The sequence below is a fragment of the Equus asinus genome, chromosome 10, assembly GCF_041296235.1.
Source record: "Equus asinus isolate D_3611 breed Donkey chromosome 10, EquAss-T2T_v2, whole genome shotgun sequence".
NCBI classification, from domain to species: domain Eukaryota; kingdom Metazoa; phylum Chordata; class Mammalia; order Perissodactyla; family Equidae; genus Equus; species Equus asinus.
Genome location: NC_091799.1, coordinates 45120412 through 45192500, shown reverse-complemented (window position 1 = coordinate 45192500; position 72089 = coordinate 45120412). Strand labels below are relative to the sequence as shown.

General features: G+C 41.1%; 2 protein-coding genes and 1 pseudogene across 2 annotated transcripts; all 3 read right to left on the bottom strand.

Annotated features, from left to right (window-relative positions):
* Positions 1 to 14855: 14855 nt before the first annotated feature.
* Positions 14856 to 15811, bottom strand: LOC106831722 (olfactory receptor 2S2-like; annotated as a pseudogene).
* Positions 15812 to 26127: 10316 nt separating this feature from the next.
* On the bottom strand, positions 26128 to 28912 carry LOC106831711 (calicin). Its single transcript, XM_014842123.3, has one exon. The coding sequence runs from the start codon at positions 27901 to 27903 to the stop codon at positions 26128 to 26130; it is 1776 nt and encodes a 591-aa protein (XP_014697609.3). The 5' UTR covers positions 27904 to 28912.
* LOC106831677 (reversion-inducing cysteine-rich protein with Kazal motifs-like) lies at positions 28087 to 63646 on the bottom strand. The gene is given in 10 exon segments (XM_070519668.1): positions 28087 to 28299; positions 29540 to 29724; positions 30892 to 31032; positions 33003 to 33141; positions 34611 to 34818; positions 50672 to 50851; positions 53400 to 53667; positions 55565 to 55762; positions 57902 to 57935; positions 63626 to 63646. Coding segments are annotated over 10 exon segments (1587 nt in total).
* Positions 63647 to 72089: the final 8443 nt, after the last annotated feature.

Genomic DNA, 72089 nt, shown 5'->3' with positions numbered 1-72089 from the left:
GTGGTTAATTCCCTCAGCTTTTGTTTATCTGGGAAAGTCTGTATTTCTCATTCATTTTTGTTTTTTGCATTTTTTAAAATTTATTTTTATTGAGGTTATGATAGTTTACAACACTGTGAAATTTCAGTTGTACATTACTATTTGTCAGTCACCACATAGGTGTGCCCCTTCACCCTTTGTGCCCACCTCCCACCCACCTTCCTCCTGGTACACTAAATAGTTTTCTTTGTCCATGTGTTTGTTAATCTTCCACATATGAGTGAAATCATACAGTGTTTATCTTTCCCTGTCTGACTCACTTCACTTGACATAATATCCTCCAGATCCATCGATGTTGTTGCAAATGGGACAATTTTGTCTTTTTTTATGGCTGAGTAGTATTCCATTGTATATATATACCACATCTTCTTTATACAATCATCAATGAATGGGCACTTGGGTTGCTTTCACGTGTTGTCTATTGTGAATAATGCTGCAATCAACATAGGGGTGCATAAGTCTCTTCGAATTGTTGATTTCAAGTTCTTTGGATAGATACCCAGTAGTCAGACAGACGGGTCATATGGTATTTAAACTTTTAGTTTTTTGAGGCATCTTCATACTGTTTTCCATAGTGGCTGAAGCAGTTTGCATTCCCACCAGCAGTTTATGAGGGTTCGCTCTTCTCTACAACCTCTCAAACATTTCTTACTTTTTGTTTTGGTTATTATACCCATTTTAATGGGTGTAAGGTCTTATCTTAGTGTAGTTTTGATTTGCATTTCCCTGATGATTAGTGATGTTGAGCATGTTTTCATGTGCCTATTGACCATCTGTATATCTTCTTTGAAGAAATGTCTGTTCATATCCTCTGTCCATTTTTTGATCTGGTTGTTTGTTTTTTTTGTTGTTCAGTTGTGTGAGTTCATTGTATATTATGGAGATTAACCCCTTGAGGATATATGATATGTAATTGTTTCATCCTACTTGGTGGGTTACCTTTTTGTTTTGATCCTGGTTTCCTTTGCCTTGCAGAAGCTCCTTGGTATGATGAAGTCCCACTTGTTTATTTTTTATTTCCCTTGTCTGAGAAGACATGGTATTCAATAAGATCCTTTAAGATTGATCTCAAAGAGTCTACTACCTATATTTTCTTCCAGAAGTTTTATGGTTTCAGGTATTACCTTCAAGGTTTTGATCCATTTTGAGTTTATTTTTGTTTATTGTGTAAGATAGTGGTCTACTTTCATTCTTTTGCATGTGACTGCCCAGTTTTCCCAACACCATTTATTGAAGAGATTACCTTTTCTCCATGGTATGTTCTTAGCCCCTTTGTTGAAGATTGGCTGTCCATAGATGTGTGGTTTTATTTCTGGGCTTTCAATTCTGTTCCATTGATCTGTGTCTGTTTTTGTGCCAGTACCATGCTGTTTTGATTACTATAGCTTTGTAGTACATGTTGAAGTCAGGGATTGTGATGCTTCCAGCTTTGTTCTTTTTTCTTAGGGTTGCTTTAGCTATTTGGGGTCTTTTCTTGCCCCATATGAATTTTAGGATTCTTTGTTCTATTTCCATGTAGAAAGTCATTGGGATTCTGATTGACATTTCGTTGAATTTGTAGATTGCTTTGTGTTGTATGAACATTGAACTATGTTTATTCTCCCAATCCATGTGTGTGGAATATCTTTCCATTTCTTTATGCCATCATCAATTTCTTTTGATAACTTCTTATAGTTTTCATTGTATACGTCTTTCATCTCCTTGGTTGTATCTATTCCTAGATATCTTATTCTTTTTGTTGGAATTGTAAATGGGATTGTATTCTTGAGTTATCTTTCTGTTAATTCATTATTAGAGTGTAAAAATGCAACTGATTTTTTAAATTTGATTTTGTACTCTGCAAATTTACTGCAGTTGTTAATCATTTCTAATAAGTTTGCAATGGATTCTTTATGTTTCTCTCTATATAAGACCATGTCATCTGCAAACAGTGACAGTTTCACTTCTTTGTTTCCTATTTGGATTCCTTTTATTGCTTTTTCTTGCCTAATTGCTCTGGCCAAAACCTCCAATACAATGTTGAATAAGAGTGGTGATGGTGGGCACACTTGTCTTGCTCCTGTTCGCAGAGGGATTGCTTTCAACTTTTCCTTGTTGAGTATGATGTTGGCTGTGGGTTTGTCATTTATGGCCTTTATTATCTTGAGGTACTTTCCCTTCTATACCAATTTTATTGAGAGTTTATATCATAAATGTATGTTGGATCTTGTCAAATGCTTTCTCTGCATCTATTGAGATTGGTTTTTATTCTTCATTTTGTTAATGTGGTGTATCACATTGATTGGTTTGCAGATGTTGACTCATCTCTGTGGCCCTGGCATAAATCCCACTTGATCATGGTGTATGATCTTTCTAATGTATTGCTGTATTCAGTTTGCCAATATTTCATTGAGAATTTTGCCGCTATGTTCATCAGTGATATTGGCCTGTACTTTTCCTTTTTGGTGTTTCCTTGTCAGGCTTTGCTATCAAGGTGATGTTGGCCTCATAGAATGTGTTAGGAAGTGTTTTGTCTTCCTTGATGTTTTGGAATAGTTTGAGAATGATAGGTATTAAGTCCTCTTTGAGTGTTTGGTAGAATTCACCAGGGAAGCTGTCTTGTCCTGTATTTTGTTTTGAGGGAGGTTTTTGATTACTGTTTCAATCTCTTTACTTTTAGTTGGTCTACTCAGGTTATCTATTTATTCTTGATTCAACTTTGGGAGGTTGTAGGAGTCTGTGAATTTATCCATTTCTTCTAGGTTGTCCAATTTGTTGGCATATAGCTTTTCATAGTCTTCTCTTATAATCATTTGTATTTCTGAGGTATCCATTGTAATTTCCCCTTTCATTTCTAATTTTATTTAACCTTTCTCTCTCTTTTTCTTTGTAAGTCTGGCTAGGGGTTTGTCAATTTTGTTTATCTTCTCAAAGAACCAGCTCTTTGTCTCATTGATCCTTTCTACTGCTTTTTTTGTTTCAATTGCATTTATTTCTGCTCTGATTTTTATTATTTCCATCCTTCTGCTGACTTTGGGCTTTGCTTGTTCCTCTTTTTCTAATTCGCTCAGGTGTACTTTGAGACTGCTTATGTAGGATTTTTCTTGTTTGTTAAGGTGAGCTTGTATTGTGATGAATTTCCCTCTTAGGACCCCTTTTCCTGTCCCATATGAGTTGGTATTGGATGTTTGCGTTTTCATTTGTCTCCAGATATTTTTTGGTTTCTCTTTTAATTTCTTAAAAGATTTCAATGATTCAGTGGTTGTTAAGTAGCATGTTGTTTAGTCACCACAGCTTTGTCCCTTTCTCAGCTTGTTTCCTGTAGTTAATTTCTAGTTTCATAGCATTTGGTCAGAAAAGATGTTTGTTATTATTTTAATCTTCTTAAATTTATTGAGGCTTGCTTTGTTTCCCAACATACGGTTTATCCTTGAGAATGTTCCATGCGCACTTGAGAAGAATGTGTATTCTGCTGTTTTTGGATGGAGTGTTCTATATATATTTCTATTAAGTCCAACTGTTCTGTTTTTTCATTTAATTCCACTGTTTCCTTTTTGACTTTCTGTCTGGATGATCTATCCATTGATGTGAGTGGAGTGCTGAGGTCCCCTACTATTATTGTGTTATTATTAATATCCTATTTTAGGTTTCTTAATAGTTGCTTTATGTACTTTGGTGCTCCTATGTTGGGTGCATATATATTTAGAAGTGTTATTTCTTCTTGAGAGAACGTTCCTTTGATCATTATATATTGCCCTTCTTTTTTTTTAATTTTTTTTAATTTTTTCCTTTTTCTCCCCAAAGCCCCCCAGGCACATAGCTGTACATTCTCCACTGTGGGTCCCTCCAGTCGTGGCATGTGGGACGCCTCCCCAGCTCGGTCTGATGTGCAGTGCCATGTCCGCGCCCAGGACCCGAACCAACAAAACACTGGGCCGCCCGCAGCGGAGCGCGTGAACCCAACCACTCGGCCATGGGGCCAGCCCCTATATATTGCCCCTCTTTGTCTCTCTTTACCTGTCTTACCCTGAAGTCTACTTTGTCTGATATAAGTATTGCGACATGTGCTTTCTTTTGTTTGCCATTAGCTTGGAGTATCATCTTCCATCCCTTCACTTTGAGCCTGTGTTTGTCATTGGAGCTGAGATGTATTTCCTGGAGGCAGCATATTGTTTGGTCTTGTTCTTTACTCTATCTCACCACTGTCTGTCTTCTTATTGAAGAATTCAATCCATTTATGTTTAGGATTATTGTCAATATGTGAGGGCTTAATGCTGCTATTTTATCACTCATTTTCCAGTTCTCCTACATTGCCTTTGTTTCTTGTTCTCTGTATTTTGATCTACCAGTCGAGTTAAGTAGTCTTTTATGTTGTGTTTCTTTGTTTTCTCCTTATTATTTGTGCTTCTGTTCTGCTTTTCTGGTTAGGTTTGTATTAAAAATCTCATGGATAAGATAGTCCATTTTCTGATGGCCTCTTATTTCCTTAGACTAGACCAATTCAGTTCCTTTCCTCTTCCCCTCCTAAGTTGTTTTTCTCACAACTTATTCCATCTTGTGTTATAAGTTTGTGGTTAAAATGACGAGATTATCTTTGTTTTTGGTGTTTTGCTTCCCTTTGTCTTTAATGCTATACTTGAGTATTTGCTAACCTGTTCTGATTCTGTCTACCTATTTATCTCCTTACTCTGTGCTTTGTAACCCCTTTCTCCCTTTTTTTTTCAGGTGTGAGAGCCTTCTTGAGGATTTCTTGGGAGGGAGGTCTCATGGCTATGAACTCCCTTAGCTTATGTTTGTCTGAGAGAGTTTTTATTTCTCCATCATATCTGAAGGATAATTTTTCTGTATAGAGTATTCTTGGATGAAAGTTTTTGCACTTCAAAGATTTGAATATGTCATTCCAGTCTCTCCTAGACTGTAAGGCTACTGCAGAGAAATCTGCTGAAAGCCTGATAGGGATTCCTTTGTAGGTTATTTTCTTCTGCCTTGCTGCCCTTTATACTCTTTGTCATTCACTTTTGCCAGTTTAACTACTATATGCCATGTCACAGGTCTTTTTACATTGACATATTTAGAAGATCTGATATCCTCTTCCACATGGGTTTCCATATTCTTCCCTAGTTTGAATAGTTCTCTGCTATTATTTCTTTGAACAAGCTTTCTGCTCCATTCTCCTTCTCTTCTCCTTCTTGAATACCTATAATTCTTATGTTGCATTTCCTAATTGAGTCAGATATTTCTCAGAGACTTTCTTCATTTCTTTTTAGTCTTAGTTCTCTCTCCTTCTCTATCTGAAGGATTCCAACATGTCTATCTTTGATTATGTTGATACATTCCTCTATGATGTCAGCTCCACTGTTCAGGGAAGGCATATTTTGTTTTATTTCTTTCATTGTGTCTTTCATCCCTAATATTTCTGATTGATTCTTCTTTATAGTTTCAATCTCTTTGGTGAAGTAGCTCCTGAACTCATTTAATTGTTTCTCTACATTCTCTTTTAACTCATTGAGTCTTTTTACGATAGCTATTTTGAATTCGTTGTCATTTAGATTACATATTTCTGTGTCCCCCAGACTAATTGCTGGGTACTTGTCATTTTGTCTCTGTTCTGGAGATCTAATATAATGTTGGATATTGCTAGAGGGAGTGACTCTGTGTTTTTAGCATCCTGGTGTTATTTGGTTGCAGTTACCACCTATCACCACTGGGTGGGGGGTCAAGAGCTGCATATTCTGAGCCCTCTACCTTCAACTGAGATCTCAGGCAGTGGAGCCTGGCTGGGTGGGTGGAAGGAGGTGTGCTTTCTCCTGCCTGCTCTTGGGGTTTTATCACTCCACTCTCACTATCTGCTCTCCTGGGCTGTTGGCTTGGTGAGGTCACCTCCTGTGAAAATTTTGCCCTCATAGAGGGCTTCCTTCTAGGCTGCAAGGGCCCACCAGGGATCCTTGGTGATCCCACAAATGAACGCCCCCTCTCCATTCCTTCCTTCATGGATCCTCCTGTGGTCCCAATTGCAGTCTTTAGGGGAGGAAGTGAAGTTTTCTCTTACCCCATTCCACTTTCTCCAAAGGGGCTCCAGCCTCTCCACCCTCTGTCATATGGCTGCATGGGTCTCTCCAACATTTCTCCAGTTGTGTTTGGATGTCTTCTGTTTTCGTATGAATGTCCTTTTCATTGTAGGTTGGTGGGGAGAGATTACTGGAGCAGCTCACTCTGCCATGATGCTGATGTCATTCCACAAATTTTTTTCTGATGAGTGGAGCAAAAATATTCTTATAGAATTTCTCATTTTCTTGGCAACAGCGGTATGTATCATATTTGAGTTGGGTGGTGCCTCTGGATTGGGGAAGCCCTGGGGGATGGAGAGGAAGGGCAGGCTAACCAGGTGGAGCCCTCCTCCCTCCACTCTCTCCCACCTCCATTCTACCCTGACTCCTGCCCCGCTTCCACCGAAGCAGACCCACTTTACATTTGGAGTTTCAGCTTACAGATTTCATTGGGAATTTGCTCACTAGAATAAAAGCCTGAAAATCACTGACCCAGAATTGTGAAGTTGAAATAATATATTTGTTTGAATACGTACAATAACATGAGAGTATGCCTGGCCCCCAAAGGAGTTTATCCATTCTGATCATTTTCATTTGGGGGACTTTAGGAATGGGTTCCTATATGGTATAGCGCCATAGCAATAATTGTTCAGAAAGACTGATGACCTAGGCGATGAAAAATTTCCCATCCTGTCTCTTCTTGCTGTTAATGCACCTTTGTTCTTTTTTTAACTTTTTATTAAGATTATGATAGTTTACAACCTTGTGAAATTTCAGTTGTACATTATTGTTAATCATGTTGTAGGTGCACCACTTCACTCTTTGTGCCCTCTCCCCACCCCCCCTTCCCCTGCTAACCATCAATCAATTCTCTTTGTCTCTATGTTTAACTTCCACCTATGAGTGGAGTCATACAGAGTTTGTCTTTCTCTGTCTGGCTTATTTCACTTAACATAATACCTTCAAAGTCCATCCATGTTGTTGTGAATGGGATGATTTTGCCTTGTTTTATGGCTGAGTAGTATTTCATTGTATATATATACCATATCTTCTTTATCCAATCATCAGTTGATGGGCCTTTAGGTTGCCTCCACGTCTTGGCTATTATAAATAATGCTGCAATGAACATAGGGGTGGATGGGACTTTTGGAATTGTTGATCTCAAGTTCTTTGGATAGATATCCAGTAGTGGGATAGCTGGGTCATAAGGTATTTCTATTTTTAATGTTTTGAGAAATTGCCATACCGTTTTCCATAGTGGCTGCACCAGTTTGCATTCCAACCAACAGTGTATGAGGGTTCCTTTTTCTCCACAACCTTTCCAACAGTTGTCACTTTTTGTTTCGGTAATTTTTGCCATTCTAACAGGTGTAAGGTGATATCTTAATGTACTTTTGATTTGCATTTACTTGATGATTAGTGATGGTGTGCATCTCTTCATGTGTCTATGGGCTATCCGTATAGCTTTTTTGGAGAAATGTCTGTTCATGTCCCCTGCCCATTTTTTGATCTGGTTGTTTGATCTTTTGTTGTTGAGCTGTGTGAGTTCTTTATATATTATGGAGATTAACTCTTTGTTGGATAAATAACTTGTATATAATTTTTCCCAATTAGTGGGTTGTTTTTTGGTTTCAATCCTGTTTTCCCTTGCCTTGAAAAAGCTCTTTAGTCTGATTAAGTCTCATTTGTTTGTTCTTTCTATTGTTTCCCTCATCTGAGGAGTTATGGTGTCCGAAAAGATTCTTTTGAAACTGATGTCAAAGAGTGTACTGCCTGTATTCTCTTCTAGAAGATTTATTGTTTCAAGCCTAATCTTTAGGCCTTTGATCCATTTTGAGTTTATTTTTGTGAATGGTGAAAAAGAATGGTCAATTTTCATTCTTTCACATGTGGCTGTCCAGTTTTCCCAGCACCATTTGTTGAAGAGACTTTCTTTTCTCCATTGTAGGCCCTCAGCTCCTTCGTCAAAGATTAGCTGTCCATAGATGTGTGGTTTTATTTCTGGGCTTTCAATTCTGTTCCAATGATCTGTGCACCTGTTTTTGTATCAGTACCATGCCATTTTGATTACTGTAACTTGTAGTATGCTTTGAAATCAGTGATTGTAATGGCTCCGGTTTTGTTCTTCTTTCTCAGAATTGCTTTAGCAATTCGGAGTCTTTTGTTGCCCCATATAAATTTTAGGATTCTTTGTTCAATTTCTGTAAAGAATGTCATTGGGATTCTGATTGGGATAGCGTTGAATTTGTAGATTGCTTTAGGTAGTATGGCCATTTTAACTATGTTTATTCTTTCAATCCATGTGCATGGGATGTCTTTCCATCTCTTTATGTCGTCATCAATTTCTTTCAGGAAAGTCATGTAGTTTTTGTTGTATAGATGTTTCACTTCCTTGGTTAAATTTAACCCAAGGTATTTTATTCTTTTTGTTGTGATTGTGAATGGGATTGAGTTCTTGAGTTCTTTTTCTGTTAGTTCATTGTTAGCATATAGAAATGCTACTGATTTTTGTATGTTGATTTTATACCCTGCATCTTTGCTGTAGCTGTTTATTATTTCTAATAGTTTTCCTATGGATTCTTTGGGGTTTTCTATATATAAGATCATGTCATCTGCAAACAGTGAGAGTTTTACTTCTTCACTGCCTATTTGGATTCCTTTTATTTCTTTTTCCTGCTGAATTGCTCTGGCCAACACCTCCAGTACTATGTTGAATAAGAGTGGTGAAAGTGAGCACCCTTGTCTTGTTCCTGTTCTCAGAGGGATGGCTTTCAGGTTTTGTCCATTGAGTATGATCTTGGCTGTGGGTTTGTCATATATGGCCTTTATTATGTTGAAGTACTTTCCTTCTATACCCATTTTATTGAGAGTTTTTATCATAAATGGATGTTGGATCTTGTCGAATGCTTTCTCTTCATCTATTGAGATGATCGTGTGGTTTTTGTTTCTCATTTTGTTAATGTAGTGTATCACGTTGATTGACTTGCGGATGTTGAGCCATCCCTGTGCCCCTGGTATAATCCCACTAGATTGTGGTGTATAATCTTTTTGACATATTGCTGTATTCGGTTTGCCAAAACTTTGTTGAGGATTTTTGCATCTATGTTCATCAGTGATATTGGCCTGTAGGTTTCCTTCTTTGTGTTGTCCTTGTCAGGTTTTGGGATCAGGGTGATGTTGGCTTCATAGAATGTGTTAGGGAGTGCTCCATCTTCCTCAATTTTCTGGAATAGTTTGAGAAGGATAGGTATTAAATCTTCTTTAAATGTTTGGTAGAATTCTCAGAGAAGCCGTCTGGTCCTGGAGTTTTATTTTTGGGGAGGTTTGGGATTACTGTTTTGATTTCTTTACTTGTGATTGGTTTATTCAGATTCTCTATTTCTTCCTGTTTCAGTTTTGGGAGGTTGTAAGAGTCTAAGAATTTGTCCATTTCTTCTAGGTTGTCAAATTTGTATTCTCTTATGATCCTTTGTATTTCTGTGGTATTTGTTGTGATTTCTTCTCTCTCGTTTCTAATTTTATTTATTTGAGTCTTCTCTCTTTTTTTCTTGGTGAGTCTGGCTAAGGGTTTGTCAATTTTGCTCATTTTTTAGAAGAACCAACTCTTCATTTCATTGATCCTTTCTACTGTCTTTTTTGTTTCAATATCATTAATTTCTGCTCGAATTTTTATTATTTCTCTCCTTCTACTGACTTTGGGCTTGGTTTGTTCTTCTTTTTCTAATTCTGTTAGATGTCATTTGAGATTGCTTATCTGAGATTTTTCTTGTTTGTTGAGGTGAGCCTGTATTGCAATGAATTTCCCTCTTAGGACTGCTTTTGCTGCATCCCAAATGAGTTGGTATGGCATGTTTTAATTTTCATTTGTCTCCAGATAATATTTGATTTCTTCTTTAATTTCTTCAATAATCCATTGTTTGTTCAGTAGCATGCTGTTTAGTCTCCTAAACATTTTTTCCCCTTTCCCAGCTTTATTCTTGTAGTTGATTTCTAGTTTCATAGCATTATGATCAGAAAAGATGCTTGATATTATTTCAACCCTCCCAAATTTGTTGAGGCTTGCTTTGTTTCCCAAGGTATGGTCTATCCTTGAGAATGTTCCATGTGCACTTGAGAATAATGTGTATCCTGCTGTTTTTGGATGGAGTGTTCTATATATACCTATTAGGTCCAACTGGTCTAATTTTTCATTTAATTCTATAATTTCCTTGTTGGCTTTCTGTCTGGATGATTTATCCATTGGTGTTAATGGAGTGTTGAGGTCCCCTCTATTATTATATTGTTGTTGATGTCTTCTTTTAGTTTTGTTAATAGTTACTTTACAAACTTTGGTCCTCCTGTGTTGGGTGCATATATGTTTATAAGTGTTATGTCATCTTGGTTAAGTGTCCCTTTTATCATTATAAACTGCCCCTCTTTGTCTTTCTTTATGTTTTGCTTTGAAGTCTACTTTGTCTGATATAAGTATGGTGACACCTTCTTTCTTATGTTCCTTATTAGCTTGGAGTATCGTCTTCCATCCCTTCACTCTGAGTCTGTCTTTGTCTTTGGGGCTGAGGTGTGTTTCCTGGAGGCAGCATATTGTTGGGTCTTGTTCTTTAATCCGTCCTACCACTCTGTGTCTTTTGATTGGAGGTTCAATCCGTTTACATTTAGAGTGATTATTGAAATGTGGGGGCCTAACGCTGTCATTTTATCACTTGTTTTCTGGTTCTTTTGCATTTCCTTTGTTTCCTGTCCCATGATTTTTGGACTACTAATTGAGGTAGGTAGATTTCTATATTGGTTATTTTCTTATTTGAAATTTATGTCTTTATTCTTGTTATTTGTTTAGTGGTTACCAAGTGGTTTGTGCAAAACATCTCACAGATGAGATAGTCCATTTTCTGATAGCCTCTTATTTCCTTAGATTAAGACCTTCTCTCCTTTTCCTCTTCTCCTTCTTGGTTGTTATTGTCAGATTTTTTTTCTTCCTTCTTGTGTTGTGAGTTTGTGGTTAAAATGACAAGACTATATTTATCCTTGGTGTTTCCATTCCTTTTATCTTTAATGTTATCCTTGACTTTTGCTAACCTGTTCTGATGGAGAGCTGCAACTTTCTGATTTTGTCTTTCTACTTATCTCCTATGCTCTGGGTTTTGTAGCCCTTTTCCTTTTTTTTTTGACTTTTCAGGTATGAGGATCTTCCTGAGCATTTCCTGTAGAGGAGGTCTTGTGGCAATGAACTCCCTTAACTTTTGTTTATCTAGGAAGGTTTTTATTTCTCCATCATATTTGAAGGATATTTTGACTGGATAGAGTATTCTTGGCTGTAAGTTTTTGTCCTTCACAGTTTTGAATATATCATTCCACTCTCTTCTAGCCTGTAAGGTATCTGCTGAGAAATCTGCTGACAGCCTTATGGGGGTTCCTTTGTAGGTTATTTTCTTCTGCCTTGCTGACTTTAGTATTTTCTCTTTGTCATTTACTTTTGCAAGCTTCACTACTATATGCCTTGGGGTTGGTCTTTTAACATTGATAAAGTTTAGAGATCTATTGGCTTCTGTCACATGGAGTTCCATCTCTCTCCCCAGGTTTGGAAAGTTCTCAGCCATTATTTCTTTGAACAGGCATTCTGCCCCCTTCTTCTTCTCCCCTCCCTCTGGGATACCTATAATCCTTATGTTGCATCTCCTAATTGAGTCAGATAATTCTTGGAGAGTTTCTTCATTTCTTTTTAGTTTTAGTTCTTTCTCCTCCTCTATCTGCAGCATTTTTATATTCCTATCCTCCAAATTGCTAATTCTGTCCTCCATATTATCCACCCTACTGTTCATAGAGTCCAGATTTTTCTTAATCTCCTCCATTGTCTTCTTCCTCTCCAGTATTTCTGATTGGTTCTTCTTTATGGTATCAAGCTCTTTTGTGACATAGCTCCTGAACTTGTTGAGTTGTCTATCTGTATTCTCTTTTAACTCGTTGAGTTTTTAAATGATGGCTGTTTCGAATTCATTGTCATTTAGGTTGTAGATTTCATTGTCTTTGGGATTGTTTTCTGGGTACTTGTCATTTTCCTTCTGCTCTGGAGATTTAATATATTTTTTCATACTGCTTGATGGCATGGATTTATGCCTCCGCATAGAGATAGAGTTTAGTTACTGCTTCCACTTGCTTCTACTGGAGTGGGGGGGAGCTGTTTATTAATCTGCACTGACCGGGATCCCTGTCAGCTATTGCTGCTCGGACCTGAGCCCCTCCTTGTAGTCACAGTGGTCCTGTGGGGTTCCTCGTCAACTGTGGGGACAATCGCAAGGGGGCCTCAGGTTGCTGGTGCCTACTGTCACAGACCACCTAGACGTGCTCCCTCCTTAGGGTCTGCAGTGGTGTTATGGGCTTTCCCAGTGGCCAGGAGCAGGATCACCTATATTCGCAGCTCTGTCACTCTCAGGGCCCACAAAATCTCATTTGTCCACTATGGGCCACAGCAGAGCTATGGGTATCTACTGCAGTCTGTGGTTAGCTCACCCAGCTTTGCTACTTCTGCCTCAGGGTCTTCCAGCCTTGTGATTGCCGGGAAGGGCCTCTCCACTAATGCTGCCCAGAGGCTTTTGCTGTGGCTGCTGTGAGACCATGGATTTTCCCCCGGACCACAGAGCAGGGCAGCTGGGACTCCAACACGCCCCCATCCTCGCACACAGTCACACTGGGTGTCCCTTGCCCCCTCTGGGGCACAGCTGAAGTCCATGAGTCAGAGGTGGCTGGCGGGCTGCTGCCCTCCCTGGGATCCTCCTCTCCCGGAGCCTCCCAGCATTCTGAATGCTGGGCGGAGCCTCTCCACTAATGGTGAGTAGAGGCTTTCCCTGCCACTGGTGCAGGACTGTGGACTTTCCCCCTAGGCTTAGGGGCAGTCACAGGGGTTTTAGGTAGGGCTGTAGTCACCTGTTTCCACCGTTGCTCCACCAATACCCGCACATGCCCGCCTTTTGTGCTTGGCAATGCTGTGAGCATGTCCGCTGGAAGAAATTTGCTTGCAGGTACTAGGCTGTCCAGGGGTCGGGGGTTGGAGAGTTTTCACCTATCTCCACCTTCTTCTGGGGGGAAGTTGGTCTGCCTTCCGATGTATAGCAGCACAGGTCTCTCAGGCATCCTGAGATGTGGTGTGGATAGCCTTTGTTGACCGATGAATGTCCAATTAGTTGTAGATTCGAAGGGGGAGAGACAAAGAAAACTGCTCACTCTGCCATTTTGCTGATGTCGTCCACATCTTGTTGTTTTTGAAAGCATGGGCCAGGAGAAGGCTGACTGACTTTGAAAGGCAAGGAATGTGAAGTTGGAGGGTTGGAGCAGAGGTAGCCATTGTTCCTAGAGAAAACATATCATGCAATTTCTAACTTAACAGTTACATCAGGATCATTTAATTTGTAATAGAAAAGGACATGGCTGCCATTACTCAGGGGGAAAGGAAATGAGTAGATGACAGCTTACAAGAAGGGGACCTTGTTAGGTTAGTCTGGTGTAGACTGATGTCAGGCACCCTGGGGAAATAGAGTTAGCTTAGCAGTGTCATTATTATTCCCAAAGTATTTTCAAAAATATCACATTCTTTCATTGCTGGAATAAACTAGATGATGCTCTCGACATAGTTTAGTACCTGCCAGCTGGGTAATGCTGGGCGATTGGGGCGCAGGAGGAAGAACTGGGGCTGTCTAGGCTGGAGGGAAATAGACTCAGGGGACCAGAAGAACTATCTTCATATATCAGAAGAAAACAGATTAGGTGTGTCCTTCCACTGCCATCTCTGAATCACTCACCTGTCTTCTGTGTCTATTGTTCTAGACAGGAACTATGTCTTGCTCATTTCTAGATGGCACAGAGCACTGTGCAGCCTTCATAATACTACTGCTAATAATTACCAGTTACAAAGCACTCATTTCTAGTATCTTGTCTAATCCCAACCAACTTAATTGTAAAATCAAGTGGTTAGGATTTAAAATATGAAGAAATAGCTGAGAGAAGCTGAGCAACCTTCCCAAAGTCATAGGTAAGAACATGCTTCCTAGTTCTTATTGTGCTAAACTATGGAGGTTCAGAAAACACTGCAGACTTTATACCTCTTGGACATTCACAGTGTACTGTACAGGCTCTGAGAATTCCTGGAGCAAAGAAACCTATCACGTTTTAGCCCCAAAGTCTTCAAACGTGTTTAATGGCTCTCTATTTCTTTCTTTTTCTTTCTCTCTCTCTCTTTCTTTCTTACCATCTATCTATCTATCTACTGACCTACCTACTTACCTATCATCTATTTTTTTTTCAGAACTTGAGTTATCATCTACCAGAATACTAGTTTTTGAACTTGTCTTTGTCTCTTCTTAGCACTTCAGGCAAACTGAATCTAGTAAACGAAAGCCCCAAGTGAAGGTTCCACTTCTTCTTTGTACCTCTGACACTTCTGGTGAATGCAGGAGGGGCGGCAACATGGCTGGGAGACCCATGCCCTCCCCTGGACTAACTCCACAGCTTAGACACTAAGGGCCATCTGGCTTGCTCTAATGTGCCTGTCTCCTTGGTTTTAGCATGTGTTCAGGATGCCTTCATACATTCAATTAGAGTATTTATTGCCTGGCATCTGTGAAGCTGTTAGACATATAGCCAAAACTTAGGAGATACACTCTGAAAAGTTAAACATTCCACGAAAATGGACTTAAGGGCAAGAGACCATTCCAGTTATCTTGACTTGGCTTTTGAATGGCAGCCATAATGACTGGAAGTCCTATGTTATACGGCAATGAGAACCACAGATGATCCCCTATATCACTGGCTGAAGTATTTCTGAGCCACCAGGTTCCTCACAGTGGCCTTCACATCCTTGTCCTCAGGCTGTAGATGATGGGGTTGAGCATGGGGGCCAGCACTCCATAGACGAGGGGCATGAACTCATCTGAGAGGTCCTCTTTGTCTGCCCCCACGGGGCTGTGGACTTGGGCTTCCTGTACTTGAAGAGGTTGGTCCCACAGAAGACGACCACGACTGTGAGATGGGCAGAGCAGGTGAAGTTCTTTTGCCTCTCCTCAGCTGAGGGGATCCACCAGATGGTAGCAATGATGAATACGTAAGAGACAAAAATGAACAGGACTGGGACCCCCAGGAAGATCACAATTGTTACCCCCATGCTGATCACATTGATGGAGATGTCAGCGCAGGCCAGCTTCAGGACAGCCAGGATCTCACAGGTAAAGTGGTCAATGACATTGTTCCCACAGAAGGCCAGCTGAATTGTCAAAGATGTGTGTATCACAAAAGCAGCACCACCAATGGCCCAGGAGCTGGCAGCCATGGGCACGTACACAGCCTTGCTCATGACCACAGGGTATCTAAGGGGGTTGCAGATGGCCACATAGCGATCCAATGTCATCATGCCCAGCAGCACACACTCTGTGGCTCCCATGGCAAAGGAGAGAAACATTTGCATGGCACAGGCTGAGAAGGAGATGGTTTCCTGGACAGATCAGGAGGCCATCCAGGACCAGAGGGATGTAAGAGGTGGTGTAGCAGATGTCCAGGAAGGAGAGGCTCCCCAGGAAGAAGTACATGGGCGTGTGCAGGTGGGAGTCAAGAGTGGTCACCAGCATGAGGACCCTGTTGCCCAGCAGGACCACCAGGTACATCAGCAGGACGAGCACAGAGAACATTTTCTCCAGCGTTGGGTGGGCTGAGAGGCCCAGGGAAATGAAGCCCACCACCGGGGAGGTCCAGCTGGCTTCTTCCATGTGATATCCCCTCTGTCATCAGCAAAGTACAAAAGCAGCACGTCAGGTTTTCCTGAGCAGAGTCCCAGGCATCCGGTATGTGGTCAAGTCCACGCTGCATAACAGCACAGTGTATGTGCGTAAGAGAAAAATAACCAAGGGAGGCAGCAGGGAAGTCCTCAGCTCCTAGATGAGAGGAGGTCAGAGCTGGAACAGAGTTTACAAGGGAGTGGCACTGGGTAAGGACCTCAAATATTCCAGCCGTATGCGAGGAATTCTCCAATGTTGCTGCATCCTCTCGTGGCCCATAAAAGCAACTGAGGCCTACAGAGGGGAAGTGGCCCATCCAAGCCCTCTGAGCCAGCTGGTGCCAGAGACAGCACTTGAACCCAGCAGAGCTAATCTGCGGTCAGGAAGGGCTTTCCCTCTGCATTATGATGAATGGCTGGACAATGCTGTGAATTCTTTCTCTTTAATGTAAATGGATAGAAATTTCATTTAATCTGAGCTTTCTTAGATTCTCAGGAAAACTCCTAAACTTAGAACTATCAAATTTTCAAGCCTTTTTAAACTTTGATTACATTTGGAAGGAGCTTGTATAAAAGTGTTAATCCACATCCAGACAGACATGCCTGGGCGAAGGCTCAGCCATCAGAAGGATTACTTCTTCAGTCTGTCCGCCACCCGCGACACAGACCTGACTGTCGTCTGCCTTGGGATTTGCCTATTTTAGATACGGATTGACAGCAATACATGGGGTGGTTCCCACAAGGGGAAGAACTTTATGAAGTCAACACTTCATGAGGTGACTGAGCCCACATGATGGCATGACAACTGGGCAGCTCACTGACCAGTCAGCTCAGTTATTAATAACCACACTGCCTACACTCGTCAGATAGTAGGGTTTAGGACAGTGACTTCTAATCCCATTCTGTTAGCATACTGGTGAAATTCTTAGCCAGGGGTGACCAAGGAAGGTTTTTCCTTTGTTCTTTTATGTTTTTATTATGCTCTCTTGTAATATTCTGGCTCTCTGACACCATTCTTGTGTTCCACACAGGCAGCTAGCTTATAGGAAGGCCCGTATGCCCTTGTGTGGAGGATTTCTGGTCTCCTAGCTGCAATTGCCCAGACTCTAAACTCACAAACCTCACTGATGGTATTTCTATAGCTCCTTCTTAACTGCAATGGTGTGTATGTGTAGGAGTGGGTGGACGATGGGAGATGAGTGGTTAGTGTTAATGAGCATCTACTCTGTGCCACAGTCTTTGGAACACACTATGGGGAAGATATTGTTACTCAAGTTTTATTGATGAAGTAACCAAAGCTCAGAGACGCTCAAGATTTTGCTACGTGGGGTTGAATGCAGAGCTGGGGTTGGGTCTCAGGCCCCAACTCAGAGTTCCTTCCACCAGGCAGCTGTCTCTCTCTCTTGGTGCAGAGTTTTGAAAGAGTCCGTCTCTCCAAACCCACTCTCCATATCCTCTGATGGCTCGTTGTCCAGCACGCTCCCTTCTCAGTCAGAGAGTTTATGTCAGACGTGTTGTCAGGCAGCGCAGCTCCCGCCTGAATTGAACCCAGGGTTTCCCAACCTCGGCACCACTGACATTTTGGGCGGGAGAACCCTTTTTTGGAGGGGGCTGTCCTGTGCACCGCAGGATGTTTAACAGCATCCCTGGCCTCTGCCCACCAGTTGCCAGTATCATCTGCTCCCTGAGTCGTGACAACTGAAAATGTCTCCTGACATTGCCAAATGTTTCCGGAGAAGAGGGAAGTGCAGGATTGAGGCCAGCAGAGAACTAATCCCGGAGAGGTCTCCCTGTCTGCAGTCAGAGGCCTCACCGTACTTCCTGCGAAGCCTCGGGCCCTTCCCCCAGCCAGCAGCCCATGGGGGATGTTTGCTCAGTGCAGGCCCCGTGGGGTGCCCAACTTGCCTCACCCTCCTCCCACTGGCTCTCCCAGCCCCTCCAGAAACTCAAAAGTCAACACTACAGTCAGTGTCACAAACAAGATTCAACAGTGACAAGGACAGGCTGTGGCCGCAGAGGCCGAGGAAAGTGGCTTCTGTTAGAGCAGCCATCCTGTCCACTCCCGTGAGACAAATCCTTGCCCACAGAAGCTCCTGCCCACAAAACAGTGCATGTGGGCCTGAGTGATGCATAGGACCTGACCTGTGTGAGAGCTGCATCCACGCAGGTCTTCGTGCCTGTCGTGCAAAAGTTGCCGAATGAAAGCTGGTTCAATTGGAATGAAGTGAACAGCTAGGAAGAACTTGCACACTGAGACCAGAGCTGTGGAGCCTGCCCCGCCCGTGACATGGATATTCTGTGTAGCTTGAGCAAGTCCCTTCTCCTCCCAAGGCCTCAGTTTCCCCACATGCATCATGAGAAGGCTGAATCAGGGGCTTCCCAGGGCCTCCCAGCTCTGTCGTGGACTGCCCGGTGCCGTGCTCGGCAGGCAGGGAGCGGTCCTTGGGGAAGGCGGCTGCCCACTCCTCTGGGGGGGATGGTTATAGGGGGAGATCTGAGTGCTTGGTTTCCCACCAAGAAATGGTCAGCAGGAAACAGAGCTGTGTCAGGCTCTGGAGGGACTGGGGATGGAGGCAAACAAAGAGCTCTGACACCCACTTCCTGATGAGAGGAGGGCAGGGAGGCCGGCGGGGAGAGCGAGGAGGAAGGAAGCTTTGACCTCTGCGGCTGCATCCTGCAGGTGTGGTCCCTCCACATGTCCCAGGGACCTGGTCTTGCTGTGGTCTCGTCCCTACATCCCTACCTCTCCTGGGAGCCAGCAGGAAAGTGAGAAATGCGAGGCAGTGCAGTGTGGCCAACAGAGCCGCATAGCCTCTCATACAGCCTTTCTGGAGAAACTTTGACTACAAAAAGGAGAAACCTGAAAAACCTGCACACCCGTCGCCTCAGCAAGCCCACCTCCGGGAAATAAGCCCAGAGAACCAATGAGAGTGGAGGGCCAACATCTCTCAACAAAGGCGTCCGTCAGAGCAACATTTGTGAGTCAAGGTAGGGATCAAAATAACCGTCCACCAATAGACGCCTAAGGAAATTATGCCATTTCATGTAAGGGAATATTAGGCAGACGTTAAAGTCAAGTTTCTATTTGTACACTGTAATATTATTACATTAAAATGATAAATTAATAGAGAATGCAAAATTGTATATACTGTTACAATCTCAACCAGGTAAATGACGTGTGGATAAAAGTGACTGGAAAAACTATAGCAAGATCAATAGGGGGAGGACTCCTCTTTGAACCTCTTCAGCATCACCAAATTTTCTATTCATACAGTGGGCGCAAGTTACTCTGCATTCAGGGGAAAAATCTCAGCATTATAAAAGGAAAGTGAGGAAAAAGGAAAGAAGTAGCCCCAGACTGGGAGTCAGTCGAACAGGGTGCAGATCTCTGCTCACCTGTCCTCTCACCCTCTGACCCCAAGGAAGGCCCTTTCCTCTGAGGGTCTCTGCAGGATGGGCTGGGAATCCTGCCCACCTCCCTCCCAGCTCCGGCTTCATAAGAGGATGGAGCGGCAAGGGCAGGGCAGGGGCTGGGCGGCGGTGAGCCCGGAGAGCGCCAAGGACTGCCTGGCCTTCCTCTCGGCTGCTCCTCCCTGCTCCAGCGCCAGCTTCAGGAAGGATTCCTGGGGCAGAAGTGGGGCGAGGAGGACAGTCTGTCTTCGGGAACGCCCTGCAGAGGGCATGGCCGCCACCTCTGTCCTCGCCGCAGCCCAGCTCTCGCGCCTGCATCCTGCTTGTGGCCACTCCTCTGAGTCTCCCGATCCCAGATTCTCAACTACTCACACCGCCCTGGGCCAGACCCTGGATGCCAGAGAAAGACCCCAGACCCTCCCCTGTCCGACGTCCTTTACTCTGAGACCCTCCTTCTTCCTTTTCCTCCCAGCGCCTTGTGGGAACTTGAGCCTCTGGTGGGTGTTTCTCTCCCTCCTTCCTCCCAGCTGTGCAGGCTGACTGGGCCTCAGCTGCAGACTCTTCATGTAGAGGACATGTCATCCTGGTCTGAGGCCCAGAAGTCCCAAGGGTACACGTTCCCCAGCAGTGAAGGGAGACCTCAAGCAGCAGCCGTGGGTGCCAACAGGAATCCTGCTAATTCCAGAAGCAATTTAAAGTCTGGAACGTCAAGTGTGCCCAGGGTGCAGGCCCTCAGCATACCTGGGGGGTCCAGGGACCACACCTCCCCGTCCCAGTCAGAGGCAGTGACTGGGACGCAGCCAACTGGATGTGGAGAGGAGGGCGCAGCAGAGGCAGGCTTCCTCCTGAGCCTTTCCCAGGTCTCAGAGAAGCCAGCACTCGCATCAGGGACAGAGCAAACGTCCCCAAGTTGAAGTCCTAGACATTCAGAATTGGGGGGTGGGGGGGTGGTGCTAGGACAGATGCTTAACAAAAACCAGCAGCAGAATTAGCTACATTCATTGAGCTGGCCCTATGTGCCAGCCACTGTGACAAACACTTTACACACATTATATAAATTCCATAAAATCCAGCGATACGTGTGTAGTGAGTATCTCCTTCTAGTCTTCCCTGGAGATTGCATTATTATCCCCCTATTTTTTTTATTTGAGGAAAAAGACTAAAAAGTTAAGCAATTCACCAAAGACCACATGTCTTGTGAATGGCAGAGCTGAGATTTCAATGTCAATACATCTCAGTCTCTTTATCATCATTGATAGCAGCAGCATCATCATCACCATTAACCATTAGTCATCATGATTAGTGAGTATCACTTGTACTTGAAATAGAATTTAAAAGATATAGAAGAATATATAATAAAAATTCAGTCTTTGTCTCCAGTCACCCAGTAATTCTCCCTCAAGGCAATTTCTTGTATTTTTTTAGAGGTATTCTAGGCATATACTAAGAAGTATTTTGGAGATAAATTTAGCAAAAATACATTGTCTTAATATCTTACTTTTGTCACTTAACAATATACCTTGGAGAGTTTTCCTGGAAAAAAAAACATACATAGGGCTGCCTCATTCTTTTAATTGGCTGCATTTATTCATTGTAAGGATGTACCACGATTTAATTAGCCAGTTGCATGTTCATGGGCATTTAGATTTTCCAATCTCAGGCTATAGTCAGTGCTACATTAAATACCATTGCATATTTGTAATTTAGCACATGGTCAAATGTATCTGTTTTATGTAACTTGTAATTTTGATAGATATTGCCAGGTTTACACATTCCTGTCATCAGTGTGTGAGGATGTCTGTTTCCCACACTCTGCCAACATTGCATCTTGCTCTGGAGACTTTCTGGTCTTTGTCAATCTGACAGGTGAGAAGTGACATCGCATTGTTGTATTTAAAACTTTTGGCTTTAAAAATATAATTCAAAATGTGAAACACAGATTCACATATATAAATGCATATAAAAGTATGTAAAACACACATTTTAAATTTAAAGAACAAAAAAGGAATCATCACCTAATTTAAGAAATACAGCATTGCCAGTGTGTTAGAAGCTCCCTGGCTATCCCTTCCCCCTCCTGGTCCTCTCTCCTCCCAGAGATAACCCCACTTCTGATTTAAGTTATAATCATTTCCTTGCTTTTCTTGAATTTTATCACCTATGATGCATCCCTCAGCAGCATAGTTTAGATTTTCCTCTTTGTAAACTCTGTATGAATTGAACCATTTGGAGCTGTTCTTTGTGACCTGTTTCTTTATTCAATACTGTTTGTGAGATTCATTCATGTTTATGACTGTAACTAAGTTCATCAATTCCACTATATGAATGCAGCACAGTTTATTTATACATTCTACTTTGATGAATGATTGGGTTGCTTCCCAACTGAATGCTGTTATAAATATTTTATACATTTCTCCTGATACATATGTTTATTCCCAATTGTCCTAGTTGTGTTTACAACTCATCCTTTCTCCACGATCTGCACTATGATCTCTGTCATATATGAAATCTCCAGACCTGAATGGGTCTGCTTCTGGGATCTCTATTCTTCTCTGTTGGTTTGTCTATTCCTATGTCAATGCCACACTGCCTTAATTGATGTTGCTTTATAGTATGTTCTGATTTCTTATAGGGTAAACCCCTTTTTCCCCACCCAATACTTCTTCAAATGTGTCATGGCTGTTCTTGATCCTTTGTTCTTCCATATAAATTATTGAACCAGCTTCTTAAATTCTACAATAATTCTTTTTAGGATTTAACAATTGGAATTACATTGAATCTATTGATCAATTTGGGGAGGACTATGATCTCTATAACAGTGAGTTTCCAGAACCCATGAATTGGAACTATTTCTCTCTTTAACATCATTTGAAATATTTTATAATTTATAATTTTATGCATAAAGATCTTGGAGCTCTTTTGCCAGATTTACCCCTGTATGGTGGTATTTATTTATTTTTTATTGAAGTCTTATTGGCTTATAACATTGTGTAAATTTCAAGTGTGCATTATTATCAATCAGTTTCTGTATAGACTGCATCATGTTCACCACCAATAGTCTAGTTTTCATCCATCACCACACAGGAGTGACCCTTTATCCCTTTTGCTCTCCCCCCATCCCTCCTCCTCTGGTAACCACCAATCTGTCCTCCTTATCTATGTGTACATGCTGTAACATGGATGAATCTTGAAAGCATTATGCTAAGTGAAGGAAGTCAGATAAAACGACACATCTTATATGATTTCATTTATATGAAATGCCTAGAATGGTCTCATCCAGAGAGATGGAGAACAGATTAGCGGCTGTGTAAGGCTGGGAAGATGAGGGGTTAGAAGGTGATAGCAAAGGGGTACAAGATTTCTTTTATGGGGTAAAGAAAATGTTCTAAAATTGATTGTGGTAATGACTACACAACTGGGTGAATATACTAAAAGCCATTGAATTGTACACTTTAAGTGGGTGAATTCTATGGTATGTGAATTGTATCTTGATAAAATTTTTAAAAATATGTCATCATTCCATCGTGCTATTTAGCATTCTGAACAATCCAACTTGGACCAAAATACCCCATTTTTTAACACCAGACTTGACACCGTAGCAGAAACACTGCATGGCTAAGACAGAAAAACACAAGAAACTCTTCTTTGGATGTTGGCCTCTTGGTGGAAAGAGGCTTCACTGACACCTCGCTGACATGGTTATACTCATGTGGCATCCTGGGGCAGTGCATCCAGGAAGATTTGGGATGGGTAAACATTACTATGTGTGTGTGTAAAGTGCTTGAAAGGTAATTTTCAAAGGGTGGGGGGAAAAGAGAACTAGAATGAAATCTCTAGGCATAATCTCAGGTAGATCAATTCTAGGAAAAAACGTGAGGATTTGGAAACTGATTCCCTTAAAGCCATGCACGTCTGAACTTCCCGTGGAAGGCCTTCAGGCACCCACTTTGCAGATCTGAGCTGTAGTTCAAAAGCCTCGTCTTTCAAGACCATAATCTCTGCTATGAATTGACAAAGCTTCCCTAGCAGCAAATGCCAAGAATTTGACTCTGATTCCTACACTGAGCTGTGCCGGCCTCCTCCAGCGATGAGCCCTGAATGCTTCAGCCTCACGGTCTAATTTTCATGTGGGAAGAGCTCAGGAAGGAAGAAGGGAGGCCCACGTTGGTTAATATATCAGATTATCATCCCTCTGTGCTAACGATCTCCTTCTACCAAGTGCCCTAGCGATTCTGCTGCGGGGGGAGTTGTCAAAACTGCCCAGTACTGCAAGGAAAAGAAGAATGCGGAGCAAAGGACAAAGAGGACAGTGTCGTCAGGAGACACCTGGGGGGCATGGTGGGAACAGAAGCCAGGCTGAGTGGGTTAGAGACTGATCTGGAGCCAGAGAGCACAGACAACATTCAGGAAGCTCAACTGAGGAAAGAGATGGGCAGACAGCAAGAGGCAGACCTCAGAGCTGAGGAGGGTTTGCTTTCAGGATAGGGCAAACTTGAGAATATGTGTGGGATGAAGAGAAGAAATCAGGAAGGGGATGTGGAGAGACAGGGAACCAAGGAGAAGTTGTGAGGGGACACAATGAAGACACAGGGGAGGCACGAGCTTTGAATCGCGGAAGGACACCTCTTCCTCCGAGGTGCTCAACAGCAGGAACTCTGGAGAGAGTTTTGGTGGACACGGGACTGTTTATGGAGCTCAGATCATCTGACTCTATTTCTCTCGAGCTCTGGTGCCAGAATGAGAGGTAGGTGGCCGAGAAAGAAGACAGGGGAAGAGCGGGGCCCCAGGACCCCAGAGAGGACTGGAGAATCAGCTGTGGGGAGTGGCCTCTGGAGTCAGTGAGAGGTGACTCAGTGGTCAGCTAAGCCTGGTGGGGTGGGGAAGGGACAGCTGGGCTTAGCTGCATGGATCCCTAAGACCCTGCTCTTCCAGCTGGCGGACGGCAGAGAGGTGAGCAGAGGAGGGGGCTTCCCAGCGTTGGAGAAGTGAGAAATGTGGGAAAGTTCCAGAGTAGAGAGGGTCAGCTGTGAAGTCCAAGGTCCTGGCCTGGAAGGAGGAAAGTAAGGCCTGGGCAGAGGGTCGGCTTTGAAGAGAGAGACCAGCCAACAGAGAGGTCAAGAAGAGGATGCTGAGCAGGTGGAGGAGGACGGAGTGGGAAAAGGAAGGAGATGGAGCAGATCTGAACCATCAGGATACATAAAGTATCCAGCATTGTCTGATAAGAGCCACTAGCCTCCTGGGGCCTTGTGCCTGTGGCTAGTCCAAACTGAGCTGTGCTCTAAGTGTAAAACACACACTGGATTCCAAATCCTTAGTATGAAAAAAAGAACGTTAGATATCGCATTGATAAATGTTTACATTGATTGCTCATTTAAATGACAATATTTTGAAAATATTGGGTTAAATACAATATATTATTAAAATTAATTTTACCTGTTTCCTTATACCTTTTTAATATGACTACCAGAAATATTTAAATTACTCATGTGATTTGCATAATATTCTCTTTGCAGGGCACTGGCACCGATACTCCCTCCCAGGGATGTGGATTGTCTCCATCATGCCTGGAACAGGGCCCCAGCACCTGGAACAGGGCCCTGCACAGAGAGGCCTCAGTGATGGTGTGTGTGTGAAGTGGTCATTGGAGGAGAAAGTAAATTCATGGATGAATGAGAGAAGGGATGAATGAGGATTCTATGGCTGTTCCAGGACGTGGTCAGTTCCTTCTAAATTGCTGAGGATTACGTCTGAGTACACACATGATGGAAAGGGAAACAGAGGGTGTTAGAACTGAGGAAAGCTCACCGAGGCTTTGAGGGAGGGGTTCTCAAAGAGCATTTGATGGGACCTCACTTAATCTAAGGGCCCAAGAACCTGGTCCTTTCCCTCGCCTCTCTTTTTTTTCCTTCTGAAAAAGTACTCCTGCAGCCCTTTAATACATGCCAGGGACTGTCCTTGGCATTTTGCATGTATTAACTCATTTAAACTTCATGTTACCCTATGAGGTAGGCACTCTTATTGTCCCCCTTTGACAGATAAGGAAACTAAGGCACAGAGATGGTCAGTAACTCACCCAGGATGACCCAGTAAGTGTGGAACTGGTATTCGGCCAGGCCATCTGTCCCCAGCATCCAACCCCTAACTATTACACCACCCTGTCTCTCTTATCCCGTCATCTAGCCTCATCCACAAGCTGCTCTCAAATACAGACATAGGTTTCTTTTCTCTCCCTTGATGACCTCTGGATCACCTCCAGTCCCTCAGACTCACATTCCTGGAGAAAGTTCTCCATGAAACTTGCTCTCTGGAAACAACTGTTAAGTAACCCCCCAAGTACCCCACAAATGAGTCACAAACACACCACAGCTGCGTGGTCAAATACAACAGCCAAGTCACCCTGCCTCCCCCGTTCCCTCTGCCTCATCCCTGAGCCTGGCCCACACCGCCTTCTCCCTTCCCAGCCAGGAGGCTCCTCTCCCAGACCTGGCCTTGGCCCACCTGCCTTCCCAGGCAGACTCGAGGGAAGTGAGCGTTGGAGGAGCCTGAGGCCTCACAGCTCTAAGCAACTGCTTCACCTGTCAGTCTAGCACATGCCTGCCAGGCGGCTACAGGGGACAGATCAGGGGGTTTCCAGACACCACCCTGGCCAGTGCCCGGGAGATGCCTCAGTCCCCCCCACCAGGAACTCCATTCCACCTCAGCTTGGATCTCTCCAGTGACAGAATAGCCCTGAATTTCCACCCACTGGGAGCAGCCCTAGCCCAGGATCACCACCTTCAGGGCCTAACACAGACAGGAACACTAAGAAGGAAGCCACAGGCCATCTTCCCCTCTTTCTCTCTCTTGCTAAATTGTGAATAATAATATATTTAATTATTCTCCCATTTAAAAAGTGGTTTAATTCCTTTGAAGAATCTTGCAAGGTAGTTTGACTAGACAGCAGGCGGGGCAGTCCAGTGCCTCCGGTGGGGGCGCCAGGGTCTTCCACTTGCCTGTCTTTTGGTCCAGCAAGTAGGCGTTTGGATTGATGGTGTAGTCTTTTTCCTGAACATCACTAGCTCTGGTGACACCCCCACATACAAACACCCTGCCATCTCCAATGGAGCATACAGCATGGGACACATTCAGGGGGCAGTTGTTGGGCAAGAGAGGCAGTGACGTGGTCATCTTATTGGCCTTTATCTTCTGCAGGTTGATTTCCATGCTCTGCCGGTGGCTGTGCACACAGAGGATGTTGTCCTGATGGAAAGAGAGCAGGGGCCGGTGGTTGAACTCAATGGGGAAGGTGATACTCTGGACCACCTCCCCAGTATTGGTGTCAAAGCAGTCCACCACCCCAACTCGGGAGATATAGCCCTTCACCAAGCACCGCCCAGTGACAATGTACAGGTTCTGGTCACTCTTCGTGATCACGGCTGTGGCATCCATGGGGATGCTCATCTTCCCTGCCAGGCACCAGGCCTCCTTGCGCTCATCATAAAAATAGATGTTAGAGACATACCGCCTTGGGGCAATGCTCCCACCCACTGAGTACACTGTCCCCCCACAGGTCACCATGGTGTGGAAGACAAGCCCAATTGGCAGGTCAGGCAACTTGGTCCAGGAGTTGTCATCCACGTCATACCGCCAAGCCGTCTTCAGCCCTGTAATCTGCTCATTGGTGCCACCAGAGATGTAGATGTAGCGACCAGTAGAGGTGGCACTAAGTGCTGCTGCTCGATAGGGCATCTCTGAGAGCTTCAACCACAGGTTCTCCTGGATGACATAGGCAAACACTCCATTGTTGTACTTGCCATGGGCCTTTTGGCCACCAAGGATGACCACCGAATCAAGCAGGGCCCCTTTCCGCTGGTGACTCAGCAGGCTGGATGGCCTCTCCTGCTGTCGTTCCATAAGGACACTCTCAATCAGGGATGTGTGGCCTGAGCTGTTCTTCATGCCCATCAACTTGTTGCTGGCAAACATCAGTGTCTTGTTGGAGACAGCATTGAGATTGATGTAAGAGAAGAACTTCTTGAAATACTTCTCCCGCTCCTCCTTCCGGAAGTACACCCAATCTATAAGTGCGCTGAGAGCCTGGTCCTCGTTGAGCACATGCAAGTTTTCATCATGAAGCAGGCGACCAAAGATGACAGGTGGACAGCGCATGAAGCCCTTAGGCTGCACAGAGCCCTCAGGACTGGCCCAGTAGTGGAAGTTGTCGCGAATGCCAGTGTAGGCCAAGTCTGATACCTCTTTGAGCCCAAACAACTCAGCCAAGAGGAGGTAGCGCAAACAGTTGGCACGGCGGATAGACTTAATCAGGTAGTCATTGCAGTGGATTTGAAGGCGGGTTGTGTTGAAATACTGGGCCCCACGAAGGAGCTCCTCCACGTTCTGCTCCGAGATCACCACCTTGCCACTGTAGAAGTAGTCCAGGAGCTGGTCCACCGTGGCCGGACTCAGGTAGCTGGGGTCAATGGTGATAAACAGCTCATCAGTGGTCTTCACATCATTGCCAGAGATGATGTTCTTCACTACTGAAGAGACGGCAGCCAGCACAATGCGATGTGCATAAAAGACATGGTGGTCCACAGTCAGGGCCATGTCCCAGTACTCTTTGCGTTTCCTCTGTTCGTTCAGTTTCTGCAGCAGGAAGCTGTCATAGTTTTTCTCAGTGAATATCAATTTCATGGTGCTTCTTGCCAGCTTTGGAAGAAGATCAGCAGCAGGTACTGAAGAATAGAACTGAATCCTTTGGGATTCAGATTGATGGTTGTTTGAAGAGCAGTTGATCAGCGAGGAGTGAAGTGTGGGAGAGAGGATGATGTCATAGTCGATGTGGTCATCACAATGCAGGCCCTCCTGAGACCTTTCTCAGAGCCTCTGAGCATTTCTCTCCTCTGATGGCTCCAACCTGCCAAGGCCAGACATCCTATCAGGACCTAGGGCCCAGCGGCCAGAGCTCAGGAAGAAACTCAGAGATGGGTTGCAACTCCCACCTGGGACCTTCAAAGCTCGGTTCAAAGCTGCCTCTGGAATGTCAGAGACAGTTGGGGATGAGGTGGAGTAAGGAGGGATAAGGGGAGGCTGGGGGAAAGAAAGAGATTATTATTATTAGGTCATCCGGAAGAATCCTCTCATTGTACAGGAGGCAAACTGAGGCCAGACGAGAGAAGGGACTTGCCTAAGATCACACAGCCAGTTGGAAGTAGAGCAGGACCTGGAACCCAAGCGTTCTGTAACTCAGTACTCTTTCCACGCTTCCAGGAAGCTCCTCACTACTCAGCTTTCCCCAGTCTCTGATTCTCAGGCCAGGAAGTCGCTTTCTCTGTCAAGGTTCTGGCCATCAGAGAAGAAAGGCTCCGTCCTTTGGCTTCTGATCTTTGTGGCCTCAGAGACCACTCTTCTTTAAAATAGGGGAGAGGCGAGGACCACTCCGTGGAGCAGGGATGCCAGAGTCAGCATCCAGAGAGTAGGGATGGGAGGGCCTCTAAAGCCCTGATTACATCAGTTTCCAGGCGAACCGGGACGTCCTCTGCACATTTCCAAAGCTCTAGTTGTAAAAGGTTGGGGGCTGCGGTGGGTCAGCTCTCCCCACCAAGTGTGGACTTGGACACATTGCCCAGACTCTCTAAACCTCAGTTTCCTCAGGTGTGAGAGAGCTATAACAGTACCTGCTTCATAGGTTGTTAAAAGTGTACATGGGAAAACGACCAGAGTGTTATCACAGTGTTTGGCTCATAGCAAATGTTCAATAAACGCTAGCTGTGTTATTCTTGTTAGTGTCCTCGAGTGAATTTGGGCTCCTAGCGCCCCTGTGGACAGCAGCGTGGAACCCTGCCCAGTCTTTTTTGCATCATCCTCTCCCCTCCTGGTGCTATATCAGACAGTGCTCTGCTGTTATCCACAGGGTTTTCATGGCCACTTTTTTCAGAATTGGGTGGCCAGTCCTTCTTCCTAATCTATCTTAGTCTGGAAGTTCTGCTGAAACCTGTCCACCATGGGTGATCCTGCTGGTATTTGAAATTCTGATGTCATAGCTTTCAGCATCACAGCAACATGCAGCTACCACAGGATGACAACAGATGGACGGGTGGTGTATTTCCCTGAGCAGGAAATGGACCCAGGCTGTGACGGTGAAAGCGCCAAATCTTAACCCCTAGACCACCAGGGCTGGCTGCGTCCCACAGTTTGAAAAACATTGCCTGAGTATCTGAGTTGTAGACTTCACTCTCTGGTGAGAATCCATCCAATGTTCTTACTACAAAGTTAGGATAATCAATCTCATATTAAAAACGAAAAACAAAGAAACCTCGCCAAGACTCACTCTTTTCCCTCCGACAATACAAGACTTCTGAAGGTCTATGCAGTGCATGTCCATGCAGTTTTCCAAGAGTCCACTTTGTCCACATGAGCAAATTTTATAGCAACCAACTTCCCCTGCAGATGATGGCACCTGGATCAGTGTCCCTTGACGCACGATAAAATCAGAGGCTTCTCCCAATTTGCAACCTGCACAAACAGAAATTACCTGAGAGAGATGATACTATTTTACGACATTAGATATACCTCACATAAGTCTTACAGTTTCCGTGTGGCTACTAGAGGTTATGAAACAGAATTTTCACCTAATTAAGGAGTCACATTGGTTCAGTGGTCAGTAACATATCCTCTGAAATGAAAATTCCATGTTCTACGAGATGGTGGTGATTCTGGACCTGTACTCCAAAGTTAGCTCCAGTTCAGTATAAAATGCTATAAGATATGTGGTTTTTTCTTTCTTCTGGTTTACTTAAGATATTTAAAAATTACAGATATTTTTTAAATGGTGTATTGAAACTGACTGTATTTTTAGAGTAATCTTGGTCAGGAAAACTTTTAGTGATAGAATATAAACATCTTAAATTTGAAGAAAACTTGAATACCAGAATGGACTTAAGGAAAATCCATTCATTTCTGATTTTTAACAAGATTTATTATGACTCTATGGCTGATATGGTATTACACAAATATTACAGGTGATCCTTTGAGAAATAATAATTTAATATTTAGTTCCTTTTTACCCCACATATATTTTAAAATGTTGATTCTAACATGATAAAGAAATATTTTCAATTGGGAAATAGATAAAAGGCAGCAAAATTTTGTCACGACTATATTCTAAAGGGACCCACAAAGAGATAAACATTACCAAAATTCTGTGGGATAAAAACTTTTCAGCCTTTAATCATATGCATTTCAGCACAACGTTCATCTCTGTGGAGAGAACTACACACCCCGCTGAGCAGGCCCTTTCTCCACATACTAAAGGAAAGAAAAGAAAAACCAAGAACAATGTGCAGTACATTTTCTCAAACATTACAACCTGGAAGACAAAGTACAAAAAGCTGTCCCAAGGCTTTCTTTTCTTTTGTTGTCAAGAGCCCTGCAACTCATTTAGAGAGTCTGGTTTGGGATTGATATTAGTTTATAATCTAAATGACTACTGAAACTTACATTTGTCTTTGTCTTTTTCTGCTTACATAAACAATACATGCTTATTGGGAAAACCTCAAACATTAAAGGAAAGCAACATGAAAATAAAGTGCCTTGCAATCTCATTCCAAAGATCACCCCCGTAAAGAAACACGAGCAGCACACATCCGTGCTCATCCCACACCCGCACCATCTACCTCTTACCCTGAGCACAAGAGTATGGAAGGCACGGATCTCCAGCCGGACACCCTTTCCGGTTCACCTCACAGAGCTCATTGGTGGGGCAGGGACTTGGGCTACAAAGGTGAGTCACCTCTTCCACAATGGTACCTAAAGTACTTGGCCCTGAAAAAACAAAACCAGATCAGCTTAAACAACCCAAAAGAGTACCAGAGGTCTGTAAGTCATCTGAATTAATCACATCTGGAGTAAATGGAGAGCTCATGAGCATAAAGCGAGGCCTGATTCTGGTAAGACGGAAACACTCCAACTCTCTGATCATTTGTGAATTTAGCATAAACATACACACATTCACCCACTTGTTCATTTATTGGGAACCTACAATACGCTGGGCAAGGTTCCAGGTACTGGAGAGACAGTAGTGAACAAAACAGACAAATCTCTAACACGGAGTTTACATTCTGGTCGGGAAATGGACAATAAAAGTCAGACAATGATAAGTAGTAAGTAGTATACAGGGATAGAAGGTGACAGGTATATTTTGGATAGGATTGTCAAAGGGGTGCTTCTGTGTAAGAGGGCCAATTTAGCACATTTTACCATAAATGATCATAATTTATTACAGTAAGATGGATCCTGTCCCATGATTATATTTGTCAACTTGTGAAATAAGGACCAAGGATGGGTCTCACTTAATAGAAAGCACATGTGATATCTAAAGAGCGTACTGAAACTCAAACAAAAGCATTTCTTTAGTTTTTCTTCCATTGAAGTGGTTTCCTTCCACACGTATATTTGATGGCTCTGATAGAGTCTAGGATTGTGGATACATTAGCTTTGCTTACTTGGTTTTAGGCCAGACTCAGACTCCAAGGCTAATAGAGGAATAGGGGTTCTTGGAGGTCATCTCATCCAGCCCAGTCATTTTATAAAGAGGGAAGCTAAGGCTCAAAGAAGTGGTCTGCTCAGAGTCACAGAGGTCTATATTCTAGTCTCGTGCTCTCTTTTTCTCCATACTGGTCACAAAGGCTAAGGGACATAGTCTGTTGGTCTTGAGAAAATGCGGCAGACACTACTAGCGGCAAATCTGGCATCTGCTCTTCCCTTCCTGCTTACTAATAGAACTCCAGTTTTACTTAGGGTGGCAATGGGCCCACAGCTAAAAAGATCATCTTTCCCAGTTTCCCTTCCAACTAGGGTGGTTTTCCCTCACACTAGGATACAGTGGCTAGAATTCCAGTAGCCATGCCGTGATGATAAAGCACACGCGGTAACCGTGATGATGATGAAGCCCAGCACCAAGGACGTGGAGAAAGAAGAAGGAGCCCGGATTCCTTATGATGGAGCCACCACAGCAGCCCTGGACTATTTAGTTCTGGGCTTTTTCTCACTTCTAACTGTTGTTCTGTTATTTGCAGTCTGACTTAACCCTATCTGACAAAGGAAGACAAAGCAAGTAAGGGCTGAATTCACCGTCTGGCTTTCCAGCCTGCTCACAGCACTAATGGCCCCTGGTGGCAGCCTAGTCACTGCCCTTGGCCTAACTGCGTGGTGTGTAGAGGTTCTGCTTGTTAGCCCCTGGTTTCCACACAGCCACCTCGCTGCCAGAAGGCTCAGCTTCAGGATGCCTCAGTGAGATCCCAGCTTATTCTTCCAGCTCTTGGCAGGAGTATTTGACAGAGAGAAGTTCCAGTTCATGTGCTAACCCAGACCATCATTCCTTACTCCCTACTTGGTGGTAAGTCCAAGCCAATGCCTCGCTCAGGTCCGCTGATGTTCTGATGACAAAAAGCTGAAGACTCCCTGGGGAGCTTCTACTTCCTGGTCAAATTGTGGCAAGGAGACAGCAATGATATGAGCTGGTTATCTGAGAACGCTGGCCCGGGCTCACTGCTTAGAATTCCTGACTGACAACAGTCGACTGCCTCCTCAGACTAATATGATAATCACTCCTGCTTACATATCTGAAGATGGTAATTCTTTCCTGGGCCAAAAAAGCCAAGCAACTAAGAGCGTGCAATTGAGACAGTATCCTTAGACCACATGTTCTCAAAGAGAGATGCTCAACCAGGCAAACAAGAAGGGCAGAGATGGAAGGGAGGGGCATTTAAAATCCAAAAACACAAAGTCCTTACTGAGGTAGGTATCCAAAGGTATACAACTCTCCAGGTCATCTGTGGGTGACAGAAGCTCACAGATACTTTCAGCTGTGTGGTCTTCAGGGAATTTGTTCTGGTCCCCGCATTTCTTGAGAATCTCCATGCAATCTGATTTTGAAAAGAAAAATACTCACAAATTTAGGGTTCGAGACACCTCCTCATGTTGTCTAGTCAATATCAATTCTGTTTCTGGACTTTTCAGAAAGTGACTTTTCATAACTTAATGTTTCACAAGTGGTTAGGTGCAAGAATAGCAAAAGAGAACAGAAGTCATAGGGGACCTCCGGCTAGATAGTAAATAACGTATTATGTTACCAAAACATCCCTAACTTTCTCTGACCTGAGGTCCAAAGGCCTTGCTCACATTTTATACCCATCCTTACTGGTGCTACCATCAAGGGGGCTCTTCACTGTCTTTGAAAGGAATTGAACTAGGCTGGTCTGATCTGCTCTTTGCAAAATCACATCTCCTTTCTTTCAGGACCTTATCCACACTTGCTTCTTCCTCCTTCCCTCCCTCCCTTCCTTTCTCTTTTTAAATATCTTTTTAGTTATCAACATTAAAGTGTGTGGCCCAAACAATTGGAAAGTCCACTACTTTAAAATTTTCTCAGTCTTCAGTAGGGCTTTGACTCCTTTTCTGTAAGTTCTGTGAGCTAAGAGTCTATAAATTTCCCATGCGCCATCCCTTGTTTGTCACACAATAGTTACCCTTCCGCTCTCCCTTAGTCAGGTCATCTCCAAGTCATGTCAGAGAATAGAGGTGGAGCCTGTTTAAGGTTGAAATAAGCTGAAATCAGTCATCAAGTGCCCAGAAGCACTGAGCCACACACCAACTTAGGAGCTGGATATTAATTTGTTATTAGAAAAGTTTTTTGGAAAAAAAGATGGTTAAAGAGCAGTTGACACAGATTACTAAGTAGTTGATGCTTTTGGTTTCACCCACCATAGCAGCTTTCATCTTTACTTTATCCTAGGCCTCCTAAGCAAACCACTCACAAAATGATTGCCAGGAACAGGCCCTAAGGACTATATTCACTACCTCCTTCACGCGTCAAACACTTACAGAATACCTCTGTGTGTCAGGATTATGCCAATCCCTGAAGAGGAGAAAAAGAGGAAGGAGGACACAAGGAAAAAAGGCACAAAGAAGAATACGCTCCTCAAGGAGAGCAAAGTCTAACAGAATATAAGACAAGTACGCAAATTAAAATATAAAAACAGAATTATGCATTGAAAGTACTCAATAAATGTTTCTTGAACTAAGTTCCATAAGAGAAGTACAAACAAAGGTGTATGGAAATTTGCAGTGAGGATAAATTACCATCAGCTGGAGCAGTCGGGGAAGATTCCGTAGGAATGACCGGTATTTGAGAGGGCTAAGAAGGACAGGCAGCGGGCAAGTGGAGATGGGGGGAAGAGCATTTCAAGCAGAGGAGGAAAAAGTGGGAAAGAATTTGACATGTGGGGGCGATGGGCAAAGAGAAGTGGTGGGAGAGAAAACTGTGAAGGTAGGCTGTGGGTGGAGATCATGGAGGGTCTGAACCAAAACCGGAGAGTCACTATGATGAAAGAAACTTACTTGCAAATAATACTTCCCCGGGATTTACTGTGACAGGGTTTAATCTGCAGTGAACAAGCTATTGCTTTCCACATTTCTGGCTGGCACTTTTTAATGTCAAGAACAGGTACAGTGATAAATGGCATCTTTATGCTTCCTTTTTCCCACAGCTTCATGTCATTCGTGGCTCCTTGATCTGACTGAGAATAACTCCAGAAAAGTTCTGTTGGCCTAAAGAGAATACAGGCCAGAAGGAATCAACACGCAATCATTTTCTAGAGAGAAGCAATGTGCAAAACCCTAACATACTAATGCATCAGGAAAATCTGATTTTCTTAAAGGAGAAAGTACATAATCCTATCTGTAGGGGCATTAGCTGGCATGCTCCTTTACAGACAAGGTGTCCTTGAGGCTCCTTGTCTGGGCTACACACAAGCACTCACGATGATAACAGTCCTGGGCTTGGCCAACCCAGCTGCTTTCTCGTGGGAGAGTTAGCACCAAGACCCTCAAAGTCTGAGGGAACACGAACGCCCTCCAGGGGTCTCTGGACCTTGGAATGCAGGTCAGATAGGGATGATCCCCCTTGGCAAGCACACAGCCTTTTTTCCCTCTGCCTACTTAAGCGAACTTCTCTGGCAGCAGGTGCACATTGCCTGTCCAGCTGGTCGCCACTGGACCTTCCCTGGAAGTAACTCCTAATAAACCCATATGTCTGATTTTCTGTCTCCGAGTCTTTTCTTTGGTCTCTTGGCAACCTATCCCACACTGCTCACCCAGCTGGGTGTGTGGCAGAACACTTGGCGAGCCAGCCAGGAAACCAGAGAAAACCACATGAGCACAGACACTATGGGGGATGGGAAAGGAAATCTGTGGTAGTAATCCTGGGTTGGCTGGTGTCCTCCCTGTGGGGACCAGTCGCCACCACCCTTGATGGATGGGGTCCACTGTGTGAGTCTGGGGGTACCACCAAAACGCCAAAGAGCCTAGGGGAAAGTCCTGGGCATGAGAGAAGCCCAGGCCACTCCTACAGCTGTGGAGTAGCCCCTCTCCACCAGAAGATGGCTTGCAATGAAGGCAGGAGAAGTCCTGGGCGTGATAAATGTTGACAGAAAGAAATCAGAAGCCTGGGCGGTAGCTGCTACAGTGGGATGGCCCCTCCTTGCTGCTGTTCGCTTAGCAACGAAAGCCAAATTGGAAGCTAAGGCAAAGGTGAGACAGCTACAAGAGAAATTAAAATTAGAAAGGAAAACACGGCTGGTTCAAGCCAAAACTACTGAGGCTCTGTCAACACACCTCCGGGAATCTGGTGAGAAGATAGAGGTCTGAGCAACCCCAACCCAAAGGGGTGGATCCCAGAGACCTGCCTCCACCTGTTGGGCACATGCACCCACCATGAGGGATTACACTGCCGCAGAACTGGTGGAATTAGGGAACAGGTAAACTAAATAGATGTGAAAGGGATGGAAATTTGAGGGGGGAGGAACTTTTTAACAGTAATTATGTGTTGTGATGTAGGTACTTAAAATAACCCAAGATGAAGGCTAACTGCTTTAATGTCACATGAAGTTTTTGTGTGAAATCTAAACATAATTTTTGGGAACAAATGATTTAAATAAAAATGGGTAAGAGTTTTCAGGTACAATAATTATGTCATATGGTATAAACGCTTGAAAAACAGCTTCCAAAATCTTTTTGGTAACTTGAAACTTCAAAGTTTTGCTAAATTAAGTTAAATGATAAAAAATTCATTGAGTATCTAGGTCATTTTCCAAACAAGATAAAATATTAAAAATTGATAACTAAGCATGGATTTGTCTGCCTTTGGTTACTTATCTCCAAGAAAATAAAAGATGCTTGAGTTTATTGATAAACACATTTCGTACCTGCTGAGGAATTTTCTATGAGAAAACACATATTTCTAAAAAGTCTCTACACAAGGAAAATAAAATGTATGTTTTCAGTTAGAAAGGTATAAAAATAGAGATATTTGTCTTTGTTTTGTTAAAAAAGATAAATTTGTCCTAAAGTATTAAAAAGAAAAAAAAAGACATGGTACAAATTCTAAATGTAAAACGTAAATGACATAAAGTTTGCAAAAGTAAAACTTTGAGGAGTTGTGTGTATGGTCAAGTTGGCTGAGATTAAAATATAGAAGTTTCAATATCAAAAGTAACAATAGTCACAAAAACAGCCACTGGCTCCAGTGTGTGCACAGGAGCTAGGGCACGCCGAGAGTGCACCCCGCTGGGGACAAAAAGTGCCTGCAGGGGCAGGGAGAATGCAGTAAATGCAGGGTCCAGCCACCCTGCACCTGCAGGAGCAGCAGGTGGCCAGGACTCCTCCCCCGCCCCTGCCTCCTCTCTGGCGACATGACTGAGGCTGAGCAAAGCACAGAGACAGCAGTCTGCACAGTGACTGTCGCAGCCCATGGAGCAGCAAGCACCCTCTGAGGAAAAAAAAAGTCATAAACAAGCAAACGCTGTTCTGGTGGCTTTAACAGCACCCACAGTGACAGCCTGGGAACGCCCTAGCCCCCTCGACTGGATGGAGGGCCAAAGGACCTTGACCCGTCCCTGCAGCACCGTGCAGGTAGCTTAGGTATTGGGCGACCAGGGGTCACAAGTGGAAATAACAATGTATTGGTCTACAGGAGCAGAAAGCATTTTGTTGTCAGAGGTGAAAATGAGCAAAATGACTTCCATCACTTCTCACCTCACTCTGCGGCCGTGCTTCTGGAACACCGCCCAGTGGACAAAACCTCCTGAGGTTGCCTTGTTTCATTATATTGATGGTGTATTAACCTCTAAGTCTTTTCCAGACCTTCAAGAAGCCTCCTTCTCCCTCGCCGCCCACCTATGCCTAAGAGGATGGGAAGTAAACAAGAATAAAGTACAAGGGTCTAGGTTATCTGTCAAATACTTGGTGTTATCTGGTCGGGTAAGACAAAAGCAGTTCCTGCTACTGTTATAGATAAGACACAGGCTGTCCATCCTCTTTAAAAGTTGGTGCCAAAGGGAATCATCTGGGACTGGGGGACCACCGAGCAGGGGGCCTTCACTCAACCCGAAACAGCAGTGAAACAAATCCAGTCCGTGGGTGTGCTAACACAAAGAAAAACGTGTGGACTGGATGTCTCCAGTCACCCAGTGGGGTTTGGATGGGGTCTCTGGCAGAGGCAAAGCAATAAACCAGTGCCCCTCGGCTCTGGTCCCAATTGTGGAAAGGGGCTCCCCCTGCGGATGGCACAATAAATATGACAAAAGTGAGCTATTAAAGGTCACCCCTTGTGGGGGCAGAACTCTAGGATGGTATGTGGCAGCAGGTCCAGGGAATTACAATAACAGTGTATGGTGTGTTTGTACATCAGCCGACAACGCCGCCAGGAAACCAACAAACAGAAGAGTTTCCATCTCCTGGAAAAAGTGCCAACCAAAAGTGGCTACATAAGAAGAATGGACACAAAGGACAAAGGACCCAATGGGCTATTGCCAAGGACTGGGGCCTCCTCTTGCACTATAATAGGGTGCAGGTCTGTCAAGTGTGCCCTTCTTGTTCCTTACAGAGACAGAGACCCTGGGCCATTCCTCAGGACACAGGCCAAATTGCCAGAAGCAACCAGCCTGCTCAATGCTGGCAGATGGACTACATCAGGCCCTTGCCTCTTTCTGATGGCTGTCGGCATGCCCTTACTAGTGTGGACACATCTACAGGACTGCTACAGACATATCCCAGCAGGAGAGCCACACAGAAGACCACCATGAGAGGCCTGGGACACCTCTGTGCTGCCTATGGTGTTCCCATGAACATTGACAGTGACCAAGGTACACGTTTTACTGGCCACCAGGTATAGAAGTGGGCTGATCAAATGGGCATACATTAACATTTTCACCTGCAATACAACCCCACAGCCACAGGGCTGGTGGAATGAATGAATGACTTGCTGAAATAACAATTGAGGACAGAAAACAGGACCCTAGTCCACTGGACAAGACACCTGACAACTACAATACGTGAACTGAATAAACATAAGATACACCCAACCCAGTCCATATCAGATGTTGACACAAGGACTGATATGATGGTATGTCTACAGACAAAAGCAATAAAAAAGAAAACTACAACCAAAGCTGGGCACTCAGAACAACTTGCTTTTGCCTCTGCCACAGAACTCCCTACTGGGGCCCAGATGGTCACTTGGCCCTGGGACCGGTAGGCAGGGCCCCACTGGTATAGTCTCTTAACCCCTTTGAGGACAGGCTTAAAACAAGATATCATGGTAACACCTCTAATTCCCCAAGGCACTTTCATCCTTTCCCTCTGGTGTGCCTTGTTGGATGGTCATGACCTCCCTGTTCTAGTCCCCTCTAAACATCTTCCTTTTCATCCTTAGGACAATGTCTGCCAACCTTTCCACTGCATGGACACACACTGGTGCTGACATACAAAACTGCTCCACCTGCTGGGTATGCAGCAAGCTGCTTGCCTTCAACCACAGGGTTACCATGGCATCTCCAAGCTGCCAACGCCTCTGACTGGAGAGCCCCATGAGAATGGAGGAATGCCACCCACTTTCCCATTCCTACTCCCTTCCACTTGCAACATGTTTTCTTTGGTGTCCTTGCCTTTTTAATACTTTTATTTTCATGTTGTGCTCTCGGTTGCTGTTGTAGTTTCTGGCTACAGTGCTCCTCCAGGTCAAGGGAAACCATAGAACACTGGCATGATAAGATTGTAAGGGCCATTTGGACACACAGGGGGTAAAGTGTAGGGGCATTAGCTGGCATGCCCCTTTGAAAACCATGTGTACTTGAGGCTCCTTGTCTGGGCTACACGCCAGCACTCATGATGATAACAGTCCTGGGCTTGGCCAACCCAACTGCTTTCTCATGGGAGAGTTAGCAACAAGACCCTCACGGTCTGAGGGAACATGGAGGCCCTCTGGGGTGGGTGGGGCTCAGGTCCTTGGAATACAGATCATTCAAGGACAGTCCCCCATGGCAAGCACACAGCTTTTGTTCCTTTGCCTACTTAAGCAAGCTTCTCTCGGGCGTGGTAGCGGGTGCATGTTGCTGTCCAGCCAGCCACCAATGGACCTTCCCTGTAAGTAACTCCTAATAAACCCATATGTCTTGTTCACCATCTCCAGGTCTTCTCTTTGGTCTCTTGGCAACCTATTTTACACTGCTCACACAGCTGGGCATGTGGCGGAACACCATCAAAGGAAATTGGCTTTGAATGTATGAAGATTCAATGTAGATGTTACCAATAAGTTTCAGATTGCATGTTTCCTTTTTAACACACATTTTTGCAAGGCAGTTAAAAACTTCAAAATGGGGGAGTGACATCAGTGTCATGGCATAGTGAGCTTTCCCGGGACTCTCTCCCCTCCTACATACAACAAAAAGGAGAAACCATATTCCAACAGAAAATACCCTAAAAGCACAGGAATCCTAGGAGACTCACGGCAGCCAAATGACAGAGGGTGGAGACACTGGAGCCCCCCTCACAGGAGCTGGAACAGGATAAGAGAGAACTTTGCTCTCTCCCCTAAAGACTGGGACTGCCGCCCTGGGAGGCTCTGTGAGGGAAAGAGTGGTGGAGGGGTCACGTGTCCATGGGATGACCCAGGACTCCCTGGGGTCCTTGCAGCCCAGAGGGAAGCCCTCTAATGGGGTAAAAACTTTCACGCCGGGTGACCTCATCAAGCCAAGACACCAGGAGACCAGGTAGTGAGAGTGATCAGGAAACCAGGGACTGCACACAGGAGAAAGCACCCCTCCCCCAACCAGTGCTGCGCCATCTTGGCTGAAGGTGGATGGCTCAGAATACCCGACTCTCAACCTCCACCAGTGACGACAGGCTGTAACTGCAACTGAATAATATCACAATGGGAACACCCTGTTCTTCCAACATCAGGCAGTTCATCACATCTCCAGAACAGAAAGAAAACAATAAACACCCAGAATTCAGTCCTGAGGACTCAGAAATAAGTAAACTAAATGACAATGAATTCAAAATAGCTATCATCAAAAAACTCAATGAGCTAAGAGAGAATATAGAGAAACAATTCAGTGAGTTCAGTAGCTACTTCACAAAAGAGATTGAAACTATAAAGAAGAATCAATCAGAAATACTAGAGATGAAAGACACAATGGAAGAGATAAAACACAATGCAGATTCCCTGAATGCTCGTGTGGACATCACAGAGGAGTGAATCAGCATAATCGAACATAGACATGTTGAATTGCTCCAGACAGAGGAGAGAAAGAACTGAGACTAAAAAGAAAAGAAGAAAGTTTCCAAGAAAGATCCCACTCAATGAGAAAATGCAACGTAAGAATTATAAGTATTCAAGAAGGTGAAGAGAAGGAGAATGGAGCAGAAAGAGTGCTCAAAGAAATAATAGCAGAGAACTTTCCAAATCTAGGGAACAAGAAGGAAATGTGTGTGGAGGAAGCTTTCAGATATCCCAGATTTGTCAATGTAAAAAGACCTACTGCAAGGCATATAGTAGTAAAACTGGAAAAAATGAATGACAAGGAAAGAATACTCAGGGCAGCAAGGTAGAAGAAAATAAACTACGAAGGAACCCCTGTCAAACTTTCAGCAGATTTCTCTGCAGAAACCTTAGAAGCCGGGAGAGAATGGAACCACATATTCAAAACTTTAAAAGATAAAAATCTTCAGCCAAGAATACTCTATCCAGCAAAAATATCCTTCAGATATGAGGGAGAAATTAAATCTTTCCAAGACAAACAAAAGCTAAGGAACTTTGTAGCCATGAGACCCCCCCCCACCATGAAATCCTCAAGAAGGCCCTCATACCTTAAAAAAGAAAAAAAGGGAGAAACGGTCACAAAACACAGAGTAAGGAGACAGAATCAGAATAGGATAGCAAATATTCAACTATAGCAGTAGGCTAAAGGGAAGGAAAACATCAAAAACAAGGAAAATCTTGTCACTTTAACCACAAACTCACAAAACAAGTTGGAATAAGATATGAAAACAATAACTTAGGAGGGGAGGAGGAAAGGGACTGAATCAGTTTAGACTAAGGAAATAAGAGGCCATCAGAAAATGGACTATATTATGCCGAGATTCTGAATACAAGTTTCAGGGTAGCCCCTAAACTAAAACAGAACAGAAAACAAAAAATAAATAAGGAAAACCCAAAGAAACACAGCATAAAAAAACTGCATAATTCAATGGGTAGATTAAAACACACAGGACGAGAAAGAAAGGAAATGCAGGAAAACTGGAAAATGAGTGATACAATGACAGCACTAAGCCCTCATACATCCATAATCACCCTCAATGTAAACGGATTGAACTCTCCAACAAAAAGACACAGAGTGGCAAGATGGATTAGAGAACAAGATCCCACAATTTGTTGCCTCCAGGAAACACATCTCAGCTCCAACGACAAATACAGGCTCAGAGTGAAGGGGTGGAAGGTGATACTCCAAGCTAATGGCAAACAAAAGACAGCAGGTGTCACAATACTTATATCAGACAAAGTAGACTTCAAGATAAGGCAGCTAAAGAGAGACAAAGAGGGGCAGTATATAATGATCAAAGGAACACTCCATCAAGAAGAAATAACGCTTATAAATATCTATGCACCCAACACAGGAGCACCAAAGTTCACAAAGCAACTATTAACAAACCTAAAAGAAGATATCAAAAATAACACAATAATAGTAGGGGAAATCAACACCCCGCTCACATCATTGGACAAATCATCCAAACATAAAATCAACAAGGAAACAGTAGAATTAAATGAAAAGCTAAAACAGTTGGACTTAATAGACATAGATAGAACACTCCATCCAAAAACAGCAGAATACACATTCTTCTTAAGTATGCACAGAACATTCTCAAGGATAAACCATATGTTGGGAAACAAGACAAGCCTCTATAAATTTTAAAAAATTGAAATAATAACAAGCATCTTCTCCAATCATAATTCTGTAAAGCTGGAAATTAATTACAAGAAAAAAGCTGAGAAAGGGACAAAGATGTGGAGACTAAACAATATACTATTGAACAAGCAATGGATCACTGAAGAAATTAAAGAAGAAATAAAAAATATCTGGAGACAAATGAAAATGATAACATGCTATACCAACTCATATGGGATGCAGCAAAAGCTGTATTAAGAGGGAAATTCATTGCAATATAGTCACACCTTAATAAACAAGAAAAACCCTAAATAAGCAACCTCAAACTACACCTAACTGAATTAGAAAAGGAAGAACAAACAAAGCCCAAAGTCAGCAGAAGGAGATAAATAATAAATATTAGAGCAGAAATAAATATTATTGAAACAAAAAAGGCATTAGAAAGGGTCAATGAAACAAAGTGCTGGTTCTTTGAGAAGATAAATAAAACTGACAAACCCCCAGCCAAACTTACAAAGAAAAAAAGAGAGAAGGCTCAAATAAACAAAATCAGAAATGAAAGAGGAGAAATAACAACAGACTCCACAGAAATACAATGGATTATGACAGAATACTACAAAAAACTATATGCCAACAAAATGGATAACCTAGAGGAAATGGATAAATTCTTAGACTCTTACAACCTCCCAAAGCTGAGTCAAGAAGAAACAGACAATCTAAACAGATCAGTCACAAGGAAAGAGATTGAAACAGCCATCAAAAGCATCCCAAAGAATAAAACCCAGGACCAGATGGCTTTCCTGGGGAATTCTACCATACTTTCAGAGAGGATTTAATACCTATCCTTTTCAAGCTATTCCAAAAAATTAGGGAGGATGGAACACTTCCTAACACATTCTACGAGGCCAACATCACGCTGATACCAAAGCCTGACAAGGACACCACGAAAAAAGAGAACTACAGGCCAATATCGCTGATGAACATAGATGCAAAAATTCTCAACAAAATTCTGGCAACCCAAATTCAGCAATTCATCAAAAGGATCATACATCATGATCAAATGGGATTCATACAAGGGACACAGGGATGGTTCGACATCCACAAATCAATCAACATGATACACCACATCAACAAATTGAGGAATAAAAACCACGCGATCGTCTCAATAGATGCAGAGAAAGCATCTGACAAGATTCAATAGCCATTTATGATAAAAACTCTTAAAAAAATGGGGATAGAAGGAAATTACCTCAACATAACAAAGGCCATATACAACAAACCCACAGCCAACATCATACTCAATGAGCAAAAACTGAGTCCCATCCCCCTGAGAACAGGAAGACAACAAGGATGCCCACTATCACCACTCTTATTCAACATAGTACTGGAGGTTTTGGCCAGAGAAATTAGGCAAAAGAAAGGAATAAAAGGAATCCAAATAGGGGATGAAGAAGTGAAACTCTCGCTGTTTGCAGACGACATGATCTTACATACAGAAAACCAAAAAAAATCCACTGGAAAACTAATAGAAACAATCAACAACTACAGTAAAATTACAGCGTACAGAGTCAACCTACAAAAATCAGTTGCTTTTCTATACTCCAATAGCAAACTTACAGAAAGAGAACTCAAAAATATAATTCCATTTGCAATTGCAACTAAAAAAATATAGTACTTAGGAATAAATTTAACCAAGGAGGTGAAGGACTTATACCAAGAAAACTATAAGGCATTACTGAGAGAAACTGATAATGACTTAAAGAGATGGAAAGAGATTCCTTGCTCATGGATTGGATGAATAAACATAGTTAAAATGTCCATACTACCCAAAGCAATCTACAGATTCAATGCAATCCCTATCAGAATCCCAATGACATTCTTCACAGAAACAGAGCAAGGAATCCTAAAATTCGTATGGGGCAATCAAAGACCCCAAATTGCTAAGGCAATCCTGAGAAAAAAGAACAAAGCTGGATATATCACAATCCCTGACTTCAAAATGTACTGCAAAGCTATAGTGACCAATACGGCATGGTACCGGTACAAAACCAGGCACACAGATCAATGGAACAGAACTGAGAGCCCAGAAATAAAACCACATGCCTACGGTCAGCTAATCTTTGACAAAGGTGCCAAGAACATACAACGGAGAAAAGATAGTCTCTTCAATAAATGGTATTGGGAAAACTGGACAGCCACATGCAAAATAATGAAGGTAGACCACTATCTCACACCCTACAGAAAAATAAACTCAAAATGGATCAAAGACTTGAAGATACAACCTGAAACTATAAAAGTCCTGGAAGATAATTTTGGCAGTGCACTATTTGACATCAAACTAAAAAGGATCTTTTCAAATACCATGTCCTCTCAAACAAGGGAAACAAAAGAAAAAATAAACAAGTGGGACTTCATCAGACTAAAGAACTTCTGCAACGCAAGAGAAACTAGGATCAAAACAAAGAGACAACCCACCAATTGGGAGAAAATATTTGCAAATCATATATCTGACAAGGGGTTAATCTCCATAATATATAAGGAACTCACACAAATGAACAATAAAAAAAATAAACAACCCGATCAAAAAATGGGTAGAGGATGTGAACAGACATTTTTCCAAATAAGATACACAGATGGCTAATAAACACATGAAAAGATGTTCAACATCACTAATCATCAGGTAAATGCAAATCAAAACTACACTAAGATACCACCTTATGCCTGTTAAAATGGCTATAATCACAAAGACTGAAAATAACAAATGTTGGAGAGGGTGTGGAGAGAAGGGAACCCACATACACTGCTGGTGGGAATGTAGACTGGTGCAACCACTATGGGAAACAGTATGGGTATTCCTCAAAAAACCAAAAATAGACCTACCATATGACCCAGCTATCCCACTACTGGGTAACTACCCAAACAATTTGAAATCAACAATCCAAAGTAACATATGCACCCCTATGTTCATTGCAGCACTATTCACAATAGCCAAGACATGGAAGCAACCCAAGTGCCCATCGACCGACAGTTGGATAAAGAAGATGTGGCATACATATATATATATAGCATGGAGGACTACTCAGCCAGAAAAAAAGACAAATTCATCCCATTTGCAATAACATGGAAGGACCTAGAGGGAATTATGCTAAGAGAAATAAGCCAGACTGAGAAAGCCAATACCATATAATTTCACTTATATGTGGAATATAAACAAGTACTGGGACAAAGAAAACAGGTCAGTGGTTACCAAGGGAAGGGGGATGGGGAGGCACTGGAGGTGAAGGGGAGCACTTATGTGGTGACGGTCAAGAAATAATATACAACTGAAATCTCACATTGATGTAAACTATTATGAACTCAATTTAAAAAAAGCAAAAAAAAAAAACCTTCAATATGCTGTGGACAGGACTATCATCTCCACCCACATCATTTCTTTCATTTCACAAAATAAATGTCATAAGTTCAAGTTTTTAAAATTGAGGTACAATTTATAAAAATAAAATGCACTGATTTTTGGGGTACAGTCTGATGTAATTTGACAAATATGTACATCCACATAAGCACATCCAAATCAATTAAGGAGCATTTCCATCACGTCAGAAAGTCCTCTTGTGTCCCCGTCCAGTCAATGCCCTCCCTGCTGACTGCACCCCAGAGGCCACCACCGTTCATACTTATATCACCATAGATTAATTTTGCCTCTTCTAGAACTTCACATAAATGGAATCCTATTGTATATACTCTTTTGGGTCTGGTGTATTTAGCTAAACAATCTTTTTGAGAGTCACCCATGGTCTGTATATAAATTGTTTGTTCCTTTTTATTGTAGTATTCCATTAATAAATGTACCACAGTTTGTTTTCCTAGTGGTTCTCAAACTTTTTGACCTCAGGACCCATTTACACTGTTAAAATTATTGGGTTCTAAAAAAACTTTTGTTTATGCGGGTTATATCCACCAATAACTATCGCACATGAATCAAAACTGAGAGATTTTTAAGGTAGTTATTAATTCATGTAAAATGATAATAAACCCATGATATGTTAATATAAATAACATTTTTTAAAAAAAATAACTATATTTTCCAAAACAACATCAGTGAGAATGGCAGGAATGGAGGTTTTGAAAATCTCTTTAATGTCTGTCTTCATAGAATACAGCTAGACTTTCACACCTGCTCCTGCATTCAATCTGTTGCTATACCATGTCTGGAAAACTCCACTGTTCACTCTTGTGAGAACGAGCGTGAAAAAGGAAAATAAAATTTTAGTGTTACTATAAAAGTAGTTTTGATTTCACAGGGTTTGGGGACCACGGACCACACTCTCAGAAAGGTTGGCTTATTCAGTCACCTGTTTATATACACTAAGGTTGTTTCCAGTTTTCATGCCTCTTTTCACAGCTAGAAATAGCACTGCTGGGTCATAACTTTCTAAGAAACTGCCAAACTGTTTTCCAAAGCGGTTATACCAGTTTACACTCTCACCAGCAATGTATGAAAGTTCCAGTTGATTTACGTGCTTGTCAGTCTTTTTAATTGTAGCCATTCTATTAGTGTTCAGTGGAATCTTATTGCTTTCAATTTGCATTTTGCTAATGTCTAATTATGTTGAGCATTTTTTGGCGCACTTAATTGGTCATTTGTCTAGCTTCTTTTGTGAAGTGTCTTTCCAGCCTTTCGGCTTTTTTAAAAAGTTGTCTTTTTACTACTGAGTTGTAAGAATTCTTTATGTATTCTGAATATAAGTCCTTCATCAGATATATGTATTACAAATATTTTCTGCCAGTTTGTGGTTTGCATTTGCATTTTCTTAATAGTCTCTTTTAATAAACAAATTTTTTTAATTTTTAAAATTTATCTAAAGTATTTTATTGGGTTATAACTTACGTACAATATAATCCACAGATCTTGACAGTTCAGTTCAGTAAGTCTTGAAAATTGTATTCATCTATGTAATCAAAGCTCCACCAAGACACAGAGTATTTCTATCACCCCATAAAGTCTCCTTAAGCCCCCTCCAGTCAATTTCCCCCTTCCACCACAGGCAATGACTTTCTTGATCTTTACCCTCAAAGATCACTTTTGCCTATTCTAGGACCCCATATATATGGAATTATAAAGAATGTATTTTGTTTCAGGCTTCTTTCATTCAACATAAGATTCATCCATGTTTTGGGGTTTAACAATAGTTTGGCTTTTTTTTTTTTTCTTTGCTGTGCACTATTCCATTGTGTGGACACACCACAATATGTTCTTCTATTCTCTTCTTCATGAATGCTTTGTTTACTATTCTCCCAATTTTGGGTTCTTATGAATAAGGCTTTTTTTGGACATATGTCCATATGAATAAGTCTTTTTTTTGGACTTACGTTTTCATGTCTCTTGGGTAAATGCTTCAGAATACAATTGCTGGGTCATAGATTTAACTTGTTAAGAGACTGCAAGAAAACTCTCCACAGTGCTTAAACCACCTTAAACTCTCAGGAGCAAAGTATGAGAGTTTTATTTGCTTCACACGCTTGTCAGTCTTTTAATTTTAGCCATTCTAGTGGGTGTGAACAGGTATCTCACTGAGGTTTTAATTTGCATTTTGCATGACTAATGATAGTGAACTTTTTCATATATTTAAATGGCTATTTTGAGGTCTTCTTTGGTGAAGGGTCCTTGAAAGTTTTTTGCCCACTTTTTTACTTAGGTTGTTTGACTTGTTATTATGAGGTTGTAGGAATTATTTATATATTCTGGGTACAAGTCTTTTGTTAAATGTGCGTGTGTCTACGTGTGATATATAGAATATTTTCTCTCAGATTGTGGTTTGCCTTTTCAAGTTTTAAACAGTGTCTTTTGGTGAACAAAAGTGTTTACTGTTGAACTCTAACGCATTAATTTTTTCCTTTTTAATTAGTGCATTTTGTCTTGTATACAAAATCTTTGCCTACATCTTTGAAGGTTGTCAAGACACTCCTATGTTTTCTTCCAGAAGCCTTATATTTTAGCTTTTATGTTTAGTTCTATGACACAGCACGAATGAATTTTTTTGCAGGGTGTGAGATAGAGGTTGAGGTTCTTTTCTTTTTCATACAGATATTCGATCATTCCACCATCATTTGTTGAGATGTTTCTTTTTGCATTGAACTGCCTTGCTACCTCTGTTGAAAATCATTCTTGCCTCTCCATTCTGTCCTGAGGATTTACTTATCTAAACTTATGCCAATATCACATTGTTTTAATTTCTGTTGCTTTATAATAAGTCTCGAAATCAGGTACTGTAAGTTCTCCAGATTTGTTCTTTTTAAAAAATTGTTTTAGCCATTCCAGGTGCTTTGCCTTTTCATAGAAATGTTAGAATTAGCCTGGCAATTTCTATTTTAAAAAGCCTGTTGGGACTCTGATTGGGATTGCACTGAATCTGGAGATCAGTTTTGGGAGAATTAACATCTTAACAATATTGAGTCTTTTAATCCATGAACACGGTACCTCTCTCCATTTATCTGCTGTCTATAACTTCTCTCTGCAAAGTTTCTGGTTTTTTAATACAGAGTTCTTGCACGTCTTTTGTTAAGTTTATCTCTAAGTATTTCATGTCTTTTGATGCAAGTGTGTAAACTACTTTTCATAAATTTCATTTTCCAATTGTTTGTTGCTCATACACAGAAATACAACTGGCTTTTGTACATTAACCTTGTATCTCATGACTTTGTTAAACTCAAGGATATAAGGGGAGTTTGTATGCAGACTTGGGGGCATCTCCTCTTGTGGTTCCCTCCTTTCTGGCATTTTCTGCTTCCACATCCAGCCACTCTGGCAGCCTCAACTCTGATCTCTAACTCCTCAGCCCAAGACTGCTGCTTTTTCCTTGAGTTCTAGAAGCCATGAAAGTGCCCACGAAGGAAAAGCTGAATAAGTGTGCCTCTCACTCAGTGCAGTTTCCATCTTTCATGTGATGAAGCCCTCTCCTGCTTTTGGTCACTCTCCAATGCCTTCAAATCAATCGATTTTTAGTATTTTGTACAGAGCTCATAACTGGTATTGGCAGGAGTGTTAGTCTGATATAAACTACTCCACCATGCCAGTAAGTCTAATACTCTATCATCAGTTGTAAAGATATCTCAATTTTTAATTTTTTTTTTTTTTGCTGAAGAAGATTCATCCTGAACTAACATCTGTTGCCAATCTTCCTCTATTTTGTATGTGACCCGCTGTCACAACATGGCCACTGATACATAGGTGCCCAGGAACTGAACCCGGGCCACCAAAACTGAGCATGCTGAACTTAACCACTGGGCCACGAGGGCTGGCCCAAGATATCTCAATTTTTACTCAAAACTATAACCTGAATACTTTTAAGAGGATAGGACGTATGTTAGCTGGAGGTAAACATCCTGTGAACTTCCTTCTGGTCCAACTGAATGATCCTCTTCCTTCTTGACCTCTTGATCTCTGGGCTGCTGCTCACAAAGCCAGCCCCCTCTTCTTTAGTAACTCTCCCTCTCTGGCTTCTGTGACGTGGCACTCTCTATGCTTCTGGATGCCCTTTTTCTGTTTTCTTCGCTGCTTCTTCACCCATTAGCTCAGTTCTTGGCCCTTATTTCCCTTACCCTACTGAATACCTCAGGAAAATACCTATTCAAATTGCTTCTGTAAAGAAAATGTTTTCGTATGAAATAGGGGACTCGCTGAGGGGGAACCTCAGCCAGTCTGTAGGTCCTTCAAGTAAACTGTCCACAAGAGGGCATCTGGATGACCAGATTGTCCAGTGATTTATTCTGCGACGAACTGTTTCCACTGGTGGTGGAGCAGAAGAGAGAGAAGGAGAATAGTAGACTGAAGGCCGAGGAGACTCTGAATTCTAGAAGTTTGAAGTACTTCTAGATTAGAAAGGACTTGCTTATAGTGCTTCCTTTCCCAGGGTAATTTACCAGATGGAATGTACCACCTAAAGACGAAATCATAAAGAAATGCTACTTCCTTTTAACTTAGCAGGAACAAAATCAGAATGCAGTCGTCTTGTCACTTACTTAAAAACCAGATAATTAATGATAAAAATATTTCCACTCCATGTATAATAATCTGCTCCTACCTGTTGTTAAAATTAGTACAGTGGTCTTTTCACTTACTTAAAAACCAGATAATTAATGATAAAAATATTTCCACTCCATGTATAATAATCTGCTCCTACCTGTTGTTAAAATTAGTACAGTAGGTAAGGTTTCTACAGCCCAACTGACAAGGTTCCCGAACATCTGCTAAACAGGTCAACATGGACACTTCCACTGGATTATATTCACAAAAGCGATCAAACTCTTGCCAGCTCTGTGTGTTGCCCCAGCTCATGCTATAAAGTTTAGTGCACAGTTCCCTAAAACAAAAGCACAAATGCAGAAACATAGATGAGCCAAATGAACAAATAACTGATTCACATAAAACTCAAACTCTATGAACTGTACTTTAGAATATAAATGAGAAAAAAAAGTACAAAAACCAAAAGACCAAGATCTCCTACAATTTAGAGCCAGGAAAAGTGATCTTTCCATGAAAAAGTTAGCCTTCTCTTATTTTCCATCTCCTTCCCTTCTGCCATGGTTGCTAGAAAGCTCAGTGCTAAATTTAATGTTTAATTATAGTATTCGTACATGTTTATTTTTAGCACAATTACTTCCCTCTATATTTCTGATCTCTCTTTTACCTTTACTTAGAGTAAGGTAAAGCATACAGTTTTGCCTCCACCCAGATATATTCCATTATAATTGTGTTCCCATTACAAGAGGCCAAACTGTGACATGGTCCTCAGACTTCTTTTAAGCAGCATTATAGACTTACAGTTCACTAGTTTCTCCATGAAAAACTACCCTAAAGCCACGTATATTCCTTAAGATATACCAAGACTGTCTACATGGGAAGGCTTATGAATTCTAAAGCTTCTATATACTACTGTATTATGTATGTATTCTTTTCAGTACTTGATGAATACAAAGCAACTCAAGCGCATGCGTATAGCTAAAATAATATCAGTACCATTTCCAAAGGCTTTCACACATAATTTATAAATGTAATAAAAATGCAAAAAAAATGTAATACACGTAATACAAAATTTTAATACTACCAAAACATACAAAATCACTCCTCCACTCCCGTCACATTTTATTTGACTCTCACAATTACCCCAGTGAGAGGGTATCTTTACTTTTATGTTTGTTCATCACTCCACCAGGGCTTACTGAGTGCCTATTTTGTGTGAGGCCCTGTTGGAGGCACTGGATATGCAGTGGCACATAAAAGAAACAAGGTCCCTGCTCTCAATGGAAGTCACACAACATGGGGATGAGGAAGCTGAGATCAAGTTACTTCAGACACCCTGATCTGGAAACCAGCCCTTCCTCTAGTCCTTACCTCTCTGTATGACCTTGCACAGATTGTTTAACATTCAGAGTTTGTTTTCTATATATAAACAGGAATTATACAAATTGAGACTAATCATAAGATGATACCAATCATCTTATAAGGTTTCATGAGGACAAGGTAAGGTGGAAGTGAAAGTATTCAGTAAACCACAAAACCTTACATCAGGGGAAGAGAGGGCCAACAGTGTTTTTTACTGAAGTTCTTCTGGGATGACACAGCCATTCCAAGCTCCAGTGACTACAAGGCATAAAATTTTTTGTGGACATTCAAAGAATTACTCAGTACCCCTCCCATAAATACATTTATTAATTCCTATCAGAAACCCAATTTCCTTAATTATATCACCAACTTAACTTCTCTTTAAGCCATTCTCTTAATTTTCTTTGGGCGTTTTCCAGATTTTTCACATCTTTGGTAAAGTTTGATGAGCTATTCTAGGCAGAATTTTTTGCTAAAGGTCCATCCAGTTTAGAACCCATGGAAAGACTGTTTCACTCCTGGTATGTCATATTCATTCCAGGATATTCTAGTAATATGTTGTCTTTTTTCACTCAAAATATCCTTAATAAAGCAAAATTCTCTTTCACCTGTGTTCTACCATGACCTTATCTCCATTTATCCTTGTCTCTAGATTGTGTTTCTTCCATCCTATATTTGTATTGTTAATTTTTTATCCCTAAGCGTGTCACTCAAATGAATGCCAATACACTGCTATCAAACTTTGGGTGCCCGTGTCAACCCAGGTTATTCACCAATCTACACAAAAGGTCGGTTAAGTTCAAAGTTTCATAATCTAACAAAGAGAATATCCCCTAGATATCAGATCAAAACATCTTCTAAATTGTAAGCTTACCTAATGATAACTTTGAGGGTAGAATCCATATTGCATCATCTTTTTTTTCTATAGTTTGTAGTTCAAAAAATAATCTCTTTATTAAACCTGTTACAGTAGGATCCATCTTTCAAAATATAAGTACCAAAAACTTCTGGTAGGATTGTCACCAAAAATGTAATCACTGAGCAATGGTGTTAGAAGGTATTTTCCTTTATGTTTGCTTCTCCGAATTCTCGAATTTTTTCTACAATGAACGTGTAGTTTTTTTCTATTCAGGTAACATTGGCTTATAACATTATACAAATTTAAGGTGTACATCATTATATCTCAATTTCTGTGTAGATGACATCATGTTCACCACCCAAAGACGAATGACCATCCATCACTGTACAGAGGTGCTGAGTCATCCCTTTAAATATTATTGCCCTGCCAATGCTGATCCTCCACACTCCAAAACACAGTGCTTTTAGCACTCAATGTACAAAAACAATGTTTTACGGACACACGATGCTAAATAAATATTTGCTGGATGAAAGAATGAAAGATTTCATATCTTCTAAACTCTTAAGTCTACACAATGCAAGAATATACCACATATTTGCTAGACTTAAAATCATTGATTAAAATGCTATTTTCTACAGGTTTTATTAAAGGAAATTGAAATACTGACCTATACTTTGAAGTATTTGCTTTAGAACAACAATGCAATTTAGCCCCATCAAGGCCCACAGAGGGAGGCGGGTATAGAGTGACTCCAGGGTGAACAAACTGTGAACTTTCAAGAAAACACTGCCAGAGAGGATCCTGAGGCAAGGGCTGGGTCTTACAACCCTCGATGAGGCCGTCCACAATCTCCATTTCTGTTTTCTTAGACATCAGAATTCTCCTGCAGGCGTTTTGGCAAGCATGGTCTTCAGCTCTGCCACAGCAATATAAACCTACATTTTCAGAATATAAGTGGCTAAATTAGCTGGTGTTATGTCATGCATTGCTCAGAACAGAAGAACATGGTGGTGTACTGGAAACCATTGCTACTCTGAGCCATATGTCAATATCTGTGGGACACAGGGCCTACCAAATTCTCTCTCCGTTACTTTGCAGGGTAGCAGATAAGTGAAGAGCTAAAGGTGGACAAGATGTCTGTTACCAGAATTCACTACTGTCCCCAATCATGGGACCTCTAGCACCATTCCTACACAAACAGAAGGTCATCCTACACCAACAAGTCCTTACATGTGAGGTATTTCATGCTCCTGGAAAAGGTGCTGTAGATCAAACTGGAACTATTTCCTGCTAGAAACGACTGCCTAAAAGGGATTATGTTCTCGACACATTGAGAGATATGACATTTTAATAGCAATAACCACAAACATCGTATTTCATCACATTCTGGGATATAAAGCTTTTATAAATCTGTACAAGCTAGTTAATCTAAGTTATAATTTAAAAAATACAATAGCAAACTCTGACTAGATATCAGTTTGCTTCAGCCCTTTATTTTCTGCAAAGAATCAGGAAATCAAAGAACGCTTTCAACCAGACTACAGAATTCAGAAGGGTTTCTTTGAAGGAGTTGTCTCAGGTGTCTCGACTCTTTAAGAAACGTATTCAGGTAGCGTTCTTCTCCAGATTTCCTCTGTATTAGCACAGACATTTGGGATGGTTCTTCTTCTACCCTTAAAACATCTTTCTACTCTTTTTGGAGCCACTATCACCTTAGCTCCCGCAGCATCTCCACAGCCTAAACATCAGTGAAGACAGATCTGCCTTTAAAATGAATGAAGGCTACTTGTGGCAAATGCTTCACCTACTGATTTTCATCACAGAGCCACACCACAGAATGTCACCAGTCTTGGAGCTCTGCTTTAGACGCTGGCCAAACAAGGACAGAGCACCACTTTTGCGTTTACAAAACAAGTCTTTCACATTTCAGCATAAATCAAAACATTGGCATCTGGCTTATAAATCTTACAAGTTTTTTGTCACTTTGGTTAATTAGTCAGTTCTTTAAAGTTTGATCATCTCTAACTGAAGAAAATGGATTTTAGGACATACAAAGCAGAAACACTGAAGACTCCAGAAGATGCAGCGTCATTAGGAGGCCCTGACTAAAAAACGTTATCAAGACCTCTTCTCATTTTTGTGATATTTTTATTAGAAAAGTAATAACTGCTCATTGGTAATAACTGAAACATTACAGACGTATAATGTGGAACAAATAGGTATATAACTAAAAATAAATGTCATACTATACATTTAGTTCTAGTTCTGCAACTTGCTTTTTTTGCTTATTATATCTTGGACTTCAATGTAAACATACTTGTTTCTGTTGGTTGTATAGTGTTGTTATTATATATATATGATTTATTGAGTCAATTTTAATCAATATTTCTATTGATGGATGTTTGGGTTATTTCTAATTTTTGTCTATTACCACCAATGTTGTAGTGACCATTCTTTATAAGCATAGATATGTTTTTCCAAATTTGTGAGTTTTCTTGAAGGACAAATTCTGAAAAATAGAATTGCTAGATTAAAAGGTATGATTAATTTGAAATTCTCATGGTCAAAACCCAACTTCCCCCGCAAAATATCCACACCACCAGATTCTCCCAGTGCCTGTTTCTTCATACCCTTCAGACCCTTGACAGTTCTGTCTTTCTTGGCATCTTTTAGCCATGACAGTAACGTCCAATCTGCTAAATCTAAACACCAAATGATGTCTGGTGTTTCCCAAATGATCCAGACTGCAGATATCTTCAAGAAATTACCTCTTTTTTACAAATTATTTTACCAAAGATCGAAATGAGAGGAATAATCTAACTTTTTACTTACTATCTGTTGGGTTCCTCATTGGATAAGATTGGGTGTAATTGTTCACACAGTGTATTAATTGCAGACTAACAGAGGCATAATAATTTTCCACTGCTTTGATCTGAGATGGACCAGGAGAAGAGTCTGTTCAAAAACTGGCTTGACAGTATTCTCGGCAGTTTGTGTGATGGCCTGCATAACTACAACACACTGAGCCCACTGGGGGAAGAAAAGGAGATGACATTGAAATGGTAACAGCTATTTGCTAACATTAAATCATCATCATAATGCTGGAAAAATGTCTTTTTGAATTTGAGAAATAAAACCATGCCATAGAAGACAAGTACTGTACTTAAAACCAGCACTGCTGGAGGCCTAGCCATGGGGACATTCAGGTGCTCACTGGTATAAGAAAGTCACTATCCATCAACTTACAGACTATAGTCCCGTGGTCCTCAACAGGGGCGCTACTCGCTCCCTGGGAGAACTTGAATGCCTGTGGAAGTGTTTCTGGTGTTCATGATGACTGGGGGACTCTGTTGACTTTTAATGCATGGGGCTCAGGGCTGTAAATGCTCTGCAAAGTACAGGACAGTCTCACACAACCAAAACTGTCTCCCAAAATGCCAACAGTGCCCATGTTGAGAACCACCGGGACAGCTTCTTTCCATGTTAGATTTGTGGAGATTTATAAACAAAGCAAAGCAAAACAAACAAAACCAAACTAAAACAAAACTCAAATGCCTCATATTTATAAAAACTAAGAGATATCAAGATCTTTTCATAAATTGGACAATTATATAACTGTATACCTTGAAACAAAATCCTGAAAGTTCTATACTGTTTGGACATCTTCAAGAATATGCCTAAATTGAAAGTTTTCACCTCACAATTGATATAACCTGCTTCAATACTGAAGAGTAAAACCCACATTTGAAATAAATATGACTCTGGACTTATGTATTTTTATAAATCAAGGGGGACCATTTAAGGTATCTGGGCAAAGCTAGATGAGTGGCTAGGGGTGCAGATGGGGGACATATAATGGAGAAGAGCAAGAGACCCTCACAGGAGAGCAAGAGAGGTCTGCGGGAGGCTGAATGGAGCCAAGGTAGAGGTATGGCAGGGAAAGGTTAAGAGAAAGGCAGGTAGGAAATCTCCGATAATTATTACAGATGGTTGTGCACGAACCAAAACCAGGTTTCTGGTGAATTCCATAAAGCAGAGAACGAGCAGGGAATTCAGGCAACTTCCAGAAATAATAATGATGATAAAATCATATGCAAACTAACTAAACGAGGTCTGAACTGATACAGGAAACTGGACCAGGAAACTGTTTCATACTTATTCTGCTGCCTAAGTTTTTGACTTGTAATTACTACCAAACTTACTGTGTTCATTGCTGAATTCTTCATTTTCATCACAAAGAACAATTATTAATGGCTACGTTTATCACTGTCAACCTCAACGAGGATAAACTGGGAGTGGGGAGGGGATGCCGAAGACGGAAGTGAGACAAGTGAGAAAAGGACAAGGATGCCGATCTTCTGACTCCCCCATTACACTGGCTTCTTTACCAGTGTGGGGGGACCTAATTATCTTGAACTCAGCCCCAGTTAGAAAGGGTAGAAGAGACAGCCAGTATTTCTTACTATCCTTTGATACACCCCACTGCCAAGCTAATCTAAACAGCTCTGTTCCTCAGATGCGTTTCCCCATCGCTAACCGCTCTCGCTATTCCCTTCACCTGGAATGTCCTTCCTCCAACTCCACTGTTCACATCTTGTCCATCCTTCGAGGCCCAGTTCAGCTACCAAGTCCACAAAGTCACCTCTAAGCACCCCTGCAGGATGTAATCCCTACTTCCTCTGAACTCCCACAGCACTTTATCAGTGACACTATCCCATATCCACCATGTCCCAGTGTTCTTTGTGCACAGGTTGTGTCCCCCACAGATGTGCGTCTGCCCTGCACGGAGCAAGCAGTGAATGAACGTCTGCTGAATGAACTGAGAGGCGGTCCTGAGCAAGTGCTGCATTGCATCATGGGGGAGTGCTTCCCTTCTGAAAGTGATGCCATTATTCACGTGGGGCATGATCTTCCTCTAGCACACCCAGCACTAGTCTCTGCTTTGTAAATCTGCAACTAGGATACGGGAACTGTTGTAATTCAAGAATGGCCTGAACACTCCAGAGGAAGGAGCCTATCAGAATCCCGCCGTGTACAGTACTTCAGATGGCTTACTGACAACCTCAGTTCTACTGCCAGGGTCTTGGCAATATTTAGACAGCTAAATCCCATTCGTAAACTGTGCTTTGCTCTTTGGACTGGTTACATAACCATCGACAATATACTTACTTTCATTTCAGCTAATGCGACTGAAAAGAGCATTCTGTAAATTAAAGAAAAACAGAAATGGGCAACCACAAAGAATTTCTAATTTTATTCCACTTTATCGTTACATGGAAATCAGGATATCAAACTCATTAAGTCTTCTCTAAACCCAAAACTGAAAACAAAGAAGCTGCGAGATGGCATCCTGGTGAAAAGGGAAATCATCTTCCAGCACGTATTGGGGATCAAGATTATCTCTCGAGCCATAAGCTGACCACATCAGAGCAAACCAAGTTTACGTAAAGCAGTACCAATGTGTGTATGTGGAGGAACTTACAATGTATCAGTTCACAACTTCTTGTAGTATATAATACAGGACATTTAGGGAGACGTATATTTCATAGAAACACTGCATTTTAGAGCCGAAAGGACCTTGGAGGCCATCTCTAACCGTTCTCACACACGGCCTCGCACTAGAATCCCTTGGGCTTCCCAGGCCTTACCCGAGAACGCAGGACCAGAACCTGGGGGCAAAGCACAGAAGTCTGCCTTTTAAGCAAGGCCTCAAAGATAACTCTTACGTAGCCACCCTGGTGCCAGAGATGGGGAACGTCTCTACCGTTTGACAGATGAAGAAACTGTTTCCTCAGCAGAGGAGAGACTGCCCCAGGTCACAGAGCAAGCCAAAAGCAGAGACTGAGATAGAATTAGTGTTTCTAGAGCTCTGAGATCACTGTTCAGAAAACATCATACTGTGTTAAAGTCTTTGTAGGAAAATAAGAAGCAAAACAAGACAAAAACAAAAAATTCACTGTACAAACCCATTTGGATATTCATGGCTTGTCAACAATGATTAATATCACTCACAACTGGAAGAGAATGAATTCTTCAAAGAAATACTATGGGCATAAACGAAAGGTAGATGGAAATCAAGTGCACCCTTATTGTTGAATACAGATGATTCTGGCTTTTAATTACAGCTAATGCACAAGCCAGCCACGTGATCTGGATTTGTTAAAGGACCAGCTTTACTGACAGTTAAAACCCAGGGATACTTGAAGTGTCCCTCTCTGTAGTGGTGTGAAGCTGCTCCACATTCATTTTCTCCATAAATAATATTCTACTGTAGGAATAAACCACACTTGATTTATCCATTTAAAGTGAAACAAAACAAAACAAAAACCCCAGGCCTCAGAGATGAGGGCTAATGAATTCACCCAGTATGAACTCTTTCTGCTAGAGATCTCATCGAACAAGATAAAAGTGGTGAAAAGTAAATACTCCTGGTGTTCTTGACAATGATCTCTCTTCATCCATGCTTCTTTGTTTCTGAATTTTCTGCTACCGGTTGTAGCCAGCCCTCTATTCTGGTTCAATGGTTTCAGGAACACTTTCCATAAAATGATCTAAATCAGTATTAAAAAGCAATCTGCTGCCAACTTTCCAGCCTCCCTTGATTGGGTGAATACAATTCTCATGGCCCTTCTCTTTCTAATAAGCTGGTTGCTCCTTTGGTTTTGGTTTTTTTAACCTTGTACCTGAAGAAGCGTGTTTATTATCTTGGTGGCCATTCTGGGTTGCATGGTCTGACTTCCACTTTTGGTATTCTTCTATTATCTCAAAGTCTCTGGAGCAGTAGTTCTCAACTGTGGGTGATTGTGCCAGGGGACATTTGGGAATGTCTGGAGACATTTTTGGTTGTCATAACTGGGTGCAGGGGGCAGTGTATGTGCCACTGGCATCCAGCGGGTAGAGTTCAGAGACGCTGCTCAACATGCTACAATGCACAGGACAGCTGCCCTACAACAAAGGATGACTCAGCTCCAAATGTCAATAGTGCCAAGGTTGAGACACCTTGTTCTAGAGACTTATGAATCTGTTCAAGCCGGATTTTTAAAAATTTGACCTTACAAATAAAAGAAATACCATTCTGTGGATCACTTAGCTTCAGAGAGAAGTATTAAAAGACACAAACCCTGAAAAATGTCAGAGATCATCTAAACCAACTCCTTATTTGACAGGAGCCAGATATTGAGTCCTAGAAGGGAGAAATACTTAGGGATCCTGGCTTTCACCCACAAACAGGTCGGCATACTATGGCACACAGGCCAAATCTTGCCCAGTGCCTGTGTTTGTAAATAAAGTTTTATCGGAACACAGTCACATCCATTCGTTTACATAATGTACATGGCTATTTCATTCACACTATAATGGTAGGTTGTGTAGACAGAAACCACATGGCCTGCAAGCCTGAAATATTTGCTATCTGACCCTTTACAGAAAAAGTTTGTCAACCCCTGATGTAGAAGAAGGGCATAGGTGTCTCCCTTGATGTCAAATCCAGAGTTCAGAGATATTCCCTAAGCACTTCTCATTTCTCTAATGTTCACTGAGACCTTTCTTGCTTAGGTTAACCCTCATTTGTTGAACTAAAAGCTTTTATATTTCCACATGGCAGCACCTCTAGTATTCATGAACTGTTTTTACATCTTTATCTTCGTCTTGCCCAATTTTAAGGTTTAAAAGAACGATCCTTCATTCAAGTATACCAGCATTTGGCTCTGTTGCTTACTTTATACTCATGATTTCATAGACTTCAATCGTATCCCCCTATTTGATAAAAGGTTCCTAACCTTAGGTAACTATACGTAGGTATAAACTATACCATAGATAGCGATACCTAAAGTACAATCTATAGGTAGCGCTACTTTTTCATCACTTAAATTATTGCTGATTCATTTGACAGGGCTTAAGACATACTACGTAATGAGTTACAGGATTAACTTAAAGTTTCTTCATTTCTTAAGACAGCCAATCTTGGGGTCTTAGTAAAGCGGATTCTTAAGTCTTTCAAATGTCTGATCACCATCTGGTGGCAAAAGCAGGAGGTAACTGAGGGCTTATACTCACTTGTATGGAACCTCTTTGGACCTTCCACCACCAATCTATACCCAGTGTGCCTCCATGTAACAGTTCCCTCACCTCACTCATCTAACTCTAGAACAGATCAAAGTTACAGTGTTACTGAGGTGAGGATCTGCCACAACCCCAGAGACCCAAAGAACACGTCAGTGTACTGGAGTCGACACGGTCCCAGGAGACCGTCCAACCCACAGCCTTTGCTGTACAGCTGGAGAGACAGATGCACACATGACGCAAAGAACATGTCAGTGTACTGGAGTTGACACGGTCCCAGGACATCTTCAAATCCCTTCCACAATATGTGAACCTAGTAAGGCTTTGCTTGAACATTTCCAGTGACGGGAAGCACTCTTTTTCTCGGAATATCTCATTCTAACATCCTCACTACTGAATGAGGCCTCCTATTGAAATGGCAGATCAGTATCTGGCTCCTCCTCTTCTAGTTCCCTAAAGAACCAATTTTCAAAACTCAGCTCTCTTCTTTTCTCTACACTTTCTCTTTCCTAGAGCTTCTTTCACTCCCAAGGTTCAAGGGTTACTTCACGGTTGACCTTGGGCATGGTATCTCTCCTCACCTTTAGTCCTGTATTTCTAATTACCTCTGAGATACGTGTTTTTACATTTAAAAAGACATAACACTCAGTATACTTCAATTTCTTTAAAGTCCCTTCCCAATGTATACACTATTGTCTCTGTTTTTTCTTTTAAATTCAATAATACATTACTGTTTTATACAATCTGTGTGTGTGTTTTAATTTAGTTACTCTGTATTTTCATTATTCTCATTTTCTTTTGCACCTCAAATAATTGTAGATATTTTAGAATTTCCTTCAGAGAAGGCTTCTAGTAATGGCAATTCTCTGGTTTTTTTGTCTGGAAATATCTTAATTTTGCCCTCTTTCTTGAGAAATATTTTTGCTGGACATGGAATTCTAGGTTGATAGTTATCTTCTTTCAGCACAGTTTAGGTATCACTCCACTGTCTCTGGCTTCCTCTGTTGCTAATGAGATATCAGCTGTTGGTTTTCTTTGAAGGCAAGGTCTTTTTTTTTTTTTTTTTTTTTACTGTTTTTAAGATCTTTGACTATGAACTATATCTATAATGTATGGATTTTTTTCTTTTTTAATCCTGCTGAGGATTTGTTGGGCTTCTTTAAACATTGCCTTTGCCCCATATTCTTTCTTCTTCTAGTATTCCAATTAGAACACTTTCTCTAACCTCCAAGTCCCTTAAACTCTCTTTCAGCCTGTCCCTCTGTGCTGCTTTTCCATATAATTTCTTCAGTTCTATTTCCCAGTTCACTAATAATTGTTTTTTATAATTCTCTGAACATCACCTCATATATTCGATCCACCATAACAAATCCTGCAGGTGAATTCTGCCTTCAAATCTGTGATTTATCTCTGAATACTCAACTCCATTGCTGTCATTTCAGTTTTGGGCATTACCTGTTTTTTGTTAAATTAGAGAAGTTTGGAGGATCTAAAACTTAGCCTACACACAACTAAGACTTTCAGTTTTCTAAAATACTGGACTTGTTATTTGTTATGTTGGTCTCCTATTACAGATTTATCATCTCCCTCTACTTAATAATGGGCTGAGCCTCAAAATATCAGCTTTCCAGGATCTAGTCCCACTTTGCCTATCCAAGCACAGATTCATAGCCCCAAATAGGCCTATCTTCTTTTTGTCCCCTGCATAAGCCATGTGCATTTTTGCTCACATGCTTTTGATCCACACTCTTCTTACCCAAATCATACCAAACCTTTCAGACCTCTCTCTTTTGAAAACTCTTCTGTGATAACTCCCAAGATGCTCACTCTGCTTTCTGATTTCCCTGAGCCCTTGTGTGGGCAGTATATATCTTAATTATCTTGACTCAACTAGAGACAATTCTTTAGTATTTCAAGTCAAGTTATAAATGGCTTAACCAGAATTCTAACCTAGGTCTAACTCCAAAGTTTGTGCTCTTCATAATATATAAAATGGCTTCTCAGTATTCAATAAATATTTGTTGATTTGCATAGAAACCACATGCTATAAAATCAGATACAATAATGCTTTATATTTAACTGGTTGTTGGAACAAAATAGAATCTTAAATGGCATTAAAAATTTTTAACTTTATTCATGTAAGTAAATTTCTTAGGAAATCCCCTCAAAAGGGATTTTGCAGCAGCTTACCAGTAAAGATAAACATTACCTCTTCCAAATATAACTACTCACTCTGAATCTCTAGTCAAAAAACACAAAACCATCCTTCAGGGTAAATGCTAATCCCTGAAACAGTAAGCCTAAAGGAGGAGCTTACGCATCTAGAAGTTCACCCCAGGGACCACAGTGTTAAGGAAAAGGTACTAAAAGCCTAGTTTTATAAACTATTCTAATGTTCATAAACAATCAGTCCAGTTAAAATAGGTTACACTGCACCAAACTTACCCAATTCACTTTATATCAAAGAGCTATCATCTCCAGACTAGACTTCAACACTCCTGAGAGGGACTGTTATTTGGGGTTTACAATGTAGAACGCTCTTTCTGCATTAAAGTGCTTGTCTCTCTTTTTATTTCTAAATAACACATAAGAAATCAAATTGAATCTTGAGTTATCTTGAATAATTTGTAGGGTCAGTTTTAAATATACATATATATTACATATATGGTATATTACATGTATACATTTTACATATATATGTCAAAGAACCCTCTTGGCATACAGATTTTTGGGAAACGATTGCTTAATTCTAGGCCAAATAAGGGAGGATAGACCAGGAAAAGTAAACTACTCTTAGTATTTCTCTCATAGGACAGTGTTTATCTCTCTTACCTTTCCTGTCCCATCCTTCATCAACACATACCGGCTGACTTCATGGGGAAATGCAGAAATCCAGACAAGAGAAGGAAGCACACTAAAATAACGGGAGGACAGGCTACAGGAGATGGACAGTGTCAGAGATCATGTGGGAGAAAAGAAGGAATTATCAGTTAGCCACTTTGTTCAAGAGAAACTAAAACTAGTTATTTCAAAGGTAGGGACATAAGAAAAAAAGGAAAGATCTTTTACTTCTTTGTAGCAAAGCTCCTTCCAATAAGAACAGAGGAGAGTTGTAGTTAATTTGGAAATTTTTCTTCAGAGAAACAGATAAAACTTAGAAAATAATACAAAGAGATAAAAGATAAATAAGATTTCTCCAATTAAAAAATATTAGTCAAGAGATAGACTTATAGGCTTTGAGAAAAGAAAAAGAATTCAGAACTACAATCTAGAAGCAGTTAAGAGCTGTTCTAGCTTCCTTCTCCGAGAGAATACAGACTATTAAAAGCAATAGGAATCCCAATGTTTACATATAAAAATGATGAATGAGGCATATACACTTGTGTCCTTAATTACATGGTCTCACACTATGAAAAACAATAATATTCTCACATTTAACAGTGGAGTTCTAGAAACTGAACAAAGCAGTCCCACTGAGGAGCTTTTTACATTAGGGACAATCCTCTGTACATATTTGCTTGATGTTGTGGGAGATCAAAATTGGCCATCCAAAATGTATCTCTTTGCCTTGATTATTTTTAAGAACAAAAGACTCTGAAAGAGACTTTGACCTTCTCCCTAACCGCCTAAAAGAATTTAAGATAAAAGTCCTGTCCCCAGGACAGGCCATCACCATAGATTACTTCGGGTATTGGTAGACTGGGAGGATCCTTGCTAAGCCCATGCTTATCAAAGTTCTGTTTACCACAGTTCTGTTTACCAAACATTTGCTTTTCCATTTCCATAGGAATTGCCTTTCTCCCCTTTGAGGCCCCAAACCACTGACCCCAACATCCTCCTTTACCATTAGCTAAAGACAGTATTTTAGGGAACAGACTCTGCCATTCTGGCGAGTTACCCAGTTTTCCTGAGTCTCTTCAATGTATACATGTGACAAATAGAAATGGCAAGCAATAGGATATATTGGAGTATATGAGGAAGCCATTTGGTGTAAACCTAATTCAGCCTGACTTTGTTTTTTCCAAAAGGGCCTGGCCGTGGCTGTTGAGCATGCATTGCATATCTGCTTTAAACATTTCCTATGGCAAAAACAAATGGCCTTAAGATAAATGTGCAACTTTCCCCCACACTGACATTTCCTTAGGGATAAGCATCTTTCCTTAGGCTAGGAACTGATTGCTGCACTCGCCTTTGACCACCCAGATCACCTGTGACCACTCAGCTTGAGACAACAGACCTGCCACCCTGCTGTGTTCACCGAGACAGCAGAGCTACCTGCAGTTTCCATCAATCGCTCTGCCGACAGAGCAGTCTCACGACTATTGTAAAAGGGACAATTCAATCCGATGTGACACATCCTGTTTGGGGGTATATAACCACTATGTATACCTCACTTCTTTGGTGCCCTTTCTTCCTTCGGGAAGAAAGGCCCCAGGCCATGGTCCTCACATTTTAGCTCATAAATAAACTCACCCAAATTTTCATTTATAGATTGGTTATGGATTATTTTCATTGACACATGTTATAAAGCTGTGTTTGATTTTTTCCTGTTATTCTGTCTCATGTGAATTTAATTCATAGCCCAGCTAGAAAGACCTAGAGGGTAGAGGATTTGTCTTCCTCCTCTACAGTTTGGTGATTTGGATGGGATAAAACTTCACTGGCTGGATCCTGCTCACTCCTGGACTATTGCAGCTGAGAGATCCTGGACCCCTGACAAGAGCTGGCAAGAGGTAAGAGTTCTTACCACATCAGTCTCTTGGATCTCTGCCTGCAAGTTCCAATGGAAATGAGAGTGGTGAGTTTTTTTCCTTTTCTAAATTTAGATTAGCAGGAGTAAACATTGGTGAAGCTAGCTTCTTGGACTCAGCAACTCTAGGATTTGGTTGCGTATTCATTGGCTATCGATCCTTTTCCTCCCAGAGATGGTCATATTTTTCCTTGTCTCCATCTTTGTGTCATTTTTCATAAAAAGGAAAAACCACAGTGCAAGACACAGGCATCTCTATAAGCCTGTTGTCTGGGCCGGTCCTGTAGTTTGTGGGTTATGAGGTTTTTTCTTTTGTCTTGTTCTATATCTTGAGAGCTTGACTTTGTGACTCTTCTGCTCCCTACCCTCTGGAGGATGCATGTACCAGCACGCATCTTGGTGGCCAGTTGAGTAGACTGGGGTTCCAGGAAACACACTCTTTGTCCAGTTGTGTCAGCTTTCAGGGGAGTTTGCTTTCTTAACGCGTCTTTGTCATCTAAACTTCACTGCTTGCTCACTCTGCCTGTGCAATGAAGGCCTTTGCTTTCTCAGACTAATGAACTTTCTAGATCTTGTGAGGGCTGCTTTTGCACTCTTTTGAGGATAACTCTTGTGTCTATGGTTAAGCTTATTAGTATGAGTCACTATTAACATTCTACTTGTCAATGTGGCTAGACAATTTATCATTTAAGTTGGGAAAACTTTTTAATTGGGGAAAAAATTTGTGAGAGTTCTCATCATAATTATTTTATTGGTACTTATGAAAAGCCCAAATTAAAAAAGAAAAGAAAATAAGAATGACCAGCCTTAAGACCCTGACTTGGGCTACAATTGAACTGAGAAAATGTAAAGGCATAAGTGTTGATAAGATTAGAAAGGTTGGAATGTTTGAGCTAATTTTATATAAAGAGGTTATATCAACTTTGCCTGAGAATGTTTTAAAATGTCTGACTGGGAACACCTCCCCTATCCAAAATTATAAGAGCAAGACCTATTGATAAATTTCTAATGAAAGCTATGACTAGAGGCATAAGAGTTGATGCAATTCAGATGAAATTTTGTAGAAAAATTAATATATTTATGGGATGTTATGTGAGGTGATTGCATCTTTTTTTGCCTGATTGTATTATAGATTGTATTGTGGGGATAGGCACTGTGTGTCACAAGTGAAAGGAAACATTTCCTCTGCCTGATTGTAAGAAAGCAGATACATCTGCCCTTCAGACAGTGTTAATTAAATTTACTAACGGGAAGTCAATAGGGTTGCCTGAGCCAACACAGTATGAGATAAAACTAGAGGCTAATATCAAGTGCTAATAAAAAGATGATAAGGGGCCAGCTGGGTGGTGTAGTGGTTAAGTTCACATACTCCACTTTGGCCACCTGGGGATCACAGGTTTGCATCCTGGGTTTAGACCTAGCACTGCTCATCAAGCCATGCTGCAGTGGGATCCCACATAAAATAGAAGAAGATTGACACAAGATGTTAGCTCAGTAACAATCTTCCTCAAGCAAAAAGAGGATGATTGGCAATGGATTTTATCTCTGGGCCAATCATCCTCACCAAAAAGAAGATAATAAAAGCTCCCCCCCAACCCAAGGTAAGTTGGTCTATGGTTAAATAGTACACTTAGAAAAAAAGAGCCTTGTTAAATGCTTTGTGAAGACTTTTAAAGGTGTGATACAGTGTCCTGAAGTTTTAGAACATAAAAATCTTCTGATTCACTTCAAGTTAAAAATTTCGCTGATATAAAGAGACAATTGGAAAAATGTAACTGAGGGGTGGGTCAATCTCTTTTTGTCATTGTTCTTTGTGGAACTGGAAGCAACCATCTTTGTCTTGCAAATCCCTGCAAGGCTGGAGGTATGGCTCTAGAAAGCAGTTTAAAGCTCACTTTCCAATCCTAAAGCCTCCCCTGTTCCTCTCAAAATGCACCTAGATATTGACTGAGATATGAGAAACTGATAAGGCAAATATGCCCCGGAAACTCCATCCTGAAGAAAACTTGACTGCTTTCTCTGTCCCTTTATGATGTACATTTTCTGCTCCCATCTTCTCTAGGACCTGACAGCCATTGTTTGAAATACAAATGTTTCTCATAAACTAGTGAGTTTTGTATTACACTTGATTCATAACAAAAATTTAATGGAAGCTATAAGGTCTCTGTCTACCTGTGTGTTCATGTGTGTCTATATGTATGTTAGATATGTGTGATATTTTACCTCCAGATGGTACAACCAAAATTAGGAGCTCTGTTTAACCTGGTTTAAAGTAAGCACTTACCTAAGTTATTTCTAAATGCAAAAGAAACTACTCCAAATGTCTTTCAAGTTAATGTGATATGAAATAATCTTTGGTAAATAAAACCTTGTTTAAGTTTGTTGGTTTAATTAAAATAGGCATGTCCTCAAAGTTATCAGCATTGGATATGATGCAAACATGCAGCCTGGGTTTACTAGTGAAATAAGCTCATGTTATCCCTGTTACAAATTTGTCAGCAAAAATAGCTATGAATGATAGCTAATTTTGTCTAATGTCTCATGAAGTTTTTGTGGGTAATGTAAACATAATTGTGGGGAACAAATGATTTAGAGATAAATGACATAAGAGTTTAGACTTTTAGCAATAATTATATTTTATGTTATATATTTAATAATTTCCAAAATTTCTTTGATAATCTGAAACTTTGAAGTTTTGTTAGGTTAACTTAAATGATAAAAATTCATTAAGTGTTTAGATCATTTTCAAATAAGATAAAATATTAGACACTAATTATTAAATATAGGTTTACCTACTTTTGGCTTCTTATTAGAGAGAAACTAAAAAGTGTTTGGGTCTATTGGGAAACATGTCTTCTGTTTTATTCAAAGATTGTACTATAAAGTAACTTGTTTCTAAAAATTATGAAAAGTGTTTATAAGTTTTCCAAGCCACAGGAGGCTAATGTAAAAGACAGTTCATAATTGCTTGCTTACTTATTTTTCACTAAAAGTCAAGGTTTCTATGGGTTAAAAATTCTAATGTGTGATTAAAGCTACTAAAAATAAAAAAATGTATTTGTATTCAAGTAAAGTAAGATGTAAGATGTATGTTTGCAGTAAAGAAGGTATAAAGACTGGAATATTTTTGTTTGTTTGGTTAAGAAAGATAAATTTGTCCTAAAGTATGAGAAGGCATGGGACAAATTGTGAATATAAAAAAAAGTTAGACAAGGTTTGTGGAAGAGAAACCTGAGAAGAGTTTTGTACATGGTCAAGTCGGCTAAGATTAAAATGAATTTAAGTAAATGAGTTTTAATATCAAAAGTAAGCTAGCACAAAATTTGAATTTGTTTTTTCCATCTCTTAAAAGGATAATCTTCCTAAACTTTAGTCTGCTCCTGGTAAAGAGATTATGAAAGTTCTTTCTTTGAGTAGTCTACCAGAATGGTAGGGATCTTGTGTTGTATCGAAATTAATTTCCTGTATTGCTTTTACCAGGTCTTTAATCACAGGTGTTAAGGTTTTTCTTACAACTATTTAATCTTCTGCATTCACCTAAAAATCTTTAATTGTTTCCATGGTGAAATGCATAACTAAGCATTGTTTCATAAGGACCTATGACACTATGTGGGTAAACGTTATTGATATAAGTTTTAAAAATTATACAATGTCTCTAAAATTCTGATCTGTCCTGGTTGTCAGTCATAATTATAGTTATTATCTTAAAGTGTTGTATGTCACAGAAATACCCAAATTTCTTTGTCAATTGCCATTTTTAAGTCCTTTGTCATTTACAGACAGTTATTTTTTACTCTGATGCTTTTGCAAATATGTTTCACCTTCAGAGAGATTCATGGAAAGGACTCTCACATTTACTCTAGAATACAGGTTTCTAATAAACTTTCATATCATAAAACTGAACCAGGTAAGAAATTACAGAACTCTAACAGAGAACCTGATGACTTCATGAAACTGCTAACAAGACCAAGAGTTGATTATACAGGACTGAATTAACTGATGAGGATGATTTTAAATTTTACGACCTTTCATTTAAAACAACGCTGATTTTTTTTAAAATCTTTTTTCAGATTTAAGGAAAATGTTTTCTCTTTTAAGCTAACTATGACATAACAATTTGGTAAATTATACTTTTGTAAACACAATTGAAATATTTATATTTTTCTCCCTACTTAATCCCTCCAAAATCTGGAATGGCTCATTAGTGAGTGAGTATTGTTATTTTCATAGCAATATAGTCATTTGCATAAGTTCAATAAGAATCAGTTCTCCTCACAACAAGACACAATTGGAAACATCCATTATATTACCAAAGCTTTGAGTGGAATGTCATATTTGAGAGAAACATGCATAGACTCAGATATGACCAGACAGCTTTTGAGAAACAAAGACTGAACTTTTTGAAATAAGGCCACTTGGAAATATTGGCTTGGTACCTTGTTGACAGGGTTCCCAACAACCTTACCAGGTAAGTAAAGAAGGTCACTTATCTGGCAGGTGTGAGGAACCTCAATATTTTGGGGAACTTCAAAGGAAGAGAAGAATTCACCCAAGTCTGTAGGTATTACAGGCTTTATCTGATGAGTCCTTGGCTTTCCTGGCCTCGAGAGGCCTTAAAATTCAATCTGAGATTCCTTATAAAAAGTTCCAGTAAAGCAGATTTTAAAAAGCCAGTCTTACTATACTTATGTAAATAATTGGGCCAAATTTATTGAAACTAGATTTATTTTGCAAACCAGTTAGTCTCAATTTGGCTACCTTTGGTGAAAATTAAGGTGATTTTAGAGAGAAAAATTATGTTTCAATAAAAGCTCTAGTACACATTTGCGCATTATAGATTCTAGTTTTGTTAACTGTCTTTGAGGTATCTGTTTTCTACCTGTAAACTGGGTCCTGAATTCCTCTAGTCTCCTGAAATATCTGGGTACAAATCTCCAAACTAATGTTTTCAATTTTTTTCATTATTTTTATTTGAAACCAGCCCTGTTCCTGAAGCCCTGCAAACTGAAGGTGGATAACTTGATATAAACTTTGTAAAGATCACCACAATAACATGCCTGTTGCTACGTAAGCCACTCAAAAGGATACGTGAACACCTGATGACATCATCAGAGACATTTCAAACTGCAAAAGATATTTCAACCCTGATATCTATAAATCTTCTTGACTGGCTTCAGAAACTGGTTTATAATTTGCTCCAACCATTAACCTTGTTTTTCTTTTTGTTTCCATAGACATGCTTCTTACTAAATACCTGATTGCTTGCTTCCACAATATAGGCCTAACTTTGGGAGCCCACCCACATCACTGCTTCCTGAAATGAATTTAGGTGGACTGATCTATTATCAGGATTAAAAACGTGTTCAGTGAGATAAAACAATCTACCAACTCAGCTTCTGGACTATGAAACTTCTTAAAGTTTCAAAAAAAGCTGTGAAACTTCTTAAAGTTTCAAAGGCAGGATCATGAAGGATCAGAATTGGCCACCTCAAAATATGTCTATTAGCCCTGATTATTTTTAAGAACAAAAGACTCTGAAAGAAACTTTGACCTTCTCCCTAACTGCCTAAAAGAATTTAAGATAAAAGGCCTGTCCTCAGGACAGGCCATCACAATAGATAACCCTGGGTATTGGTAGACTGGGAGGATCCTTGCTAAGCCCACTGTTATCAAAGTTCTGTTTACCAAATATTTGCATTTCCATTTCCACAGGAATTGCCTTCTTCTCCTCTGAAGTCCCAAACCACTACTCCAACACATTTCTCTGTGTTTAGCTGAAGACAGTATTTAAGGGAACAGCCACTGCTATTCTGGCAAGTTACTCAGCTTTCCTGGGTTTCTCCCATGTATACATGTCATAGAGCTGTATTTGATTTTCTCCTGTTATTCTGTCTCATGTGAATTTAATTTGTAGCCCAGGTAGAAGGACCTAGTGGGTAGAGGGTTTACCTTCCTTCCCTACAATATACTCCTGTTTTCCAAGGCACTGGCTGTAACAAGGACTGGAAAATGAGCTTTAATCCTAGGAGTATATGAATGCTAGGCTAGAGAATTGAGGCCTTATTCTGATGCAAGTGGCTATTCCCTGAGGGATTTTTCTTGAAGGGGGTGGAGACAACAGCTACAATGTGTTGAAATATCAGTTACAGGGTTATTACAGCATTCTACACCAAAAGTATAATAACAAAGGCTTGAACTAGGAGTATAGAGGAGAGATGCAAGATTTTATAAGCAGAGAGTCAATGGAGCTAAAAAGAAAAAGCAATCAAGATAACTTGAGGGTTTCCAGTCTAGTGTGATTCTCCAGAAATCAAACTTGAAGTCATGGAGGATTATGATCTAATTGATAAAGAATGCAAAATGGTGGTCATGAAGAAACTCAATGAGCTACAAGAAGACTTAGAAAAATAGTTTGATGAGCTCAGGAATAAAATGAATGAAGAGAAGAAATACTTTAACAAAAAGACTGAAACTCTAAAACAGAATCAAACAGAAATTTTTGAGCTGAAAACTCAATGAGATGAAGAATGCATTAGAAAGCATTAG

Coding starts and splice junctions, on each gene's coding strand:
- LOC106831711 (XM_014842123.3), bottom strand. CDS start 27,903: ATGAAATTGATATTCACTGAGAAAAACTATGACAGCTTCCTGCTGCAG.